At 34.1% G+C, this 72,089-nt stretch overlaps 3 protein-coding genes across 3 annotated transcripts; all 3 read left to right on the top strand.

Annotated features, from left to right (window-relative positions):
- The first annotated feature begins 2,931 nt into the window (after positions 1-2,931).
- Positions 2,932-12,968, top strand: LOC128167015 (cyclin-dependent kinase 1-like). Its single transcript, XM_052832504.1, has 8 exons — positions 2,932-3,004; positions 8,106-8,176; positions 9,036-9,192; positions 9,677-9,800; positions 10,542-10,712; positions 11,187-11,350; positions 11,591-11,732; positions 11,865-12,968. The coding sequence occupies exons 2-8, from the start codon at positions 8,140-8,142 to the stop codon at positions 11,976-11,978; spliced, it is 909 nt and encodes a 302-aa protein (XP_052688464.1). The 5' UTR covers positions 2,932-3,004; positions 8,106-8,139; the 3' UTR covers positions 11,979-12,968.
- A 1,794-nt stretch (positions 12,969-14,762) lies between these two features.
- On the top strand, positions 14,763-47,949 carry LOC128167014 (xylosyltransferase oxt-like). Its single transcript, XM_052832503.1, has 12 exons — positions 14,763-14,936; positions 25,126-25,459; positions 26,180-26,308; positions 39,311-39,475; positions 40,795-40,964; positions 41,204-41,403; positions 41,565-41,645; positions 42,000-42,216; positions 42,768-42,944; positions 45,258-45,363; positions 45,586-45,923; positions 46,662-47,949. The coding sequence occupies exons 1-12, from the start codon at positions 14,790-14,792 to the stop codon at positions 47,322-47,324; spliced, it is 2,727 nt and encodes a 908-aa protein (XP_052688463.1). The 5' UTR covers positions 14,763-14,789; the 3' UTR covers positions 47,325-47,949.
- Positions 47,950-50,430: 2,481 nt separating this feature from the next.
- LOC128167013 (UPF0489 protein C5orf22 homolog) lies at positions 50,431-55,571 on the top strand. Its single transcript, XM_052832502.1, has 4 exons — positions 50,431-50,846; positions 53,226-53,287; positions 53,586-53,711; positions 53,919-55,571. Exons 1-4 carry the CDS (start codon positions 50,570-50,572, stop codon positions 55,050-55,052), a joined length of 1,599 nt encoding a protein of 532 aa, XP_052688462.1. The 5' UTR covers positions 50,431-50,569; the 3' UTR covers positions 55,053-55,571.
- Positions 55,572-72,089: the final 16,518 nt, after the last annotated feature.

The raw sequence follows: 72,089 nt of genomic DNA, 5'->3' as shown, positions 1-72,089 counted from the left end.
TTCATTACTATATCTTTATTTAATAGGATGAACCGGGGCTTAAATTTTTGATAAACATGATAAAAAATCATGTTTTAAACAACACTTTTTTATGAAATATGAAGGATAAAAGTAACAAATCTCGGAGTTTTGTCCATTTTTGACTAATGAAATATATCTAGAATGCCTACAGTCTCTCCAAAAACGGAATTAAACAAGCTCTTGACCTCCTCTTTAAAATGATGTCAAATTGAATATAGGTACCGGGACTACTTTTCCCGTGATTGAATATAGAACGTCAAAATATTATTTAATTTTCCTCATTATTCCTTTAAAGCCGTAAAATACGGGAAAAAGATTCATCAAATCAACTATGACGTCATAATGGTTCTAGCACCAAAAAGACACTCTGGAATCATTTACTAGATCTTGACCTTAACGACGGGCGGATTGATACGTTTTTGACGTTAGTCTTACTATGACGTAGGAAACTTTCTTTATACGATATAAAATGATTTTTTAGCCAATCAGAAAGCACGTTACAACCAAAATTAAATTGTACATGTATAAGTAATAAGGAATCATTGTGGATGAAAATAAATATCGTTTTTCTATTAACCCCTTCACGGTAACTGCGGTAGTGCTCTTTTGCAGGGCAAAATGACGTGTTTGGTGAAATATGACGTAACGTCAATTGTTTCATGTATGTCATTTAATTATGGGCGCCTGTAAAGTGCGAAACGAAACCAATCGAAACGAAACGAAACGAAACCAAACCAAAAATCGAAACGAAACGAAACGGAATTTAATCAAAACTAATATCAATTTTGACTACATAAAAGAGAAATAAATCCATTGAAATAAATTTTTGAACCACAACATATAACTACATGTATGTTTCAGATTGCCGCTGTAAATTTTTGAGCTGATTATCCGAAATTTGCAGAAATTGTTTCATTAAATGATATTCAGACGTTGAGAGAGAGAGAGAGAGAGAGAGAGAGAGAGAGAGAGAGAGACAGACAGAGAGAGAGAGAGATGATCACATAGCAAAGTATATACGCAAGTTTGGGAGAGAGAGAGAGAGAGAGAGAGAGAGAGAGAGAGAGAGAGAGAGAGAGAGAGAGAGATAAAAATAAAGAAAGAAAGAAAGAGAGAGATAGAGATATGATGATGATACTGAAGGGGACATTCTAACAACAACTTTCTTTCTATCGATTTGAATTATTGTAAAAATGAAACGATCGAATACAATGTGATTTAGAGCATACTGGTTGGTTACCAGTTTCTAACATATAATAAGAAGTGTTTTAATATGTATAGCATGGATTTTGGCGTCGTAGTTTGACAAAATTAACTTGCAATTATAAAGAGGTTTTTTACCTGTGTATTACATTAAATCAAACATTATCCCCTCTTTCTCTCCCTTTCACACGCACGCACATTTTATTTGATTCATTTTTACAATAGTTCGTATCAATATAAAAAAAATCGTATGGTTGGAATGTCTCCGTTAATACTGTAAACGTACTTTAAATTATTTAGGGTGTACGATATTTGGCGGAATATAATTTTTCAACAAGTTAGCATGGATTTGATTTAGCGCATTTCTGAATTTACCTTTTTATCTACTTATATATTTAACATTTGGCAATGTACTTGATTTTGCGGACGCCGTTTTCCGCCAAAAACGCAAAATAGAATACACAGCCTAAGGACTAAAGACAGTTTTTAATACCTTTACAGTATAATCATCTTTATATATTGCAAGTTAATTTTGTCAAATTACGACGTCCAAATTCATGCTATACATATTAAAACAATTCTTAGTATATATTAGAAACTGGTAACCAACCGATATGCTCTAAATCACGTTGTATTCAATCGTTTCATTTTTACAATATTTCAAATCGACAGAGAGAAAATTGTTGTTAGAATATCCCCTTCAGTATTATCATCATCATCATCATCATCATCATCATCATATCTCTATCTCTTTCTCTCTCTCTTTCTTTCTTTCTCTTTCTCCCAAACTTGCGTATATACTTTGCTATGTGATGTCGCTGATAAGTTTTAAGGCATCTATATTTCTCTCCATCTCGCTATCTAAACGTCTGAATATCATTTAATGAAACAAATTAGAAACATTATATGTAAAAGGTATAGGGATGTACATCAGTTTTTTACATAATTATATAATTTTTGCAAATTTCGGATAATCGGCTCAAAAATTTACAGCGGCAATCTGAAACATACATGTAGTTATATTTTATGGTTCAAAAATTTATTTCAATGAATTTATTTCACTTTTATGTAGTCAAAATTGATATTAGTTTTGATTAAATTCCGTTTCGTTTCGTTTCGATTTTTGGTTTGGTTTCGTTTCGATTCGTTTCGTTTCGATTCGTTTCGATTTTGTTTCGCACTTTACAGGCGCCCATAATTAAATGCACCAAACACGTCATTTTGCCCTGCAAAAGAGCAGTACCGCAGTTATCGTGAAGGGGTTTATTGTTCAAATTTATATTCAAGGTACTGGCACATTTGACTAAACACAAATCTGAATATTTATGTTGATATCATTTTGCTTATTTTTATTTATTTATCTCGTTCATCCTTGCATACATCTGTACATGTAATACTAATATTAGCAGTTTAGTTTATTCAATTTCTCAAGAATCACATAAAGCAGATATTTGAATTTTGAGATATTATTTGCCAAAGAGTCATGGTACAGAACATAGAAAGTTAGAAACCTATTGAAAATGCAGTGGACGGATGTTAAGTTATGTGTCTTTAAATAATGATTATCCACTGTACTCTAATAATAAATAGTTATTTTTGAAAGGGATATTTTATATTGTGAAAAGAAATATTTTTAACGTCGGGTGCCCCTGATTGTGGTTTATGTTCGGGTTCGGTGTTTTTACTGCAATCAACCGGAAATGAATATTTGAACCCCAAACCGAAACGCGTGTTGTTATTGGTTAATTCAAAAACAGCGGTATTTCTGAAGAAATTGATGGTATGTAATTAAAGCCGGAGTATTTTTAATCTTTAATCATTAAGGCATGTTATTGTGGTTTTAGGATACTTATAGTAATCGATTTTAGTCACCTTTTTAAATTGTCTATCTTCTTTAGAGTGAGATACAGAGATTATACTGCCCCTCTTTCTCGTTTGTGACTTAGTCTATTTGATTGTTGATTATAAAAAAGTGTAATTTTGAAGTTCTAAAGGTAAAAATTTGTTGTTCATTTCAGAAATACTTAAACATATTAGGAAATTAATTAAGCAGAATCATGAAATAACACAGGCCTTTGAATTGTTATCAATAAGCCGTTCAACCATGTATGGGAAGATAGAGATACCCTGTCTATATCACTATTCTCAAACATTAACGGCTTATTGATCAAAATTCAGAGGCCTGTGAAAATATTTAAGAAAAAGTCTCTCTAAAAATATATATTTTACAAAGGTAGGGTATATACATGTATCTCCCTCTTTCAATATAGGCCTATTTAAGGACTTAAATTATTGATGGAAATTCAGAGGCCTGTGAAACTAATATAACCCCAGTGTGCAGGTCCAGTACAGTCTCCAGATTTAGCTATATAGCTTGAAAAAGCTATATCGCTTTATAAAGCTATTTATATGCAGTTTTTGAAGAAAATATTAATTGTAAGAAATGGACGAAAAATCGCAATTAACTTGCTACTCATATTTGCGCCACTGACCATTATAAACTTGACCCAAATGTAAGATAGTTTTAACACTGCAGCTTTTAAACACTTTTAAGCAAAAAATTATACTTCCATTGTTTGGGTAACTGTTCGCCACTTTGTGTGCAATAAGTAATAAGGATAAGTATGATTTCTTCTCATTGTGATAAATTATTACCAATCAATTATCTTGTTTACCATAACTGACCTCCTTTATATTTCATTCAAGAAGTAACTGTGTGGTCATGAATCAGTTGCCCCAAAACTTTTAGTGCAAAGTCTCTTAAGGAGACGCAAACTTTTGAGTAATCTTTACATGCATTGTTTACAGAACAGTTCAAAGTTGAAAATTATCACTGCACTAAAGTGTGATTTTTATACATACTGAAAAAATTATACATTTAAGAAAAATGTATGACAAAATAGCTAAATGAAGCTATTCTGAATAGCTTAATAAAGCTATTTAGCTTATTTAAGCTATATAGCTAAATCTGGAGATTGAACTGGACCTGGTGTGTATATACAATAAAGCACATTGAAGTGATAACAGTTTTCGTTTGAATGGAATGTCCTAAACTTTGTATCGAACATCAATTGTTACATAAGACACGTCCATTTCTTCTATAATGAGGAAATAGTATTTGTAACCATGCTTTCGGAACCACTCATCTTCTAAACAAAACAAGCAGGGCTGCGGACCCTCGAAACATGGACACGAGCTGAATCCAGATATTTTCTCTGTATATGTTTTCCATGCCCCCCGCATATCCCAGTCCCCTCAACAAGCTGCGAACACAGCAACAAATGCAGAAGATCGAAGAAGACGAAGAACGTAGATTACCGCTTGCTCTAAAACGAAAAACTGAAACATGTGCATATATGTTTTAAAAAAAACTTTTCTTTAGGCCTAAAAAAAAAATAGGTTTGTTTCCGCTTTCAGGCTGAAAAAAAATAGGGTCGGTCGGTCGGCTTTTTTTTTTTTTTTAATCTTTTTTTTTCCCTCTCCATCTGTTCAATTGTGCATATTAAACCATTTATCTATTAAACTGGGTAAGATAAAAAAAAACCCAAGTATTTGTTGTCATTATTTAAATGATGTGATGAACTTTTTCCCCGGCTGGTGGGAACATTTCTCGAGCTCAACTGGCACGACATGTGCTGCCATTTGTAAATAACAAACATCTACACAACACTGTTGACATCTCAATAAGTTCTATAAGCGTTTTTACGACTTAAATTTGGAGGACACAATAAATTTTTAAATCGGATAAAAACGAAATTTTAACAAAAAACGGATAAAAACGTAAAAACGGAAATTTACGAAAAAACTCGAAAAAAAATTTTGGGTCGGCGGGTTTAAGTTAGGGTCGGTCGGGAAAGCGGAAACAAACCTATTTTTTTTTTAGGCCTTAGGCCTAACAAAAAAATATGCTTGTTTACGGTTACCTGACCGACCCTAAATTTAATCGCCGACCCTAATTGTTTTTTTCCATCGTTAGAAATCCGGAAGTTACACGTGGGTACGTTTAACTTTTATATTCATCTTAATCAGTCAAGCGTTTGAAATCGAAATCAAAAGTGAAAAAAAAAACATGGCGTCGATATCTACGTCCACATGTTCTCTACAGTTCGAAGAATACGCACACATAAAGCAAATGAAGTTGATATCGGCATTGCCGAATAACATGACATTCATGTAGATGTTCGATTGATGTCATGGGGGAAATGAAAAGGTTCCCGATTTTGAAGTACGAGGCAAACAACATGGAGTGGAGGTTAAGATAATTTTGACCACAGGAGTAGGCGATTTTATGAATTTCTTGCAAAACATGCAAAAAACATGTAAAATTCTATCGGTGAGCTTCGTGAACGTCGCGGGGGAATCAACAGGATGGCAACAAGTTTTCTAGATTTTCTTTATTTCCTTATCCAAAAGATATTGAACACCAGACATCAACCCTGGTGTGTAATCTTATCAATTCCCTGCATTTTTTTCCCTAAAATTATCCTTCAAAATCATTTTAAATCCATTTTTCCACATCTCGATCATGGCCATGTTTGATGCTTGTGGTGTGAAATATCATGTTTTTACAAAAATAATGGGTGTCTGTTTTGTATAAAAACTTAGCATATCGAGCCATTTTCAAGGAACATTCTGCATAAAATAGTATAGTCTGTTGCACTATTGATACTATTACTAAGTCAGGCGCGATCGAAAATTAATCTTCAGGGGGATCTCTACTAAGCATGTTACCGGTAATTATTGCAACAGCAGACAAGAACTATTTTTTTGTATTGTCACATTTATTTCTAGAACAAATTTTATCCACCAATTAATGAAGATAAAGTTTAAAATCAATAAACCCCTAGATTTTATATTTGATTACAAGTACCTAGATTCTATAAAATAGACTAATATGTTTTACGGTGCGACCGTTGGGGCGAGCGCAGCATGTGATCAAATAATGTATTATGATAAATCAATAAAATAAAAGTATCAACGTAACGTAAATGAATGCAAAATAAAATATAAACATGCTTATTTTTTCTAGTAAATTTTCTTTATTCATAATTTATAAGATTGTTTATTTATTTAAATAGAATTTATCTCAGATACAATGTTGTTGAATAATAAAGATTTTAACATAATGTTTATTGCAGTTTAGTTCCTCTTTTCTTGCAGCAGCTAGACATTTTTCTTAAACTTAAATATAAAAAATTGACTTATCATAGAGTCCCACCCCCCCCCCCCCCCACCGTTTAAAAAAAATATAATTTACATATAAAAAAAATTTGCTGATCATATAAGAAAAACAGTTTTGGACACCCCCCCCCCCCCCCCCCAGGAGGATGTAATAAATGTGAAAATAAAGATACCATTGAGCAGTTAAAGAGCTAAATGAATACTACGCACTCACCATTCCTCACCCGGATTAGAATTTCCCTGATTTTGAGAATTTCTCTTTCATTTTTTGTAAATATTTTTTGAATGATGCTGCCGTGTCCCCTTTTAAAAAACGTTCCTGGAAATTACTGTAAATATATAGTGAATAAAATAAATGTGAGCATTCATCCAAATGAGAGCAAGTTACAACTGTTTCCTATTTGAAAAAAAAAGATGTCCCCATTCGTTTGCTTTGCAAGATTTGGAGAAGATTTTGGTATTTATATTTCAGCAGATTTACAATAACTACTGAGATGAATTTCCCCTTATTGTGACGTCAAAGTTCACGTCGGTCAAGTGTCGTCTGTCTTTTTAAGAAAACCCTGAAAAAAAAGTGAAATATGCTGTTTTGTTTACTTAAAAAGCATGATATTCTTGAAATTACACAATTTATCTGTTTCTCAAAAGTTTTACTTTGATTCTCGCGAGAAGGAATCAAGTCTAGTGAGATCGTCCGACATTGATAAATTTCATTGTGGGTCGAAATTTACTGACGCCAAAAAATTCTGTGGGATCAATGTGCAAGAAATCCATTGTGACGTCACTCGAAGGAACGACAACTCTGTTAGTCTTATGTAATGGAATTATTTTATTTACAATGCATGATGTACATAGTCTTTTATCTTGTTCTCGTGAGAGTGTGATATGGGAAGCCATATTTACAGGGAATTACTGGGACGATTAAAACAAGGCATTACTGGTCCGATTTACTGACGCTAAAAAAATCCGTTGAATGAATGTGCAACTAGTCCGAATTTTCTATTCACACACCCCTTGCCGGTGGAGCTCGCTGCGCTCGCTATAATACGAGGAACGATATTTACTTTGAAACTGAAAGGGTCAAATAAAACCACGTGGTCTAAAATTTAAATGACAATATCATTCGCAGGGGTGCATATGGCAAACAAAAGTAAGCATGACACAATGGCAAAACAGTTTTGTATTATCAGTTTATGTGACGTTTGTGAAGTTGTGTTAAAATTAAAAAAAAATCCTACCTACCGACCCTATTTTTGCATGTAACAGTAAACAAACATAATTTTTTGTTTGGCCTTATTTACAATACAGTACATGTAACAGGAAGTTCAAAACACAAATTTGTTACTAAAAATATTCTTTTTTTGAACAATAACACTGTTTCTGAACATAGTTGGAAAGAAAGAAAGAAAGTATGTGTTTTTGTGTATATTGTGCATGTATGAAATTCATGCTTTTGTTGTTTAGAAGAGGGCGTTCAGAAAGCATTGTGACGAATACTGTTTTCCTCCTTTCAAAAGAAATGGGTGTGTCTTATGTAATAATTGACGTTTGATACAAAGTTTAGAACATTCCAATCAATCGAACATTTTTACCACTTCAATGCGCTTCATTGTACAATTTTGCTCAGTTTCTTATAAAATCTAAGTTAAAGTAATTGTATTTTTACTTTTTAATCACTGTTTGTCTGTCTTTCTTTTCAGAGAACTTTAGAATAATAATAAAAGTGAAAGAAACATGGAAGACTACATAAAGATTGAGAAAATTGGGGAGGGTTTGTATTCTCTTAATATTCAAACTCAGTTGTATACATTTATAAGCAATTGATTATGATGCTCATTATGGAAAACTGTTTTTGAAATTGGGAGAAATGATACATGTTTCAGGACTCTAAATTATTTATAACAGGGGTTGTTGTCTGTTGATCACTTAATTATTTCAGGGATTATCTCTTGGTGTATTTCTTTATAGCAATAAAACTTTATATGCATTCACCACATGCAATTTAGTTTTAGAGCTGTTTACAATTTACAAGAGCTTGGACATTCGATGGGATGTTACTTTTTAGTTTGCTCATCAAAACAAGCTGTCAAATATTGACCATCTATCTTCTAATTTGCTAAGAAAAGTTTCGTTTGGAATAGTGTCAAAATTTCAAAACAGAGCAGATCTTGGAGGAGGGGGGGTTCTGATTTTGTCAGTCTCTGAAATTAATGATATGACAAAATTGGAATTAGAACTGTCAATTTCACACAAAAGAGCAGATCTGTTGTGTGAAATTGACACTGTTCCAGCTGAAACATACAAATAGAACTTTTCTCAGCGAATTAGAAAATGTTCAGTATTTTTGCTAAGTGCTATCTTTGCTATGTAAAGCTAAATTAAGAATATACCCAACATGTTTTTTAAATAAATATTTCAATGTCAATACATAAAGGCCAACAATGTAATCTTGTTCAAAATTATGATGCAGGAGCAACACCCTGTATTTTGTACTTGGACAGGGCACTTCTTTGGCAACTTGGAATCCTTTTATCTCCCTGTACTACTTCCTGTAGGCATTTAAAGCACTGTGGTCAAGATGATTATTTTGTCTTTCTGTGTGCTGTAGTGGTTTTTGTTTTCATGCCCAGGAACATATGGTGTGGTTTACAAAGGAAGAAACAAGAAATCTGGTCGGTTGGTTGCCCTGAAAAAGATTCGTTTGGAGTCCGAAGAGGAAGGGGTTCCTTCCACTGCAATCAGAGAAATCTCTCTGTTAAAGGAGCTACAGCACCCAAATATTGTATGGTAAGTCAAAAAGATTTGAGTCAGATTGACACCTTATAAAATTTGAATCCAGGAATACCTTGACATCTAATTGAGCCTTACTAACAGGAGATACACGAATCTTAAGGAAATTGGCTGTTTAAGAATATCGAAACCACTCAACATAAAATGTGTGATTAATGTTAAAAAAAGATACGGTAATGCATTCAGATCTACAAAATGGGATTTTCAAGTTCATATTGTCATGATGCCTTGTGAATTAAATTCCTGTTCTTTTAAGTTCAGAAATTAACAGGATATAACATTGCATGGTAGTTCAAGGATGAACTGAAATCTTAAATTTGAAAAAAAGCAGAAGGAAAGCCAACTATTTAAATTTTGTTACCTACCTACAAAATTTATATGTGCTGAAGTGCTACATTGTGGTACCAAGTAATAATGATTGATAACAAAGCAAGAGTATTACAGGTTTTCTTTTGGACTAAAAACTGTTGTTTGTTTGCAGTCTGGAAGATGTGTTGATGCAGGAAAACAAGCTGTATCTGGTGTTTGAGTTTTTGTCCATGGATTTGAAGCGTTATATGGACACCATTCCTAATGGACAGTTTATGGACAAAATGCTTGTCAAGGTTTGTATTTCATCTTTATAATTTTAGAGTGCTTGGGTGTAACAGGTAACCAGGACCAGGTCTTAGGTAACAGATGAATGAAAACTTTCTCATCTTAAATTCAGAGAGTTTGAACTAGTCCTGATTCTTTTGAACTATTCAAAGAATGTTTTGTAACAGAAAGATATAGCATGTCTGTGATGTAATACAGAGTTATCTTAAGTAGATCATGCAACCTACTACACATGTTACTACTCCTCTATTGTATTATGGTGAATGAATGTTGGTTTTGAGCTACAGCCTACAAAGTTATCTTTCAGAGATAACGCTAGGGCATAATTACTACCAATATTTGCTTTGCTTTTCCAAGAGAAAATTTCACCTAAATATCCTATTTCCCCTTTTGATGAGATAAAAAATCCCAATACAATAATTAAAGAAAAGCTAAAATATTTTTTTTTCTTTTTATTGTGCTTTTAGCTATCCCAAATTGGGGTTAAATATGTAAAATGTGTGAGCATTTGAATTGAGAGGGCATTTTACGCACTCTAAATGGTCATAAAAATGCTGAAATTCTTTATTGGCTGAAGGGGATTCGCTTCACTGCCCCAACCCCTACCATATTTTCAGCAGACTCTATCCCCTGGCTAAATAACCAAATTTCTCCAGAAAGTGAAGTTTCCCCAAAAATGTAGATTAATCCCTTTCTTTTATTATACTAAGTTAAAATGTAAGTTGTATATGGCTGTTTTTGTGTTACAGAGCTACCTGTACCAGATCATGCAGTCCATCCTGTTCTGTCACCAGAGGAGGGTCCTCCATCGGGATCTAAAGCCACAGAATCTGTTGATCGACAACAAAGGAGTCATCAAACTGGCAGACTTTGGATTGGCCAGGGCTTTTGGAATTCCTGTCAGAGTCTATACTCATGAGGTAATACATTTTTTTTTCCATTGAAAGATGTAATGAAATATTATTTACATAGCTGCAGATCTGTAGGTTTACATGCCGTTGAGCTTCAGTGCATCACATACAGAACGTAGTAATTTACACACAAAAAAACTCTCCAGAGTAATGTTTATTATTTTGAGATATATGATAAAAATTTAAGATTTTACAGGTCATTGTAATACAGACAGATATCTATTTATATGAAACACTTTGGTGTCTTAAGTTCCTTAGATATGTGTTGTGTTGACTATCAGTTGTTGATACAATCACCTATACAATCCCCTATATGAGATTACATTCTCACAAATCAACAGTTTGCTGAATCAATAGTATAAAAAAGATTGTGAAATTACATTACTATAAGTCCTTGAAACTTGACAATTTATTAAAATTTGTTCCTGAGACTTCATGCCAATGCACAGTGAAAGAAAATGTCATTTTTTTTATTCCCTGTAGGTTGTGACGCTATGGTACAGAGCCCCTGAAATTCTGCTGGGGAGTCAGAGATACTCCACCCCAGTAGATATTTGGAGCGTGGGGTGTATATTTGCCGAAATGATGACAAAACGACCATTGTTTCATGGAGACTCAGAAATTGATCAGCTATTTAGAATATTCAGGTACGGTATAACAAACTGATTGAAATAATTTTGAGTGGCTGTTTTTCTTTGAAGATTCCATTGAGCAGATGCTGTTTCTTCAAGACAGTGTTGTAAACCTGATTGCACATGTGGCAATACAATGTGAATGAAAAGTATTGTAGAATAGTTATATTTAAGAAATAAACATGTGAACATGATAAAATAAGGTGTTTTTTTTTTATCTTCCTTCATTTCTGTATTTTTCTTTGGTTCCGTTAGGACATTGACAACGCCCACAGATGAAACCTGGCCAGGAGTGACCTCATTACCCGACTATAAACCCACCTTCCCCAACTGGAAAACAAACCAGCTTGCTAGTGCTGTCCAGAGGTTGGACAACACAGGGCTGGATCTCCTACAGGTAAGTCAAGGAATTGGTGTGTAATCCAATGAAATTGTTGCAAAGAAATTCAGGAACTTATAAAGTAATGAAATCTGCTGAATCCTGATTTGCCTTTGAAGTTTAAACTATTATATGCATATTATTTTGCAGCAAATGTTGATATATGATCCAGCAAACAGGATATCTGCCAAAAAGGCACTGAATCATATTTACTTTGCAAACCTCGACAAGTCAGCCCTACCGGCCTCCACCATCACGAGTTAGGAGTCCTTCCTACAATCTTCACAAACTAGGAGTCCTTCCTACAGCCTATCATCTCATCACTAGGACCAAACACACTGACTTGTCATCTTCACTGCTCACTTTTAGCTCCTGTATTTGTTACATGTATTGTGCATCCCACCCAAACATAAAATCTACTTAACTCTGTTGCTTGAAATAGGTATATATATGTACCACTACAAACTGCTGTAAGGGCAGTTATAGTCGGTCATTCTACTAGTGCTGTGAACATTTTATTTGTCTGAGTTTATTGTCATTAGTTAGGATTTTAAAATGGTATTTGAACAGTGAAGAAAGGACAATAGACATTATATGAACAATGTATAAATAATATGAGTGAAAACATAATGTTGCAGTGTTGGATTGCTCAGGTTTTTCTGCTCGTTCATTAGTTTTATTTTATATTTGTCTGACTGAATGAGCGTCAACCAAATCTATAATCATGCCGTGATTATGTTTTTGAATATTAATCACAATCATATGCTGTGCAAAATGTTTAAGTAGAAAGCCTTGAGTGTATAGACTTGTGTTAAATGTGAAATTGAATGAGAAATATGTTGTTTATTGTATAAGATACTGCACAGTCCACTACTCTATTTTTCTTTCTAGTCTTCTCTCTGTCTTCTAACTTATTGTAATAATTTAATGGGATATTGAAGTGCTGTCAAATGAAAAAAGAATAAGTTGAGGTCAAGGTGAGACCTGACTGAGTATTGATTCTGAATTAAATATAAAAATCATATATACCATAATTTTGATCAAGTCAATGGTTTATGTTGTGAGAAACTTCCTCCTTTAATAATCCATCCACCAATTGTGTTCATTTTAGATGTTGTTTTGGTACATTGTGTATTACATGTAGATAGCTTTCTCTTCATATACTGTGTTACATTTATAGTGAACAAACTTTTTAAAAATGCAAACACAACATTTCAATTAAGGCCATACAATAAAAAAAATAGTAAAAAGCTATATGATTTTGATTTTTTTACTCTTTGTTATAAAGGTGAATATACAGTAAATGATTATAGAGTTTAAGGTACCAAGTAGCATAGTTCATATGACATACACATATAATTTCCAGTATTTTATAGCTTTAAGGCGGCTCAGTACACCTTGAAATAGTTTCTCAAAAAAGAAGAAAATTACTTGATTATGATAGATAGCATGGTGCTCAAGAAGTATATACATGTAAATCTAAAAGGCAAAAAATATGCATTTGGATAGAAAATTGTGATTTTCAAAAGTTTTAATTCAGTAACTATGAACAAAAGCCCCTTGTAGATTCAAACTCATTATCTGCATTTCCCAAGCTCAATACTTTAACCAGTGAGTTGTGAGGATATTCAAACAAATTGATTGATGCAAACAATTTAAATTCTTCTCTGTGGCACTTTAGGCTGATGCTTATCCCCGATTTCCATGATGATAAGTGGATGAGAGTGATTGAATCCCCCTGGATGGGATTCCAGTCCGTCACAGCTTAACCATAACCACTGAGCTGCGTGCTCAACAAACAATTTAACAAAATAATTATATCTACATCTTGTGACGTAGCGTCTTAAAAATGATAGGTCTTGATGTAGTAAGGTATCTTAAAAGAGTTACGGTATATAAAAAATGAAACATTTAATCTAAATCGATCCAGATATTTGTTATACTGTATGTTCAATTAAGTAACATCTTAAAAAAAGAGGTCAAGAATGTGTTACGTATTGTCATACCTGTTTGGTCATTTGTCTGAATAGCAATAAATTATCTACTGGTACATTAGTATTATTTAAAAATATTTGTAGAACTTCCACATACTTGTAATTGAACATACAGTTAATTCTGGCTATTAATATACCTCGATATTCACAAAATTGGGGGGGGGGGGGATAATATTTCAATGTGAATAAGATTTTCCATGGGGTGGGGTAGGGTTCAGCCCCCTTTTTTTTTATCCACACTTGGGATTGCATTGTAAATACATACCTGGTACTGAACTTATATTGTTTACTGAAAATTGTTTATCTGCAGGGTACATGCAGAAGGGGGATAATTTAACTAGACAGCACATTGACCTATGTGTTCTCCACTTATTTTACAGGTATAAGCCTGAACAGATCAATGTCTGCTCTTCATCAATTTTCAATATCTTTAAAGCTATCCTGCATTTACCGATATTGCTTTATCAGGTTCTATTTATTAATTTAATTGGCTTTCATGTGTTTGGAATGTGTTAGAAAGAGTATTTAAAATTGTATTTTATTTATTCAACGATTTATATTATGGCAGCTATCAACATCCCCTGGGTCCAGAAGTTAAAGTTAATAATTTAGAATTTTCCAGGGGGCAGGATTACAATTTCAACCTGAGAAGGGTTATTTTCCATTTCAATGTTATGAATAATAAATGTAGCATATTGTACAGTGGGGGGTTCTAAAACTCTGATTGATTGTCATACACCCAACAATGGTATCGATATGAATGGTATCTATATGAGCATTGAACTATTATTGTACTCAGAAAAAGAAATGTTGAAAGACAAGATCTGGGTTCAATCATAAATACAAATTGTGTAATATTTTAAATATAAAATGAATATAAAAATATATTTATCATTTATTTCTATTCATCATGTTCAACAATGAGCACCATATCATATAATTAAATTTTTTTCTTGTATTTTGGTAACCATTGGATAACCAGGTATTTATAAACGAACATGTGTATATATTGAATGGTCTCTCTTGGTTGTTTCCTCATTTTAGACTCGCACTCTTCAGTTGGTGGAGGTAGAAAAGCTCGATGGCTGCATCACGTATTGCTTCTTCGAGAAGACTGTGTTGTAAATACAAATGTATCTTTTACGTGGCGTTTGTTATTTTGTGTGTTCAATTCTTTTTATACAACATAAACATCAAGGAAGCGGACAACCCATCAGACGACAGGGAGGTAAGTGGTTGAATTATTTTATCATATATTTACAGGTCCAGCACAATCTCTTGATTTAGCTATATAGCTTGAAAAAGCTATATAGCTTTATAAAGCTATTCAAAATAGCTTAATAAAGCTATTTATATGCAGTTTTTAAAGAAAATATTTATTGTAAGAAATGGACGAAAAATCGCAATCAACTTGCTACTCATATTTGTGCCATTGACCATTATAAACTTGACCCAAATTAAAGAAAGATTTAACTCTGCAGCTTTTAAACACTTTTAAGCAAAAACTATATTTCCATTGTTTGGGTAACTGTTCACCACTTTGTGTGCAATGAGGCGTGGATAAGTATGATTTCTTCTCATTGTGATAAATTATTACCAATCAATTATCTTGTTCACCATAACTGACCTCCTTTATATTTCATTCTAGAAGTAACTGTGTGGTCATGAATCAGTTGCCCCAAAACTTTTAGTGCAAAGTCTCTTAAGGAGACGCAAACTTATGAGTAATCTTTACATGCATTGTTTACAGAACAGTTCAAAGTTGAAAATTATCCTTGCACTAAAGTGCGATTTTTTATACATACTGAAAAAATTACACATTTAAGAAAAATATATGACAAAATAGCTAAATGAAGCTACTCTGAATAGCTTAATAAAGTTATTTAGCTTATTTAAGCTATATAGCTAAATCTGGAGATTGTACTGGACCTGTTAGTAATACTAAGTTTTTAAGTTTTAGAAAAAGAATCAGGATTAAGTTTATATGATTTTTCCCAACTGTCGACTCCATATAAATAAAACGACACTCCTTAACCTCTGCAATTGTGCTGTTGGGTTGTATTTGACAGTGCGCAAAGTGTTTGCAGTATTTAAAAATGCTCCCTGGCCTTGTATTCTCTTTTGAGAAGTGGACAGGCATAGCCTGCTATGCCTGTCCACTTCTCAAAAGAGAATACCTGGCCTTGTAGTAGCTGCAGAACTGTAGCTCTCTGGGAAAAAAAAATACATGTATTGACAGACCGGAGAGCTACAGGGCCACCCATTGAAAAAATTGTGTATTTATTGCGCAGAAAAACGTGTGCTAGTTTTCAACTGATTTACCTTATTTATACGCAAATTCTGTGAACTATTAGTACCATTAAATTCTTCATGCAATTTACTACTGATATCGTCTGTTCACTTGCCTCGGATAGTCTTTTAAACACTATCACGAGTCCTGTAAATTCATGTGGTGCACTTTGTTTACATGTAAAAATGGCAACTCTCGATCTCGATGTAAATTCAACATACTTGATTTTCCAAGGTCGGTAGCGTGTTTCGATGAAAGTCTGAGGCAAATAAAGAGGCGATATCAGTAGTAAATTGCATGAAGAATTTAATGGTACTAATTGTTTTCCCAGAATTTGCGTATAAATAAGGTAAATCAGTCCAAAACTAGCGCATGTTTTTCTGCACAATAGATATACAATTTTTTCAATGGGTGGCCCTGTAGCTCTCCGGTCTGTAAATATTTTTTTCCCTGGAGAGCTACAGTTCTGCAGCTAGCCTTGTAGCAGAGTGATTAAATCTTAGACTCATATGTTGAAGTACGTATGAACACCAGGCTTTAAAGGGACATTGCTCAAATGAGTCATAATTAAAAAAAAAAGTTTTATGAATGAAGAAACGAACTTTGGTGACCACTGTATTTACTTTTATACTCTGTCCCATGCCTTGATTCACATTTTGCTTAAAAAATTGATTGTAAAAATCCCCTATTAATAGGCTGGTAGCTTTATGCAAAGATCTGTACATATGAAATTTCAATGATTTTAAGAGCTGTGTGAAAAAAAATATCCATGAAAAATGTACTAATTCATTTGAAAAATTATACTGTGTGTGGTAAAAAAGGTGGATGAGGATGAAAAATATTGATTAGATATGCTCAAGTAAATTGTTAACAAATTTCATATTGTTTTATCAAACACACAAGAATGATTGATACAAATGAATTATCCAAGTGCTACTGCAGTGAAAACATTCTTCACTTTTAGTGTGTATGCATAATTCTGACCAGGATTACTTTAATAAATCTCCTGTCATGATTGTTGATTTTTTGACTTTATCAATTTAAATACATTATATCAACTTTTGAATACTTGGTTTTTAGTTGAAAGTGAATGAATTCATTGTTGTTGAAGCTAACAAAACGCAGGCGAATACAATGTCAGTATACATTCACACAACAAAGAAAAATGAACTATTCATGCTGCTACATGTGTATATATAACCTGTCATAAACAAAAACTTTTTTTTCAAGAGGGTTCATATCTAATTCCTTAATTAAATACATTCACAAGACAACTCCTTAATATATTAAGTTAAATAATTAGATTAACTTTAAGGAGAATAGGGTAACTTTAATATGAAATATTTCTCCTGCTTAATATTGCACCCCACACAACAAGTTGGGAGGGGTATAATGTTATTTTTGACCTGTCAGTCAGTCAGTCCAGTTTTATTGTTTAATTTATATTTAATGCGTACCCTGCAATTCATTATGTGTAGCATTGTCAAGTAATAGGGGAGCTTGGATTATGCGAGCTTGCTCAGTTTTTCTTCAATTTAATACAAAACATGAATGATAACATACATTTAACATGCTGTTCCCTTTTCAGACTGCAATTATATGTAGTAAGGCTTGATCTAGATGAGATAAATAGATCATGGAGTGTTTGAAATCTTTGTTTCATATCCCTTTTCAGTTTTGCACTGATATAAAACACTTGCTACCAAAGATGTAACAATTTTTTTTGTAACAATTAAACAATTACTAACAACTAAGACGTTGTTATATATGATCAACTGTATCAAATTTTCATTTTTAAAGCCCTGTTAACAGAGCAGTAGGAAGAATGTGTTGGTTGTTAGATGGAAACTGAATGGGGGTACCGTATATACTCGCTTATAAGTCGGTATTTTGGGAGTAGAAATTTGAATATGAAGTAGGGGTCCGACTTATAGGCATGACATACAATCAGATAATTTTTTCCACTGAGTAAAACTTCGTTTTTGGGTGCCATTTTGCTTCCAACTTTTGACTTGCGATCCCTATATTTCGGCACGTCTTTTAACCCCAAGGAACCCCAAGGAACCCCAAGGAAACCCCAAGGAACCCCAAGGAAACCCCAAGGAACCCCAAGGATACCCCAATAACAGAAATGAATAACTATTGATACCCAAGGGGGTCTCATTAGAGTGCAAGGGTCACCCCTTACCCTTGGTACCCCAATTATACCCCAAGGAACCCCAAAGATAACCTAATAATACAGATTTATAACTCCTGATACACCATAGGAATCCCAAGGAACCTCAAGGATACCCTAATGATACAAATTTTAAACTCGTGGTACCCCTGGGGACTCACTGGTATTCCAGACACACCTCTAAGAACCACAGGGAACCCCTGGGATATCCCAAGGAACTCCAAGAATACCCTAATAATACAGAATCATAACTCTTGATACTCCATAGAACCCCAAGGATACTCTAATAATACAAATTTAAAACTCTTATTAACCCTGAGGACTCATTGGTATTCCAGATACACCTCTAGGATTCCCAGGGAACCCCATGGATATCCCAAGGAACTACCCTAATAATACAGAATCATAACTCTTAATACTCCATAGAACCCCAAGGATACCCTAATACATTGTAATACAAATGTAAAACTTTTGATAACCCTGGGGACTCATTGGTATTCCAGATACACCTCTAGGAATCCCAGGGAACCCCAGGGATATCCCAAGGAACTCCAAGAATACCCTAATAATACAGAATCATAAATCTTGATACTCCATAGAACCCCAAGGATACCGTAATACGCTGCAATACAAATCTAAAACTCTGGATAACCCTGGGGACTCATTGGTATTCCAGATACACCTCTAAGAATCCCAGGGAACCCCAGGGATATCCCAAGGAACTCCAAGAATACCCTAAAAATACAGATTCATAACTCTTGATACACCACAGAACCCCAAGGATACCTCAAGGAACTTAAAGGATAACTTAATAATACAAATTTAAATTCTTGATACCCGTAGGGACTCATTGGTATCTCAGACAAAACCCACGGATACCCCAAGGAACTTTAGGGATATTCTTATACATGTATTGGTTATATAAATTTTATAACTCTTGATATCCTTTGGAACTCCAAGGATACACTATATCTCTTGATACTTTTTGGGTCTCTTTGATATCCTAGACAAATCACAAGGTATCCCAGGAAACCCCATGGGTACCCCAAGAAACCTAAAGGATACCCTAATAGTACTCTAATAGTAATAATACAGATACCCCATTGTTATCCCTGACACACCCTATGGATACCTCAAGGAACTCCAAGGATACCCAGTAATATAGCTTTTGATACCCAAATGAACCCCAAGGATACCCTAATAACACAATTTTATATATCTGGATACACCCTCGGGGCTTTTTGATATCCCAGACACCATTAGGTATCCCACGGAACCCCATGGATACCCCAAGGAACTTAAAGGATACCCTTATAATACAGATTCATAAAACTTGATACCCCATAGAACCCAATGGAACCCCAAGGATATAGCCTAATAATTCAAATTAAAAATTCTTGATACCACTTGGGACTCATTGGTATCCCAGACACGCCTCTAAAAACCTCTATAAACCCTAGGGAACCCCACAGAAATCCCAAGGAACTCCAAAAGATATCCTAATCATACAGATTTATAACTCTTGATACACCATACAACCCCAAGGATACCCTAATATGTAATACTTTAAAACACATTTGGTCTAGCCGAAAAATTTTTGTCTATAAATTTGTTTCGGACTTGTGATATTGCATCACATTCTAAAATATAATGAAATTCATCGGCTATACGTTTTTTGTAACAGAGAGGACAAAATCAGTCACCCATAAAAATTTCAGAATTATAGCAAAGTGGGAAGACACCCAAAATTCACAAGGGTTGTCTACCAATAAACAAGGAGATGTAGGTGTAGGTAAATATATTGCAACAGTGATGGTGAAGCCATTGTGTTTACATGTAAAGGGTTATGTTGGCCCTTTAATCCCTGTCCAAGAGCTACCACCAATATACAACGGGTGTCTACCTGCAATTAACAGGTATTTTGGTGCCTCTCAGGTGAACATTCTGCGCGCATAATGGGTCAATCCATTGTGTTGTACCCACGAAGGGGAGATAGCCCCACTCCACACTTCCATGATCACTTCTTGTCTTTTCTCAAAAGTACTCCAATAAGGGTAACACCCCCTATGTCAATAGTAAAACAAGTTTGGGTCTTTGTAACTGAACAATATCTTTCCCCACTTCATTTGAAAATTTCACCGAAGAAACATTGTCATATTAAGTGTTCATATGAATGGTTCACCGGAAGAATTGCAGACTTCCTTGTGGTGACATGAAATTTAGTGCCCTATTTTCATGAATTTGATATAATTTGTTACTGATTCAATATTGGCTGATCATCAGTTGGTAAGAGACAACAAATTCTGCCGATTAACGGTACTCGATTATGATTTTCAACCGATTTCACAACATTAATTGTTAAATTCATCCAAAGTGAACAGATATTTTAAGTCAGGAGAAACATTATTTTTATCATACCAGTATGTATTGGGGTATCACAAGTGTTCCTTGGGTTGCCCAGATGTTTTTATGATATTCCATTGAGTAATTGGGTATTAATTAGTAATATGTTTTACAGTACAACCATTGGGGTGGTTATTAAATTTTATCAATTGGGTACCTTGCAATTGGGGTTCCTACAGGTATCCTTGGGGTACCAATAGTTGACCTTTGGACTCCAATGAGTATCCTGGGGTATCAATAGTTATCAATTTTTATAATTGGGGTATCCTTGGGGTATCAGGAGTGACCCGTTGATTTTTAATGAGACCGGCCTTGGTCATCAAATTTACTTTCCAACATTGAGGTATCTATGGGGTTCTCAAGGGTATCCTTTGGGTTTTCATTGGTATACTGGGATTCATTTGGGTTCTTTGGGGTACTTATCACTTTAGATACATATGTATAACAGTAATATATTTACAAATTAATGTATCTGATGATATTTTTTTTTTATTTAATTGTTTTAATGAAAAACCAACAAAATGACAATAATCCCACCCTTTGCAGTAAATGGAAATACCGGTAGCCAAGCAATGCTCTTCTGTTGGTAAAACTTTGAATATCTTTCTAATAAGAGTCTTAACAGATGCAGTTAGTTGTTTCAAATTTTCCTCACTTTCTGCTATGGTTCAATGGAACTCCATATCAGAAAATTGATCCCATAGGACTTTATATATGATTTTCTTTGACAGGCTTGTTAAATTTAATAAACTCCCAAAACATTACCATAATTACCATACTATGTAAAAATATGTAAGAAAGAAAATTATTATTACAAACAATTTTAAAATTGCAGAAACACTACAATCATATCACGACAGTAATTTTAAATCTAATTTAAATTAAATTCCCTATAGGGTCACTTCATCAACTTGCATGACTAATAAATTTAAACAACTTCTAAAAATAGTTCACTTCTTTATTCTAATAATGATATTATTTATTTCCTTTTAAATTAGCCCCAAAGCCACTGCCCATTTTACAGATTATCAATTTTCCACACACACATGCTCCATCTAAACCATGGCTCAGATAATGGCCCCCTTAGGACAAATGAATTCAGCCAGCTCCTAAGAATTTTTCATTGACAAACAAAAAATCTGCATTGTCAGTTGATAGAATACTTATAAAAGATAAATTTAGTTAACGCATAAAGACAAAAAACCTCCATTTGAATGTATTTATATAAATATATTTTAGGGTGTTTTAATGCTATAAATTAATTAATAAAATCTGTAAGGATTACCTCCCTTACTTTTCAACATCAGTGAACAAAAAATAGAATGAGGAAAATGAAAACTGTCATAAAATCATTAAATCTTGTCTGATCCTAAAAAAAATTACAGGTGCACATCTTCAGATGGTGATCAACATATGTACAAATTTTCAGACTGTTCCATGCAGTAGTAAAAAATTCTATAGGGGGGACAAAGTTGCATCTACAGAGAGACGGATAGACGGACGGATAGGGTGAAACCAATATACCCCCCTAAACTTCATTTGTGGGGGTATAGGGGTATAATGAGACTCCTGGGGTATCACTAGTTATTGATTTCTATTATTGGGGTTACTTGGGGTTCTAACGAGTATACTTGGGGTTCCTTGGGGTATCCTTGGGGTACTACGAGGTGACCCTTGGATTCAAATGAGACCCCTTGGGTATAAATAGTTATTAATTTCTATCACTGGGGTACCTTGGGGTGAGCCTTTGATTTGAATGAGACCCCTGGGGTATCACTGGTTAATAACTTTATCATTTGGGTTCCATGGGGTTCTTACGGGTTTCCTTGGGGTTCCTTGGGGTACCCTTGGGGTACTAAGAGGTGACCCTTGAAGTCCAATAAGACCCCTTGGGTATTAAAATTTATTAATTTTTGTCATTGGGGTTCCTTGGGGTATCCTTGAGGTTCCTTGGGGTTCCTTGGGGTTTCCTTGGGGTTTCCTTGGGGTTCCTTGGGGTTCCTTGGGGTTAAAAGACGCACCCTGTCAAAAAATTTTAATTTTTTTATTTTACTAAAAAGATAAAACACTTAATAAATACATAGAAGTTTCAACTGTATTTCTTAAAATATGAACAAGGTTTATTTGATAGTATTTTATATTTAAACGGGCAATTATTTACGCCTGAGGGAATAATAGCTGTAGGTTTAACTGTACTTAAATCAGCACAAGCCAACATTGAGTTTAGGAGGCTAATTACCAACCCTAATCAGTCAGTAGGGGATAAATCACTGTCATTTTATTTTCAGTAGCATTTAAAATAGTTTTTGAGCTATAATCAAGTTGTAATGAGTGTTTAAAAAATGTAATGGCGTCCAAAATCGTAACTAAGTTACAAACTTTAAGAAAGATAACTCTGTTCACAGAAAACTATTAAAAAACATGGCGTCTAAAAGCGATCTAGTGGGATTACAGAACAGCGATTTCTGTTTAATACTTAAAAATTAAACACAAGAATAATTGCTGGTTTGTTTAAAAAAAATAAAGATCATTTTATAATTATTCATAATTAATTACACCTGAGGTGATAATAGCTATATTGGTGGCTGTAGGTGGCATGTCACCTAAAACAACACAAGCTAACACACCACTTTTAAAAGGGGCTATACCATCTTAAGGTGTGTTCCTGTTTTGCACACATTTGATAATTGGGTATTGAACAATAGGTGTGATTTGTGTTGTGATAGCAATTATAGTCTCCTCTCGGTCAAAGATTTTACCTGGATTTTTACCTGTGTTTTATCAACGCCTTAACGATAGAACAAGAAGAATAAAGATATTTTGTTCTGTTTTATAAATATTTTTTGTAGGCGTATGTATTCCTACGCCAGAGTTCAATATAGTCTCGTTCAACTCGACGCTCGGCTGTCTCCGTAAATCCTTGTCGGAGATTTACGGTGTCAGCCGTGCGTTTGGTTGAACGAGACTAGAGTTCAATATTGCTTGGATCCATACATTTTTCGAGAAATATTTCTATTACTGATACATAGTTTGATTTAATTAATTTTATCTTTAAATATTATTTAACATGATTCAAATGGGGGTTTCTCGACATTCTTGTCGAAAAAGTCCAAAAAATTCATATTATAAAAATGTGCGTAATTCAAATTAGAAACTACATGTACTTGTCAAGCAAAGTAACATATCATTGATTTTAAAATAAATAAACATCGACAAAATCAACTCCCGTCAGTTCTTCAGTACTTAGATTTAATATTGATGCGATATACCTCAATCTGAAAATGGTTGAAAATGCATGAATTAAGTCTTCATTTGATAGGTTTTGTGAAGTAATCTTAACAGTTTTTGAAGCATATAAAATTGCCGATTTATCATTATACAGTTTGTCTATTTCTTCGATTATTCAAGCCACAACATAAATGAAAAATATTTAGCAGCGTTCTCACTAGACGCATTTCCTCCATTTATGTCAGCAAAAGCAATAATTAAATATTAACCTATGATATTTTCTCTTAAAACTTTTAACATGTGCTTCCTATAGGCAGTAATTTAAGCAAAGGCGCTACATATTTGCAATATTCATGTTTTAAAAAATACATGATTGTAATAAAATTGTTCATGACCAAATTGATGTTTAAAATCAAATTCATTAATATGGATGTCAATCATTATGTAAATGTGATTTTATGCAAGTAATATTGTAACATAAAATAAATGTAAATATCAGTTGCGAGTATAGATATGTTTTATTTATTTTATTGTCAATTGCCCTCGCAGGAATTGTAATATAGGCTATAGCAATTAAGCAATTATCTCACCTGGTCAAATTCCCGTTTCGCACACATTTTTTCGATACCTTATTTACAAATGTGTGCAAAACGGGAACAAACCCATCTTAATCAGTCAACAGGGGATCAAAATCACTATCATTTTATTTTCAATAGTATTTTAAATATTTTTAAAGCTTACACCAAGTTTCATTAGTGTATCATTAAAAAAAAATGGCGTCCAAAATCGAAAGTTATTCATCCAGGATAGATGTCTTAACTGAACACAACACTTTTAAAATGCATTGCATCTAGAAATGATAACAGTGGGGTCAAACACCAATATTTTTTTATCTAGAATATAGTCATGCTTGATAAAATGTGCTTATTTGATTGACAATCTGTAGACTGATTATCCAGAAAAAATTACCCGACTTATAAGAGGGTCAATGGCAAAATCTTGTAAATAAACTTGAAAAATTGAAACCGACTTATAGGCGAACAATACTTATAGGCGAGTATATATGGTAAAGTAATTGATCAAAAAATACCGGTAATTGAAATATTTCCTCTATTAGACATCTTTGAATTAAAATATGTAAGTGAGACCTATTGTAACAAGAGATATGTTGTTGCTTTAACTAAGGTCCTCTCGCATACAAATCTGGCACTCAAACAATCTAACCCATAAGCTGAAGCAAGAGCTAGAAGGAAAGCTATATATCTTTACCATACTTACACTATTGTCACTAATGACAATTGTATGGAACTTGTTTAACAGTCACATAAGGAGGTGAGAGATACTAGAGTCCTGATTGAGGAGGACTCTGAGGAGAAGAAACAAGAAGATGAGGACGGTAATGCCAACGAAGGGGAGGACCTTTCTGAAGAGGTCCTGGCCAGTGAAGAAAAACTGTCCAATGAGGGCTTTGGAATCAAATCAGAGCTCCTTGCGGGTTATGCTCCTCCCTGTAAGATTGAGAGTGCTCAGGCAATGTCAGCCATTGAGAGAGCTACAACCAGGGAGTGTAAGCAGGAGATAGCAGACGTAGCCTGCGGGATTCAGGAGGGAGGGGTCTACCCAGGCTCCCTCCCCAACACTTGTCATCTCAAAGGTGAGTTACTTGTAGGTGGGTCCAGAGACATGTATGTACAAGGATAGTCTGCAATGAATTTTTGACTTCTTTAGTTAGACCACAATGTATTTGTAGCAAACAAAAGAAACGATCTTATGTTTTCTTGTTACACATGAAGAATTTTGCAAAATGTTTAATGATAATAAGTTCAATGAAAAAACAGAACAAACCTGTCCTGATCTAGATTAGCAACAGGAGTATTTTTTGCATCAGAAGTAATTGTGGCAACTGAATTTAGTAATTGTCGCAACTGGATTATTAATATTTGTTGCAAGAGAAGTTGCTTCGGTTATTTAAACTGATTCATATATGACTGGAATTGGAATATGTATTGAACTGAATAATGCTAAGAGGCATTGCATGATTATGGGGTATTGTTTCTCAGAAAATTTTTCAAATTAAATAGATTTGAACAGTACATGTACATGTATCTATGATTAATTTCATGTACATAGCATGTATCTTAAACATGTTTAACAGGAAATACAATTTTCAATTTTAAAAACATGGTCATCATATGAAAACTGAACTAATTTCTCCTAATGTTTTAAACTGTTGGTGGTGATTCTGTCAAAAAGTGACTCAACTTAAAATTTGGTTGGCAGCAAAACTTTAACATACAAGCATCATATTTCCTAGTTTGGTACAGATAGCAGTAAATTGAATTACTGTGGTTGATGTGACCTTTGTGTTTGACAGGAAACCACTCTAAAGGTCATTACTACGGCTGTTACCTTGACGATGCCGAGGACCGGGATATGACCCACCAGAAGACCCTCCCCACAGAAAACTGGTCCCAGACGTGTATCGACTACTGCTTACAGATAGGTGAGTGTACATTTAGTACACTGTACATGTACTATACCGATGAGTATAGACTACTGCTTACAGAAAGGCAAGTGTTCTATTAGTACACTGTACATGTACTACACAGCTGTGTATAGACTACTGCTTACAGATAGATGTTTACACTGTACATGTACTATACAGCTGTGTATTGACTACTGCTTACATAGGTGAGTGTACTTATTGTTCACTGTACATATACTATACAGCTGTGTATAGACTACTGCCTACAGACAGGTGAGTGTACTTTAAGTACACTGTACATGTACTATACAGCAGTGTACACTCTAAAAAAAGTATTACTATACATTTTTAAAATAAGAATTTGAATTAAGAAAAACTATAAACATTAAGTAATACAATTAGTCAGAATAGCAAGTAAAAGGCAATCTCGTTTAGTAATTGGAATCGGAATTAGTAAATACCACTAATACAATTACTTATGATTTATTTTACTCATCAGTTCTGCAATTACTTAAATGTATATACAGATTGGTTATTTATTTACTCAATTTAATACTTATTTTAAGTAATCAAAACCAGTTTGTTATAAGTAATTTAATTACTTGTAGTAGACTATTTACTTTTTTGCAATTACTAAAATGTATATAAATAAGTTTTTTATTTACTCAATATAATTCTCATTTCAAGTAATCAAATTCATTTATTTTCATTAGTTTATCTAATATGGTTTGTTATAGGTAATTTAATTACTTGTAGTAGACAAATTTATTACTCACTATTTCCTTTTTTAGCTCACCTGAGCTGAAAGCTCAAGTGAGCTATTCTGATCACATTTTGTCTGTCGTCCGTCTGTCCGTCTGTCCGTCCGTCTGTCCGTCTGTCCGTCTGTCCGTAAACTTTTCACATTTTCAACATCTTCTCAAGAACTACTTGGCCAATTTCAACCAAACTTGGCACAAATCATCCTTAGGCAAAGGGGATTCAAAGTTGTGAAAATTAAGGGCCACACCCGTTTTCAAGGGGAGATAATTAGAAATTAATGAAAAATTTTGAGAAATTTTCAAAAATCTTCTTCTCAAGAACCAGAAAGCCAGGAAAGCTGAAACTTGTGTGGAAGCATCCTCAGGTAGTGTAGATTCAAAGTTGTGAAATTCATGACCCCCGGGGGTAGGGTGGGGCCACAATGGGGGGTCGAAGTTTTACATAGGAATATATAGAGTAAATCTTTAAAAATCTTCTTCTCAGAAACTAAACAGCCAGGAAAGCTGAAACTTGTGTGGAAGCATCCTCAGGTAGTGTAGATTCAAAGTTGTGAAATTCATGACCCCCGGGGGTAGGGTGGGGCCACAAGGGGGGGTCGAAGTTTTACATAGGAATATATAGAGTAAATCTTTAAAAATCTTATTCTCAGAAACTAATCAGCCAGGAAAGCTGAAACTTGTGTGGAAGCATCCTCAGGTAGTGTAGATTCAAAGTTGTGAAAATCATAACCCCTGGGGTTAGGTTGGGGCCACAATGGGGGGTCGAAGTTTTACATAGGAATATATAGAGTAAATCTTTTAAAAATCTTCTTCTCAGAAACTAATCAGCCAGGAAAGCTGAAACTTGTGTGGAAGCATCCTCAGGTAGTGTAGATTCAAAGTTGTGAAATTCATGACCCCCGGGGGTAGGGTGGGGCCACAAGGGGGGGTCGAAGTTTTACATAGGAATATATAGAATAAATCTTTAAAAATCTTCTTCTCAGAAACTAATCAGCCAGGAAAGCTGAAACTTGTGTGGAAGCATCCTCAGGTAGTGTAGATTCAAAGTTGTGAAAATCATAACCCCTGGGGTTAGGTTGGGGCCACAATGGGGGATCGAAGTTTTACATAGGAATATATAGAGTAAATCTTTAAAAATCTTTTTCTCAGAAACTAAACAGCCAGGAAAGCTGAAACTTGTGTGGAAGCATCCTCAGGTAGTGTAGATTCAAAGTTGTGAAAATCATGACCCCCAGGGGTAGGGTGGGGCCACAATGGGGGGTCGAAGTTTTACATAGGAATATATAGAATAAATTTTTAAAAATCTTCTTCTCAGAAACTAATCAGCCAGGAAAGCTGAAACTTGTGTGGAAACATCTCAGGAAGTGTAGATTCAAAGTTGTGAAAATCATAACCCCTGGGGTTAGGTTGGGGCCACAATGGGGGGTCAAAGTTTTACATAGGAATATATAGAGTAAATCTTTAAAAATCTTCTTCTCAGAAACTAATCAGCCAGGAAAGCTGAAACTTGTGGGAAGTATCCTCAGGTAGTGTAGATTCAAAGTTGTGAAAATCATGACCCCTGGGGGTAGGGTGAGGCCACATGGGGGGGGGGGGTGTTAAAGTTTTACATAGGAATATATAGAGTAAATCTTTAAAAATCTTCTTCTCAGAAACTAATCAGCCAGGAAAGCTGAAACTTGTGGGAAGTATCCTCAGGTAGTGTAGATTCAAAGTTGTGAAAATCATGACCCCTGGGGGTAGGGTGAGGCCACATGGGGGGGGGGGGGGTGTTAAAGTTTTACATAGGAATAAAGAGTAAATCTTTAAAAATCTTCTTCTCAGAAACTAATCAGCAAGATGATTCTTTTTAATTGTTAAGACTTTGGCTCCAGGACAATTCTTCGGCCTCACAAGAAGGTTCAGAGTTTGATGTAGCTAAATATCCCATATATAAACAATTGTAAAGGATCTTTTTGAGAACTGCAATACTCAACATGTGATATGACTATATAATTGAAGCAGGCAGCTTTTTTTTCATTAGAATCTTTTTGTATTACTGTTTTGGGTTATTGCCCTTGATTTATTGATTCTTGATTATTTTAATTAATGCATCCACTGTTAACCAATTAATGTGATGATTATTTTTATACAATAATAAATATTCAATGTATATAAGTTGTTCTGCATAAGTAGTTTTGGGTTAGGCTGGATTAGTTTGTTTATTTTTGATTTCCAATTTTTAGATACTATGAATTATTTTAGGCTGGCACATATATAGGGACAGTGTCTATTGCATTGCAACGAGTGACTGTTTGGGGTTAAGCTTGAACAGGTACGGAGAGATTGAGGGTGTTGACATCCCTTCTCTTTCTAGTCTACGTGTTTTTCTAACCAACGATACTGAATGTGCGGTCATTTCTGCCCTGTATCGCATTGATACAAGTGTGCGGTCATACCTGCTTGTATTGGTGGTGGTTGCGGCGGAGCACTTGTGTATGGTCATCCCTGCTGGTGTTCTGGCCTTTCTAGTGCAAGTGTGCGGCACTCCCTGCGTTAGGTTGAGCTGTTGGCGCAAGTGTGAGGTCATCCCTGCTTGCGTTATCTCTGCTTGCATTAACGTTGGTACCTGTTGAGTTGCGTAGGTGTGCGGTCATCCCTGCCTGGATAACGTTGAGTCCCTATATATGTGCAGGAGCGGTGATTAAAGTCTGCTCTTGTAAATATTTTCAGCAATCAGGGCTATCCGAGTTCCAAGGGGGAAAAATGGATTTTATTTATACAGGATCTACATGTATTAATGTACATTGTCCAGATTGTATTATGACTCCATTAAGCTGACTTTATCATACCTATTGTTCCTCAGGTGAGCAATGTGGCCCATGGGCCTCTTGTTTGCAATTACTAAAATGTATATAAATACTTGTTATTTATTTACTCAATATAATTCTCATTTCAAGTAATCAAATTCATTTATTTTAAAATATTCTCTAATTAAGTAATAGCAATACTTATTTTATCTAAATAATTTACTTATTTCATACCAATATGGTTTACCCATTTGTTTTTTACTTGTTGTAGACATATTATTCTCCAATTATTATATCACATTGTTTTTAAAAATTGAACGTCTAAAATTCTGTTTCCTTGCACTCTCTGATAACTGTGAACAAAGAAAATTTTAGGGAAAAAAAACACCAGACAACTGTGTAAATCAATAAATCTGTAATACCATAACACATATATAAATAAATTGGCTAACAAAATGTTATGTGTACAAGGTTGCTAATTTGACTAGCTTGGATTTACAACAAATGTCCACTTGAGAGAAAACAGTAATTACTTCAAGAAATCATAAAAATTGCAATTAATTTTCCAGATAAGAAAGTTCTTTAAAAAAGCTACAGTATATAGAAATTATGTTGGTAATAATTGCAATTTAAAGCTTTACTGAAAAAAAAATAATGGATAGAAAAATCGTATTTCACATTTTTATATACACTTGAAAGGAAATTCTCTCGTTTCCTTCACAACAACCAAAATTTTAGTTGTAAAACATACCTCAACATTGCATTTTTAAACATTTTGCAGGATATGCATGGCAAAATACGCAATGACTCACAACTATATGTACATTGTAAACAATCAAACATGCACGGAAATATAAGTAACCATATAAAACAATAAAAATAAGGAAAAAATAGATATACCTAGGAAGAAATTAAATTGATTCCAGATAATTTTATATTTAACAACTTAAAGCAGAAAATAGGGCCCATTAATAAGAAAATGACGTTAATTTGTACAAAATTTTAATGCAAGGTCAAATTTGCAGAGAGTTTGCTGCAAATTTGCGACAAACAGTTACCGCAAGCTTACAGATAAACATAGCAACTTTAAGATATTACATATAATTATTTAATAATGAGTTACTCATACATGTACTATGCTTTTTAATCAATTTACAAATAACTTCTACTGGTGATTAACAAAGATGTTTAACTTAAACAGTTGCAGCAAAATTTGAGATAAAGGACACAAGTAAAAATTATTAACTTTGAATTTTGCACATTTTATAAATTTCAAAAATAAACACAAAATTGATGAACAAACCATAATGAAATTTGACTAATAGTACTCAACCAATCGGTGATGATTTGTTGCTGCAGATTGATAAACTTGAATGCAGTTTGATCACAACATGCATGCACAGATGGACTTGGACAAAAGTTCACAATGAGCGAAGTTCAAACCATATAGTTCTCAATTAAGCCTTGCAAGGTCACTGGTCATATTACAATTAATCACGGCAATCTTTAAGGCATTCTTGATGTCTTTTTTATGACAGTCTCCTGTATGTGCTCTCCGATTTAATTTCACACATAAACAATATCACACAAATAGCCGAATATCACAATAATATCCACAATGGAATGGTCAGACTTCAGCACTGTTCTTTATATGCTTTTCTACATAGTCTTACACAAATTCTGTTTTCACTCTTTTTTGTTTGCATCATTTGATCATAAAATCAGTTAGTTGTTCATGCAAGGTTTTCTTTAGGTCTGTGTAACCCGGTCACCAGGACAGACACCTATTGGGAAGATAAATGGATTTCATATAAGCACTTTTTTTTTTTAAATTTAAAGCAGTTTCTAAGAAAAACAAGTTAGCCTATCATATATCGTACTTACTCCATCTATTAATCTATATCAATATAGCTACAAATTTGCAATACTAACTCTGACTATGTGAGTAGAACATGAACTCTTTTATTTAAGTAATAAAAATGTAAGTCATATAAAATGTACTTACACACTATGTAATGATAATTATCTTAATTTGGCGTTGTTTAAATAAATTTTGAATTCAAATTATTTTTTCATGCATCACAACGATGTCAATAACGAGCTTTTTGCTTGATTCGACACCCGGCATAGTCCAATCCACACTTTGCAAAAGTTGTTCCCCTTTGCGGGGTCAACCCAAAGGTCAAAAGGAAAAAAACAACTTTTCCCTTCTTTATGCAACCACATATTTGGGCGTCCTGTGAAGAAATCTCTTAGGATTTAATTTATTCCTTTGATGTGTAGTTTGCCCCAACTTGGGGCAATCAAAATTCACAAAGGAAACCGATTTCTAATGTCAAATGACGAAGTTACAATCCTCTAAACTACAAAGGCTACTGTGAGAAATATATGGGTTTTTCCCCAAAGATGGCGGCCAAGGGAGATAACTTTTGTAAAGTGTGGATTGGTCTATTGTCATAGGGACGGCCTTAAACTGTTAAACTCATTATAAAAGATCACCGTCTTTCGTTTTATATTCCAAAAACTGTTCAAACTGCCATTCAACGAATATATTTTCATTACTTCACTTACTTTTTCAAAAACGTGCTCATGATCATGCATGAGATGATGCATGCAGTGGCCTTGGGTGTTGAGACTCGATTCATTCACTTATATTCGTCACCTGTTTAGCCGTGGATATTCCAGAAGTAAACACTCCATTGACAATCATTCTTTTACCTTGTGCACAGCCTTATTCCCTTATTTTCATTCATTTTACCATCTCGGTGATGGCAGACAACACGGCAGCATCGAATGTGAAAATTGGCGGCTAGCTATTGATCGACCAATCAGCGCGCGCGTAGCGTAACATTGAAACAAAAGTAAAAGTACAAACAATACTGAACAGCATACGAAAAATTCTTCAATCTTCATGATTCAACATCAAGCGGTTTAGACACTATTATACCTTTTTGAAAGCAAAGGAGATATATGCCATTTCTGAAAAGCTAGTCACTTTCAAATTTCCTATTGTATTGCCCAACCTGTCTGTGTGCAAACTAACTCTCTCTCTCTCTCTCTCTCTCTCTCTCTCTCTCAATATACTTATATAGGAAGTCTTTTTTTGCTTTAAGTATATGATAGTTCTTTATCATAACAAATATCAGTAAAGGAATAACTTAGTAAATCATGTTAAGTATATGATAGTTCCTTCTCATAACAAGTATCAGTAAAGGAATTACTTAGTAAATCATGTTTTGTTTTTAGTAAATGATTGTCCCTTTTTTCATAACAATAATCAGTAAAAAGGAATTACTTAGTAAAACATTTCTACACATTAAGTAAATGTAAGTAAAATATTTTTATTTAGTAATTGACATGAAGTTCAGTAATTGTTTTAAATTTGTAAGTAAATGTTAAGTAATTACCTATTACTTATTAATATGATTTTAAGTAAAAAATGATTACTTAGTAAAACTTTTTTTAGAGTGTATAGACTACTGCTTACAGACAGGTGAGTGTACTTTAAGTACACTGTACATGCACTATACAGCAGTGTATAGACTACTGCTTACAGACAGGTGAGTGTACTTCAAGTACACTGTACATGTACTATACAGCAGTGTATAGACTACTGCTTACAGACAGGTGAGTGTACTTCAAGTACACTGTACATGTACTATACAGCAGTGTATAGACTACTGCTTACAGACAGGTGAGTGTACATCCTTTAGGAATAAATGCTTTGATAGGTGATTCTATTAAAGTATTCAGAGATACAGGTGTTTGATTTGTGATTCTTGTACATGTTTTATACGTTAGACATTAGATGGGTCATTCTCAAAATATGCAGCCTTTTGTGTCAGTGTCAATTTAAAGGGGGAAAAATAATGTTCTGGGGAATATATACAGTACCATTGGATTTTAGAAACTTAAACCTATATTGATGAACAAATTAATGGACAATTTTACTGTTTAAAGTATAAAAAAAATATTATTTGTTATGAGATTTCAGTGAATTTATGTTGTCATTAAATTTTTCCAACGTCTTTACCCTACAATATCTTCAATAATATTGATGTTTTATTCCAAAAATCATCGTTAATTTTCAAAACAACATTCATATTTTAATTTCTGCTATGTTCCTTAACAAGTTCTCTTTTAAAAACAATGAATTTGATGAGATATATCCTTGTACAAAAAATTTTTGTCATTGGTGTTACAAGGCAAATTATATAAAAATATCTTAAAATACATCAAGTAAATAATATTGTACTACAGTTGGAATCCCCCACATCATAGTGACATCATTCCCTGCTACTAAAAAGATAAATGTATCAGTGATGACATCATTGTGATAGAAAATATGGCAGAAAATGTTAGTATACTCCGAAAAATACAATGTAAACTGTGTCAGTGGGATAACGTGCTATTTAAGGTTTTCTAATATGAAAGAACAAAAAAGTTTTTCACATAAATGATGAATGTTTATCACATTATAACATAGGCTATGTAGCTTTGTGTAGTATCTGTTCTCTTGGGTCATACTGCTACATTTACTATGGATACATCAGTGGTATAACGGTCAGTGGTGTAACCAAAAATTGTTGTTACACCACTGAAAAAACTGTTACACCACATGACATTATTTAATTATTTTACTTTTCCTTCCATTTCATTTATATTTTGAGCATTTTGAACAATTGTTATTTATCAATTTTACAAGTTAGACACTGTCACAATAAAGAAAGCTTGACTATTTAATTGCAATTGTGTTTTCTTAATCTGGAAAATGGGACCTGTTACACCATTGACATTATTTGAAACACCATTGACATTTTGTATGCTCTAATTATGTTTTACTCGTTTAAATACTTGATTAAAAGATAAAAGTAAAAACAAATTTATTCTAATAAAGAAATGAAATTATCCACATTTTATGTTTATTAAAAAATCAAACTTTTTAATGACTTATAGTGTATTATAAGATATGTTATCCCACTGACATTTCACATTCCCTATTATGTTATATTAAAATCTTTCAAATTCTTAAAGGTAACAAATGCTAGCTGAGCTTCAAGAAACATATATAAACAAAGAGGAAGTGAATACGAGTTGTATGCATAAATTTTGGAGAAAATTGGAGAAATTTCAATATTATTATCCAAAATGTATGATTGATATTAGCGGGTATAGTATTGACGATGTTGTTTGTGAGATTGATGAGCCAAAGAAAGTTCGAACTCGATACAAAGTAGATAAAAGTGTGTGGATGCCAATAGTATGAAATATAACATCAAAGAATGAGTGAATTCGTGTAAAAAAACATCTACATGCCGTTTTTGTGTCAGTGGTGTAACACTGATTATAAGTGGTGTAACAGTGTATCTCTCTTCAAATTATGAAAGAATGAGGTACGAAAACTTTTATTTAAGATCAAATTTATCATGTTTTAAATGCAATCAAAAATAGAGATTAGTTTATTTTACAAAATTTAATGCGCTTATCTCTTATTTATTATTGCTAGGTCATTGGTGTAACTTTAAGTCAGTGGTAAAACATAATAATCAGTGGTGTAACGTGTACATTTTTCTCCAAATAAATTTAACTGGCAATGATACATGTATATTTGAAAACACCAGTGCATTTATAGTAATGTCTTTTTTATGCTCCATTAAAAGAAAAATCCAGTTGTGTTCTTTTTAATGCTCAAATTAAAAATTTGTTGAGTAACATCAAGACTTTGTCTCAAATGTTATGTTGGTCACTATGTAAATGTGTCAAATATTTTCTGTTATCTAATTCTGATAACTTTAAATGAAGTTTGTTGATATAAACTTTATGTCCATCATTTTAAAAGAATTATTTTATTTTATTTAAGAATTTTTTCCTATACTATATGCCTGTTACACCACTGACCAAATGTTTACAGTTCATTACATTTTAGTCTAATTATCAGCTAAATGGTAGATTCCAATGTTTGCAAATTTTTAGATGTTATACTTCATTGTTTGTTAAATGTGTTTTTTGCAATTAAAGTAATTTTTTCAGCAATAATTTTCTCATGTTTTACATTTTTCAAAAGTCTGCATATTTTGATAATGACCCAGCTATATATACAAGATTTTATCACAAGTCTCTTGTACATTATTAGCTCACCTGAGCTGAAAGCTCAAGTGAGCTATTCTGATCACATTTTGTCCGTCGTCCGTCTGTCCGTCCGTCTGTCCGTCTGTCCGTCTGTAAACTTTTTACATTTTGAACTTCTTCTCTAAAACCGCTTATCCAATTTCAACCAAATTTGGCACAAATCATCCTTATGGGAGGGCGAATATAAATTGCAGAAATAAAAGTTTGATCTGTATTCAAAGCGGAGAAAACCTTGAAACTGTAGAAAAAGGGGGGTGCATTTTTAAAAATCTTCTTCTCAAGAACTACCGAGGCAAATTCAACATAGTTTAGCATAAATTATCCTTATCGGAAGGAAAATATAAATTGCAAAAATTAAGTGGAAATTTTGTTTCAAATCTGAGTTATTACGAAAATAATAATAAAGGAAATGCGTGTTTCAATCAGTTTAATAGCTTCGGGTTCGGCATCCGGTAAAATGATTCCATACTTCTAAAACGAGGTTCTTTGTTTAAAGCAGCCATGACATTATACGAAAAAGGGTCGATCTGACTATGATGAATTTGCTTGTTGTGCAACAGTTCGCGTATGAAGGGAAATTTTGAAACATACAAAATATATTGGTGCCGATTTTGTGAAGTAAATTGAGGCTAAATATTTCAATGCGTTGACAGTTTTCACACATGACGTTGGTGTTAGCTTGTTCTGATTTTCGTTTCGTTCTCATTATGCTTTGTAACCTGGAAACTATCGTCTGTATTTCGTGATTTTTACGTATCAAATCAAACAGAGACTTCGGTAAATCAAACAGTTAACTGTTTACCTGCGCAAATTAAGCAAAATCGGATGTAGGGGACGGGTACTGAAATACAATTCATTCTATCGGTAATTCGGCATTATCTTTTGCGTAATGGTACATGTAGATTAATGCAATAGGTTTTGTTGAGATGCTCGGCATTTTTTCGAGTTTATTCAGTTTAAATAGAGTTTGATATCGCTGACGGAAATATACATGTATATATATATGATTCATTTCGAAAAAATAAATTGTGTTCTTTATTTGTTATACATGTAGTGCATGTTTCTTGTGTTTAATTGTTTACAATTTCTATTTACTAACCATATTTGAGTGTTAAGCTTCGAATTATAAGCAAGATACAGCGATTTGCTCACAATTCTATGTTTGTACACAGATCTTAAAAACTAAAGCTTAAAAAAGTAAAATATTTGTCAATATTTATTAAGAAAATTTTCAAAGTCTGTTCTTCCAGAAACCAACTTTAACAACTTATTGTATTGTAAACTTAACCTTTTTAGCTCACCTGAGGGTGGGGCCACAATGGGGGGTCGAAGTTTAACAAATGAATATATAGAGTAAATCTTTAAAAATCTTCTCCTCAGAAACTAATCAGCCAGGAAAGCTGAAACTTGTGTGAAAGCACCATCAGGTAATGTAGATACAAATTTGTGAAAATCATGATCCCCGGAGGTAGGGTTGGGCCACAATGAAGGATCGAAGTTTTACATAGGAATATATAGAATAAATCTTTAAAAATCTTCTTCTCAGAAACTAATCGGCCAGGAAAGCTGACACTTGTGTGGAAGGATCCTCAGGTAGTGTAGATTCAAAGTTGTGAAAATCATGACCCCCGGGGTACGGTGGGGCCGCAATGGGGGATCGAAGTTTAACATAGGAATATATAGAGTAAATCTTTAAAAATCTTCTTCTCAGAAACTAATCAGCCAGGAAAGCTGAAACTTGTGTGAAAGCATCCTCAGGTAGTGTAGATTCATAGTTGTGAAAATCATGGCCCCCGGAGGTAGGGTGGGCCACAATGGGGGATCGAAGTTTAAAATAGGAATATATAGAGTAAATCTTTAAAAATCTTCTTCTTAGAAACTAATCAGCCAGGAAAGCTGACACTTTTGTGGATGCATCCTCAGGTAGTGTAGATTCATAGTTGTGAAAATCATGACCCCCGGGGGAAGGGTGGGGCCACAATGGGGGATCGAAGTTAAACATAGGAATATATAGAGTAAATCTTTAAAAATCTTCTTCTCAGAAACTAATCAGCCGGCAATGCTGAAACTTCTTTGGAAGCATCCTCAGGTAGTGTTGATTCAAAGTTGTGAAAATAATAACCCCTGGGGGTAGAATGGGGCCACAATGGGGGGTCGAAGTTTAACATATAATTAAATAGAGTAAATCTTTAAAAATCTTGTTCTCAGAAACTAATTAGCCAGGAAAGCTGAAACTTGTGTGGAAGCATCCTCAGGTAGTGTAGATTCAAATTTGTGAAAATCATAACCCTGGGGGTAGGTTTGGGCCACAATGGGAGGTCGATGTTTTAGATAGGAATAAACAGAGTAAATCTTTAAAAATCTTCTTCTCAGAAACTAATCAGCCAGGAAAGCTGAAACGTGTGTGAAAGCATCCTCAGGTAGTGTAGATTCATGGTTGTGAAAATCATGATCCCCAGGGGTAGGGTGGGGCCATAATGGGGGGGGGTCAAAATTTAACAAAGGAATATATAGGGTAAATCTTTAAAAATCTTCTCAGAAACTAATCAGCCAGATGTTTCTTTATAATTGTTAAGACTTTGGCCCCAGGACAATTCTTTGGCCTCCCGAGAAGGTTCATAGTTTGATGTACGTTTATATCTAATATATAAACTATTGTTAAGGATCATTTTGAGAACTGCAATACTCAACATATGATAAGACTATAAAATCATCTTGTTAGAAAAGGGACTAATGATTATAAACATAAGAATATCCAGGGGAAAATGGATTTTATTTATACAGGATCTACATGTATTATTGTACATTGTCCAGATAGTTTGTATTATGAATCCATTAAGCTGATTTTATCATACCTATTGTTCCTCAGGTGAGCGATGTGGCCCATGGGCCTCTTGTTATAATTAAGTGGTGTGTGGAAAGTTTGACATGTGATTTTTGTACATGTGTAAAGAATGTGGGTGGTATGATACCGTAGATTTCTAATTAAATGTGAGGAATTAATATCTGCATAAAATTGCGAAAAGCAACCCTTGCGGATTTTAAAATCTCACTTTTATTTTCTAAGAGTTGGGAACTATAAGACATTAGGATAAAAGTTCAGCATTCATTATTTTTAAAATTCTCGCAATTTGATACAAAACAGGGGGATCATTTAATAAGTACTTCAATGCCTAAATTAGGAAAACCACAGTAAGTGATTAAATAAAAGAAAAATTAAAATATGAAAAAAGTTCTGCATTTATGATTTTATATTCTTGCGATTTGATACAAAACAGTGGAAAAACAGAATTAGGTACTTGTGTAAAATAAGAAAAATACAGTTTGTGATTCATTAACAGGTTTTAGGTATGCCGGTCTTCAGTATGGGAGGGAGTGCTGGTGTGGGAACTCCTTTGGGAAGCATGGAACTACAGGAGCAGTGTGTAACCAGCGCTGTCCCGGAAATTCCAAGGAATCCTGCGGGGGATACCTCACTAATGATGTGTACAGCACAGGGATCCAAGGTAAATAATGGCCAAAGTTTTAGTGGTGTCAGCATTTTGGAATCTTTTTTTCCCTGAATTTAAAAAGTGATAAAAAATTGCAATAATTAACATTTATAAACATAAGTGGTGCTATTTTCCATCTTTTGTTTGCCATCAGAAATATTAAGCTTTGTTTTTATTAATATATGCTTTGAATTTGTAAAGTTAAAATATCTTTTTTGCTTTAAGAATGACTGTAAGATTTTCCATTTTAAAGTGATATTGACAAAGTCCTGTAAGATATCCAATGAATGAGATGTTTTTAGCTGACTTTTCAATATCATTTTGACACCACCTTATCTATAAAACTGAGATTTATGAAAGGTACATGTAGTTGGAAATAATTTGTACCACAGATTCAGTTACTGTAATTTACCATATAACATATATTATTGAAAGCAGGGAGCTGTGTGCTTTATCGTTGCTTTTTCTTTTAAAAACAAAATTGGCATTTTGGGAGGATAAACATCACTTGCATTCTGTTACAATTTTGATGGTATTCAAAATTGTATAGAAAATTAAGGAATTTATAAAAGTCTCCTTTGTTCAGAGATAGAAAAAAAAGTTTATAATGGTTAGGAGCCTTAACCTCATCTTAACAACATTAAAACTTAGTCCTGGTAATTCTTTCCCCAAAACTCTGTTTGTAGATAAATAAGTAGTTATAATCTGAGGGTAAAATCATTTATATGTTTATTTGGAAATAAGGTTAACAATTATATAGGAAGTGTATGTTGATGAAACATCATTAAAATCAATTACTTTTTGCATATTGAACAAATATTTCTTTACTCCCTCTGCACCAATATACGAAATTGAATTCAGTAGATGGCTGTAATGTGATTGCCTGGCAGCTGCTACATCAATATACATGATGAACTCTGACTACAGTTTGGTGTTGAATTATTAACTGAGTGCTCAGACTTGTTTATAAATTGATCATTTCCATGCAATTAAGTGAATTAACTAAGAGCTCAATATAGTATATAAATCAGTCTGTGTGATAAATGATAAATAAATGCTCAATATAAATCTATCCTCACTCTGCAAAAATTGGATTGAGTTGTTTCTCTTTGCAAAGAAAACCCCAGAAAACCTAATATTTTCCTTTGTTACAAGAACCTAAACTACATTTACAAAGGCTACTGTGAGAAATTTGTAACCACCACCCCCCCCCCCCCCCCCCCCCCCCCCCCCCCCCCCCTCCCCAAACCAAGATGGAGTCCGAGGGACATAACTTTTAAAGGTTAATTCAACTATTGCATTTAAATCAACCTTGCTATACATTCTACTTTCAGAGCGGTTCAGTAATGGCCCAGGAAATCTCCACTTTGAGGAGGAGGATGTACGACCAAAGGTCAGGGTCCTGTTTGTGTTGACCTTGAACGGCCGACAAGTCCGACAGGTGCGAAGATTGCTGAAGGCCATATACCACCGGGACCACTTCTACCTTCTACATGTTGATGCAGTAAGTCAATCTGTTGTTTGTTGTTTTTAGAAAACTTGCATTGCATTATTTATCATGTGTTAATAAAAGTATTCAATTAAGAAACACGGATCAAGGTATTTTTTCATGTTTTCAGTACAACCTTGCCAAAGACAAATTATTTTTTTTCTTTACAAAAATTTCTTTTGTTTTAACATCTTCAAAGTCACATAGTTGCGTCCTCTTATTAATGTCAAGTTGTTCAAACTTCTTTATCTTAGAGGCAGGAATATCTTTTTCGAGAGTTACTTCCCTTAGAGCAGTTGTTGTCCAATGTTCGTCTTGTGCGTAAGCGATTTGCCACGATATGGGGCGGAGCCAGTCTTTTGGATGCCCATCTGCACATCATTGAGGAGGCCCTGGAAATGGACTGGATGTGGGACTACTATGTTAATCTAAGTGAAAGTGACTATCCAATCAAGTAAGAAACACAGATACTATGGTAATCATAAAATACATGACAATGGCTTTTAATGTTCACTCGTTTTGTGATGTATTTTATGCATACAGTTTTTGTCAATTCATAATGTTAAAATATTTTGATCATTTAGGTAATGAAATCAACTTATTCATTTCTTACAGGAAACTAGATTCTTTGGTGTCCTACTTATCAAAATACAGAGGTCATATTTTCCTGAAATCTCACGGCAGAAACACCTCTCTGTAAGTTGGGGTTTATATTCAGATTTATTGCAGTGTGTAGTATGCTGAGAATGTAGTTAAGAGCTTCTAAGTATTAGTGTTAAGGGAATTCTTTTTTGGATAAAAAAATTAATACTCTATCATATATCAGTTGCTGGAGGTTTTATTTACTGACCAATGATATTGAAATTACAATCTCTTTAATCCACTTACTAAATATGTGTAACATAATATTCCTGATTGAATCTACCAGGTACAATAGAATAATGCTAGAGCAATATACTATTAAGGAAACCTTGAATCGTTTCCTCCAGGTTTGTTACTTCATATACAATGAGGATAAAGCCTCATACCTCATGTACATGTACTTTGTAGGTTTGTAAGAAAGCAAGGTCTGGACCAGACTTTCCTGCAGTGTGACAACCACCTGTGGCGGCTTGGAACTCGTACTCTGCCCTCAGGGATCCAGGTGGATGGGGGCAGTGACTGGGTGGGCCTCCCCCGACATTTCTGTCTTTATGTGGTCACCTCCAAGGATAAACTCCTGACCGGACTAAAGAAACTGTACAAATATACACTGTTACCAGTGGAGGTTATTCTTTATTAGTTTCGTAAATTTGTAGTTTTGAAATTAAACCCTTTTATACCATATCTTTTTAAAAGATTTATTGAACTTTTAATTCATTCATGTGGAGTGTCTGTTGTGCATTTTTCCTTGATTAATAAAAGTCCAAAATATCCCAAAGTACATGTATAATTTCTAACTGATTTGATGATTGAAATATGAAAAGATATTATTTTGTCAACAATAACTGATTATCTATGTTCCAGATGAAATACACTTTTGTTTTATTATAAAGTAATTCTGTAGATTCCTTATTTTTTTGCAAATTCTTAATTTCGCGATTCAATCGTTTTCCATCAATTTGCAAGGACATAATATCGTGAATACTAAATTTTTATCATAGTGTCATGTAGTTTACACATAGCCTAAAAATAAAAGTGAGATATAACAAAATTATTAGATGTGCTTCTCCAATTTTATGCAGAGTTTAATTAGGAATCTACAATATCATTATTCAGTATGGCAAATACTAGTAAATAAAAACATATTGATATATCAGTGATACTTTTTACTTTCAGTCTTTTTTCCACACCTTGCTCCACAACAGCCATTTCTGTGACAAGTGGATGGAGAACAATCTCCACGTCACGAACTGGAACAGGAAGCGTGGCTGTAAGTGTCAGCACAAGAACGTGGTGGACTGGTGCGGCTGTTCTCCCAACGACTTCCTGTCACAGGACCTGGACCGGATTCTGGTCAGTTAATCTATGTACCTGGTCAGTTACTCTATGTACCTGGTCAGTTAATCTATGTACCTGGTCAGTTACTCTATGTACCTGGTCAGTTACTCTATGTACCTGGTCAGTTAATCTATGTACCTGGTCAGTTAATCTATGTACCTGGTCAGTTAATCTATATACCTTGTCAGTTAATCCATATACCTTGTCAGTTAATCTTTGTACCTGGTCAGTTAATCTATATACCTTGTCAGTTAATATATATACCTTGTCAGTTAATCTATGTACCTGGTCAGTTAATCTATGTTCCCGGTCAGTTTATCTATGTACCTTGTCAGTTAATCTATATACCTGGTCAGTTAATCTATGTTCCTGGTCAGTTACTTTATGTACCTTCTCAGTTAACCTATGTACCTGGTCAGTTAATCTATGTTCCTGGTCAGTTAATCTATGTGTACCTGGTCAGTTTACCTATGTACTTGGTCAGTTAATCTATGTACCTGGTCAGTTAATCTATGTATCTGGTCAGTTAATATATATACCTTGTCAATTAATATATATACCTTGTCAGTTAATCTATGTTCCTGGTCAGTTAACCTATGTACCTTGTCAGTAAACTTCTGACCTGGTCAGTTAATCTATGTACCTGGTCAGTTAACCTATGTACCTGGTCAGTTAATATTTATACCTTGTCAGTTAATATATATACCTTGTCAGTTAATCTATGTTGTTGGTCAGTTAATCTATGTACCTTGTCAGTTAATCTATGTTCCTCGTCAGTTAATCTATGTACCTGGTCAGTTAACCTATTTACCTAGTCAGTTAATCTATGTGTACCTGGTCAGTTAATATATATACCTTGTCAGCTAATATATATACCTTGTCAGTTAATCTATGTACCTGGTCAGTTAATCTGTATACCCTGTCAGTTAATCTATGTACCTGGTCAGTTAATCTATATACCTTGTCAGTTAATCTATATACCTTGTCAGTTAATCTATATACCTTGTCAGTTAATCTATATACCTGGTCAGTTAATCTATGTTCCTGGTCAGTTACTCTATGTACCTTGTCAGTTAACCTATGTACCTTGTCAGTTAATCTATGTTCCTGGTCAGTTAATCTATGTGTACCTGGTCAGTTAATATATATACCTTGTCAATTAAGATATATACCTTGTCAGTTAATCTATGTTCCTTGTCAGTTAACCTATGTACCTTGTCAGTTCACTTATGTACCTGGTCAGTTAATCTATGTACCTGGTCAGTTAATCTATGTACCTGGTCAGTTAATATATATACTTTGTCAGTTAATATATATACCTTGTCAGTTAATCTATGTTCCTGGTCAGTTAATCTATGTACCTTGTCAGTTAATCTATGTTCCTCGTCAGTTAATCTATGTACCTGGTCAGATAACCTATTTACCTAGTCAGTAATCTATGTGTACCTGGTCAGTTAATATATATACCTTGTCACTTAATATATATACCTTGTCAGTTAATCTATGTACCTGGTCAGTTAATCTATATACCCTGTCAGTTATTCTATATACCTTGTCAGTTAATCTATATTCCTGGTCAGTTAATCTATGTACCTTGTCAGTTAATCTATGTTCCTGGTCAGTTAATCTATGTACCTGGTCAGTTAATCTATGTACCTTGTCAGTTAATTTATGTTCCTGGTCAGTTAATCTATGTACCTGGCCAGTTAATCTATGTACCTGGTCAGTTAACCTATGTACCTGGTCAGTTAATCTATGTACCTGGCCAGTTTATCTATATACCTGGCCAATGTACCTGGTCAGTCAATATATGTACCTGGTGCTTCTTTCCTCACAGTGCAGGTACTGATCTATGGGAACTTATTAAAAGTTCTTGGGAGTGTAATTTTTCTCATATTGAATTTGATATGTAAATTTTGGTGTGTAAATATGTGTTTGCACTGATTCTTTCCCCCCAGGACATGGCTAGTACTGAGGGTTTATTTGTAATACAGTGGGCTATATTTTAGTGAGTTCAATATTTTTAAAGGTTCATGGGTGTGTAATTTTCATGAACAAAGATTGTCGCATTTCATTCGAGGAAGTGAATTCATAGATAACTTATTAGGAATTTTAATTATTCCATACTGTTAAGCTCTTTTTACTTGGTTGTGGTTACATCCTCAAGTCAAATGATTTTTTTTTCTGACTTTCACATGTCACCAGCTGTCTGATTTTAACTTACCGGTATATTGATAATGATTTATGATATCATAATATAAAATCATATGTATATTAAGATAATACATGTATGGATAAAATATATGTGTGGATATATTTTTTTTCCAGTCATATGAAGTCAAGCCAATATTTTTTGGTAGAAAGTTTGAAGCAACAGTAAATCAGGACATCATCAATAGCATGGATGTGTACCTGTTTGGAAACGAGATGACAGGTAGGCAGAAAGATGAAGAATACTGATACATAATGATTTCTTTCTTTCAGTGTACATGAAATTGTTTTATTTCCTAATAGAGGGATACACAACATGAATCAATTTTTATATCTCTATACCATTCTACTTTTATAAGTGAAGTAAGGAATTCACCTGTGATATTTCTTAGTGTATTTAAGATTAAATTATTGGTAAGTTTAACACCTTTACACCTGTTTCCAGATGTGACGGCGTTGACCAGCTACTGGCAGAACGAGTACCACCACCTGGACCGCCACACCGGGGTGGACGACACCTTCCTCAGTTTTTACCTGTCTTTCATGCGTCTAACCACCACTCGCCTGGCGGCAGACACCACTGGGCAGTGTCAGGTGGTTCCAAACAAGGTGCTCCAGGTCCATTTGTTTCAGAGGGGGGACCGCAACCAGGGGCTGCTGGTGTTGTTTGAGACCACCAGTAAAGAAGGGACCAGATTAGTTTTGGAGAGCCATATGATGCTGAGACAGCATTATTCTGTGATAAATCCTACAGGGCCTGCTGGCAGGCTCATCAACCTGGAGGTAATTACAAAATATATTGTACATACATGTAGATCAGTAGATTAGTTGTCTTAGTTAAACACCTATCCATGTTCATGTGCAGTAGCAGTCAAATGAAGATTTACTTAATATAGTGGGTAACAACATTTTTTGGTTTAATTTCTGATCATGATATATAAATGCAATGATTTTAAAAAGGTTTTCAGTGAAAAATAATAAAACTGAGAAGGTTAATACAGTAAAGCTTGTTTAGTACAAACACGGATATAGCGAATTCTTGGATATAGCGAAGTTTAATTTAGTCCCTGGTAAAATTCGTAATTATCTAATCTTTGCAAAATTTTACGGTTATAATTTATGGTTATATATAATGAATTTGGATATAACAAATTTAGCGAACTGAGAGGTGAAAAATAACGAAATTTAACACTTTTATAACGAACTTCCTTACAAATTTAAAAGTTCGCAGTACCATTTAACATAATAGTTTGAATGAAATTATTTTCATATAAATTTTTTAATTCACAAGGTATCAAAGTAATGTATTGTTAGGTTAAACCTCAATTAACAAAAATTATAGTCTAGTGAAAGAAAACATGCATATAGTGAATTCACTTTAGTTATTATTACGAATTAGTTATACGGATATATCGAATTACGGATATAACAAAGTAAATCCATTGGTCCCTAGAATTTTACTGTATTTATATACAAATCTTGTACAATATACATACTATACAATTTGATAACATTTTCCAGGTTGGGAGTGACTTTGACTTGAAAGAAGCTATATTTCGAAATTATGGACAATTATTAGGTCCATACAGTGACCTGGTTTTGAGACATACGTGGGGACCAGGTACACCTTTGGTAGTCTCCATTGCCTGGATTGACCCAGCCAAGGTCATTGCTGCTTCTTATGATATCAACATCACAAGTGAGGGTCAAATAGGACCATTCAAACCCCAGCTGAAGCAGCCACTGAGACCAGGTGTGTGGGCTTGTGTACTTATGTACAGGTACGAGGTCATTGCACAGGTGAATTTCCTTGTGCTTCCTTTAGCTGTGTTCAGAGGAAATCCCTTAGATTCGCGGAAGGCAGGCCTTCATCATAATGGACCTATTGGGTATTATGCAAAACAAGATTTTTCAGAATTTGAGGAAGTTTTAAGAGTGACCAGTGTGAGAGAAGCACGTGCAGCAGCGGATGAGAATGGTCAGAAGCATGGGCGCACGCTGGAAGAGTGGACGGACAGTCTGTGTGCCGAGTTCTGGAGTGTCCAGGATATATGTAGAACAGGAGCTGTCAGCAGCAACTGCACCTCTGTCAAAAAGTGTGAGGAGTCACCATGGAGTTCACTGTCACCAGATCCAAAGTCAACCATCACAGCTGTTAACCCCATCACTGGCCTCATACGATAGTTACTGATATAGGTCCCAATATAAACTAATTCACTGGCCTTATACATGTACGATGGTTATTGATACAAATCCCAAGTGCTCCATTACAGCAATTAATCCATGACTTGCCTTTCACAATAGTTCCTATTTACTGGCCTCATACGATAGTTACCTTTACAGATTACCTTTACAGATTCCAAGTCCTCCATTTCAGCCATTCATATGCCTAAGATAGACAACAGTACAGATTATTAGTCAACTATTACGACAAATAATCCCATCCACCCTCATTTAATATCTCATGTCACTTACTAGTATTTGCAATCCAAAGACTGTGTTTTAGTTTAAAAGATATCATTTTGATCAATTTAACCCAAAAGTAGACCTCACATACTGATAATATTTTTTTTAAAAAGTGATAATTATTACGTTTATCTATAGATATTTAGTACAGTAACTAAGTACCCTGGGTATACAGAAAAATCCCATTACAACAATCAACCCCAATACAGGTTTTATGTACAATGCATGCACTGATTATTGATCTCATCTCATGATTACAGCTACATGTAGTAATAAAAATCCCAAATTTTGATAGCTACAGTTACGTGTATTACAGAGACGATTTCTACGGCTAACATGAAGCAATTACATGAAACCAGACCAAAGCTTTCTCATCAAGCTTCAATACATCAAAAAGAATCCATTCCTTTTTTGGGGGGGCCACATTCAAATTTATTAATATGTTATTCAAAACTGCATTTATGGTTGTTTTTCAGCAAACTTTTTTGTTATCAATTTTCTCACTAAATTGAATATGGTCAGTATTGTAATATCTACGTGTCTGTCTATTGTGTTTCCAGTATAAACGAGATGAATTCTTTGAATACACGCTGTAGAAATGTCCCATGCAGGGTTTGGTCTGCCTGTGATATTAACTTGTTCATGTACTTAATCCATTTTGAATATTGTTGTTTATTTTTCCATTTAAAATGGGCGTTTCTTGTATTTAATGACCAGGTGATACCTTTGTATTATTGTACACAAAACAACGTGTTTATTAATCACTGCCGGGTAGCTTTTTATACACGGTTTACATTGATACACTCAATCTGTATTTATCTATTTCCATGTAGTCTTAACACAATTCAAATGAAAATATGTATACATGTACATGTACTTAGAACAAAAGAAAAGAATTATGATGTTAATTTTTTAATATTTTATCATCTGTTTTGTGTGGTAAAATGAATGCTTATTTACAAGCAAGTGATATACGGTACCTGTACCTGTATTTGTTCACAATGGTGCTACTAAGTCCTGTGTTTTGTTTTGAGATGTTATTTGTGCCTTTGAACAGGTACATGTATTTGATATTTTTACAGATTGGTATACATCCTGAATGTGGTTTAATGTTTATTGATAAATGTTAATCAAAAAACTTCATTTATTTAAATACCCATGTACATACATAAATCCATTTGAACATTTTGAGTAAATACCTGCAGTTGTATGCTGGTTAACATGTAAAGGGATCAATTTTGTGTTTTTAGATGCAGTATGTGATGATAGGAGGACTTTGTTTTGTGCCTTTTTGATATTTCTCTTCTGACATATTTTTTAAAAGTCTTTCATTATTAATTCACTTGGAAATGGCTTTAATTAAGAGTTCTCTATATGTTCAACATTTAAAATAAAATGTGACAAGATCAGTTTCTTAAACAGCGTAAAGAATTGTTGTTGGTTAAAGTTTCTTTAAATAGGAAAATGGTGCCTGCTTGCTTTTATCTCAGATATCCAGGTAGCAACCTCACTTTTGATTTTTTTTTTTTTCAATAGGACATGCCTAGAATTGGTTATTTACGTGGCAGTAATGTAATGAACAATATATTTATAATTTAGAATCTCTATCTGTTTACCATGTCTAATTGAGTTGTAAGTTATATCTAGTGCTTCCTATGAAATTGTGACATTTGAAATGAATTTTGCCATGCATTATTTTTTACCAGTAATTGCATTGATTTCACTTATAAAGATTTCACATCATAAAAGTTATGTTACCAATTGTACTATTAAATAAATTGAATGTAAAGATTATAAAGTTTTTTTTATTAATAGTTCACCTGAGCTGAAAGCTCAATTGAGTTTTTCTGATCACGTTATGTCTGTCCTCTGTCTGTCTGTCTGTCTGTCTGTAAACTTCTCACATTTTCAACATTTTCTCCAGTACCACTTTACCAATTTCAACCAAACTTGACACAAAGCACACTTACACAAAGGAGATTCAAAGTTGTGAAAATTAAGGACCACATCCAGTTGTGAAAATTATGACCCCTGGGGGTAGAGTGTAGCCACAATCAATAGGGGTGTCAAATTTTTACATAGGAATATATTGAGTAAATATTTAAGAACCCTCCTCTCAGAAACTAATTTGACAGAAAAACTGAAACCTACTAGGAAGCATCCTCAGCTAATGTAGATTCATAGTTATATGAAAATCATGACTTCAGGGGTAGGGTGGGGACACAAGAGGGTGTCAAGTTTGTTCAAATCATTATTCCCAGGGATAGGGCGGGCTGCAATGGGGAATTTTTACATACGAATATTTAGAAAAAATATTTGAAAATCTGATTGGTCAGAACAGCTGAAACTTGTGTGGAAGCATAATCCTCAGGTAGGGACTGGATAGATTCAAGTTTGTTCAAATCATGGTCCCAGGGGGTAGGATTGGGTCACAACGGTAGGTGGGGGGGGGGGGATTTTTAAAAACCATTATTCTAAAATAGCTGTAACATAAGTGAAATCAAGCTTAATTAGGCAGTTAAGATTCTTTATTAAATTCAAAATCTTGAGGAGTAGGGTGAGTCTGCATTGGGAATCCAATTTTAGACCCTGTAAGCGATGTGGCCCGTGGGCCTCTTGTTGACCATTTAGGTTATTAATTTTGGTTCACAACCCTTATGAAAAAATTACATGTCTTCTTAAGAATAATAATTGCATGCAATGCTTAAAAGTCATGTATAGCATGTAAAACAACTTTATGGTATATTTTATTTGGTGTGTGGACAAATTCTGTCGAATAAAAATAGTACGACCTATCTTGTTCACTTTAGCTTACGAACGACAACTCTTGAAGACATCTGTCACTTTGGAATTTAGTGTTGGCTGGGGGAAAAAAGTTTATAAAAAAAATGGACATCACGTAGGGCATCTGTTAGCTGTATCAAAAATCTAGTTTCTGTCATGATCTGCATAACGTCGATTCCATGGTAAGAAACTGTTGCCGCTCAATTAGATCCAAAATGCGTGTGACATGGAGGCGCAATGTTGCAGGAAATCTGATTGCCTTGGCAGTGGTGACAGCATTTGTTGTGACATATGTTAAACTTCTGCAATACAACAAAGCCAGTTCCACCACATTCAACCTCGTCGCCAACCGACATCGCCGGCCTCGGGGGTTACACGCCAGCCATACGGTGCACAGGGGGTCAAAAAACGCGACCTCCATGTTGGCCGTCCATGTCGTGGAAGAACATCACCAGGGTAAATGTTACACATCACAATTAACCGTTTAATGCCAGTATGTGATTTACTGGTCAACTTACTAAATAATTATAATAGCATGTGTTTAACATATGTGTGTGTGTGTGTGTTATTGAAATAAAATTCGGTTTAACACTGTTTAATGCAATATAAACAATTATATAACATTTTGAAGAAGGTTTTTCGTTATGTCACAAATTAGATAATTTTATTACTATGCCCTAAAAATTGCTGAATAACACCGGAAATAGTTATATTGCACTCCCTATAAAAAGTTATGTTTCACAGGAAATGGTTATAATGCCTTCCTGAAACTGTTATATCATCCTGCGTGCAATCATTCTGCATATTAATTACGTCAGGTTCGAAATTTAGCTAAGCAACCGTAAACAGTTCCTCAAAAATAAAAATGTCATGACAGTGTCTCCTATTCAGAGAAACTAACTTTAATTGTTTAATTTGAATAGTTATGTTCTGTTTGAAAGCATTGATCGACATTTTACAAGAAAATTGATTTGTAAGATATGAAGATGCATTAATAATTAAAAATACACATGCTAATGAGGTAAATATATTCTTTAACAGATTTTTATTTTAAAAAATGTTATATAACATATATTACATGTCTTCTCGGGCGACAATACCACAATATTTGTTCCTCGGTGACAGGAAAGCCCTGGGGTGTTATGTCTCCCGATGCCGAACATAACACTCCAGGGCTTATCTGTCACCTCGGGCAAATATTGTGGTATATATGTCGCCCTCGAAGCCATGTAATATATGTATAATATACATACAGGGAAATATTTCAATATTTGGGCGAATTTAGTTGTACAAGGATTGAAGATATAAAACTGGGTGTAAAAATTTTGGACGAAAATAACCTGTATAAGAATTGTTTCTTCCCATGAAAACCCATGACGAAGCCAAATTGTCCTTGAGGCAATACTTTTGGCAGAATGTCAAACTCTAGGTATCTTTATAGATGTCACCTTTTAAAGGTGGAATAACACATCATCACAAAATGGCTGACCACTGATCGAAACAAAATTTCGTTTTATTAAAAGGATTTTATGGACTGAAACATGAAACGTACTCCATAGCTGAGTGGATAAAGTGTCAGACTTGTGATCTATACATCCCCGAGTTCGAATCCCGCAGGGGCTTTTGTTGTTACTTACTGGCATAATTATTTTAGATATTCATTTTTTATCCCCAAACTGCAAATTTTTTCGCTTATTTGACATTTGTTCAGTTTATTTATCATTACATCTTTCAAGATAAAAAAAATTCCAATTGATTTGAGTGACTTTTTCCAGGTGTGTTATTCCTTCTTAATAGTTTAATATTCATATTAGATATATGTTAATGTGCCTAAACTCTACTGGCGTGCAACCAGTTCTTGCTGAGTACCATTTCTCGCCAGTACATTGTGACGTCATTTTTGGTATATAATTTTATGTGTTGATAAAATGATGTAACAATATACTGGCGAGAAATGGTACTCGGCGAGAACTGGTCGCACGCTAGTATTGATTAGGCAGAATATAAATAAGCATTGTTTATATTTTTCCGTATGAGCCTTGCTGCACAGCTGTTTGACAAGTGTTGATAGAGCCGTGTCTGCTTGCTAACACCAGATTACTCAAAAAACTGAGATTTTGGTTGTTCAAAATATGAAATCAAATTTGTTTTTTTGCATTTTTAAGAACAATAAAAGTGAATGCTCCATTGTATAATTCAAAATTATTTCCTATAGTTGTATGTGATAGAGCACCAATCTACACAAGCCAAGGGTTAATTTAAGAGCCACTCTGCTCCTTTACAACCTTGGCTAGGAATTGTAAACTCTTGGCTTGCGAAGATGACGATAAAGGAGAAATGTCTAGACTACCTTTGATTTGAACTTATTTTCTTTTATTGTGGGTAAAATAAAATAAAGTTTTAAAATATATCGGTAGTATACTGGTACCTACTGGTAAACACTAAAACATATTACTGTGGTTTCATTAATATTCAAGGGTATCAATTTTCGTTGATAAAGTAAAAATCACAGTTTCAAGGATATGTAAATTCGTGGCCAATGACCCTACGCAACAAAATGTTAATAGAAATTGCATTTCAATGAACATTTAATTTCATGGGTTATATTAACAACGAAATCCACGAAAATTGGTATTCAACGAATATTGATGAAACCACAGTATCTCAGTACGTGATATGTATACTGATACATGTATATGGATTTTATACAGAATTAATTACTCTCATTAAAACTGTAAATTTCTTAAATCATTTATGGGATCATGCTCTTTTTATGTAGAGGAACACAACTTGTACATGCATGTATTTTAAGACATGATTTATTTGTAATTTTAGTGATTCCTATTTGGATGAATGCAGTAAAAGCAGGAACTCTGAAGTCTCATGGAAATATTTTGGTATGTGTGTTTTTGAATTGCAATACTTTAGATAGCATGTTTTCCTTTCATCAAAGTGAATTCATGAATTTGGTTTAACCACTTGTCTGTTGGAAGAAAGTGATTTGGTGAAAATGCATGATAAATAGTCCTTAGACTCCTATTTTTACAACTGAAATTATAGTTACATTTGATATGAATTACATGTTCATTACATTCATTTTTAAACATGCAAAAATCAACCAATCTATTTTATTGTTTTTGATTAATCATACTGACTGCTTTATTCTAGTTGTGAGTGTATTTTTCTTTGTTACAGTTCCATATTGATGGCCACTCTGATTTGGCCCCACCCTTCTATTTCCCTGGGTACCCCTCATTTAGAATGCCAAGAGACAGCAGAGAAATCAACATGATGATCCAGAGAAATGACGTCTTTATTGTGGTAAGTAATAAGCCCACGATGAATTTCGAAAGGTTTGTTAATCAGTTGCATAATCTTAGTAAAAATGACAAATATAACACCAATATAAGAGAGAGATGCATGTAGGTTTATACACAAAGCCTATATATGCTCAATTCAAATTATCATCAGATATTTTAAGGTACTTGTACTACCGTAATATTCCCACACTTTTATATTGTTTTTAAGCAATCTATCATGGCGGGTATTATGAAGAGGATTATCTGGGTGTGGCCAAAGTGGGACCAAGAGAACCATGAAAGTGTTTACGAAAAAACCTGGGGAGGAATAGGCACAGCGATGGTCACAACCGGAGAGACCCTCAAGGAGAAAGTTATCTGTACTTGCACCAAGAACGAGAGCAATGTCAAGGAGTGTAGTTACATCCCCTTCCCATATGAGGGGTTAACCAACGTAGGTACAGAACAAATGTTAAAACCATCGTCATGCAACATCAAAAGAGAGTTTTACTTGGAATCTGTAAGAGAGGATGAAGCAATCAAGAGGCTCTCCAAGGGGGGCTGGGTTACAAAGCAGGACAGCCTCATGTTGGACATAGATCTGGATTTCTTTGGAACCACCCATGTTTCCCAGCCCCTTCTGGATGTAGGGATGCCCATCGCTTCCTTGAACATGATGAATGGTGTGCTTTGGAAGTTGTTCTGTCCAAAAACTGTAAAAGAAGAACAAGAGACGGACAGAGTCCTAGTTAAAGCCTTACGTTTGTTTCAGAATGCATTGGACTGTAAAACAAAACCACAAACTAAACAGTATTCATACAAGAAGTGCAAAGACAAAGCACGGAAGGAGTCAGCGGACATGTTAAAGCAGTTCCTCTGGCAGCAGGGTAACAGAGTGTCGTGTGAGAAGAGGAGCAAGGAGTCGGAGAACCTGCTGAACCAGCTGATTGACCTGTTTTTTGGACACCTAAGTGCCAAGCAGATCGCCACACTGAAGAAGATAGGCTTCTGTCTGACCACCACCATAAACTCCTACCTACCTCTCACTAACCCCGGCTTTCAGATCTGCATGGGCTCCAATACTCCAGTAGATTCCATGGTTCTTGCTCACAGGCCGACGAAAAACGAGACGATTCTCAGAACCTCCACCCTGCTCAAGATACTGAACTCTCTCCACCGCCCCCGCCTAGTGACTGTGTGTCGGTCCGTCCGCGACGGCTACACGCCCCGCTTCCAGTATTATCTCATTGAACACAGTGTGATGAAGGCTATTAGTAGTGTGTTTAGCAATGTGAAGGTGCACTATGACCCGTGGTTACTGGGGGGTAAACATGGATGGCCCCACAGACACAAATCATCGTGAGGCAGGGTGTTTGTGATGTATGTGCTTTGTCGATGTGTTCTCACGGCTTTGGTGATTGGTAAAACATATCTTTATATAATACATTGTAGTATATCTATGGAACCGTCTATTCTATATATATGTACATCGAAAGTGCTCAATTTTATTTTGTTTTACTGCAATCTTTACAATGGTTAGAAATTGATAGCTGAGATTAACTGATCTATCTTTTACAAAACCATTAAAGTATGTTAACAAGGCAGGTACAGTTGTTAACAAGACTGTCAAAACAAACTGTACCAGACTTATTTAGTTTATCATTTGTTATTGTATGGAAATGTAATCAACACATTAGATATTTACATCTATATGAACACTTATTGTTGTCAGAAATATTAATACATGTATGTGAAATATAAATGTCCACATGTAACCTGAGATGATTTATTTATAAGAAGTGCCATTTATATTGATGTATTTAAGTCATGTAATGCATAATAATCAGATTTAAGGGACATAACCAAGGGCATCATATGGATCATTTTTAGCTCACCTGAGCTGAAAGCTCAAGTGAGCTTTTCTGATCACATTTTGTCTGTCGTCCGTCTGTCCGTCTGTCCGTCCGTCTGTCTGTCTGTCCGTCTGTCCGTCTGTCCGTAAACTTTTCACATTTTCAACATCTTCTCGAGAACTACTGGGCCAATTTCAACCAAACTTGGCACAAATCATCTTTAGGCAAAGATGATTCAAAGTTGTGAAAATTAAGGGGCACACCCTTTTTCAAGGGGAGATAATTAGAAATTAATGAAAAAATTTGAGAAATTTTCAAAAATCTTCTTCTCAAGAACCATTAAGCCAGGAAAGCTGAAACTTGTGTGGTAGCATCCTCAGGTAGTGTAGATTCAAAGTTGTGAAAATCATGACCCCTGGGGGTAGGGTGAGGCCACCATGGGGGGTCGAAGTTTTACATAGGAATATATAGAGTAAATATTTAAAAATCTTCTTATCAGAAACTAATCAGCAAGGAAAGCTGAAACTTGTGTGGAAGCATCCTCAGGTAGTGTAGATTCAAAGTTGTGAAAATCATGACCCCTGGGGGTAGGGTGGGTCCACAATGGGGGGTCAAAATTTTACATAGGAATATATAGAGTAAATCTTTAGAAATCTTCTTTTCAAAAACTAATCAGCCAGGAAAGCTGAAACTTGTGTGGAAGCATCTTCAGGGAGTGTAGATTCAAAGTTGTGAAAATCATGACAGCCAGGGGTAGGGTGAGGCCACAATGGGGGGGGGGGGTCGAAGTTTTACATATAGGAATATATAGAGTAAATCTTTAGAAATATTCTTCTCAAGAACCATTAAGCCAGGAAGCTTAATACTTGTGTGGTAGCATCCTCAGGTAGTGTAGATTCAAAGTTGTGAAAATCATGACAGCCGGGGGTAGGGTGAGGCCACCATGGGGGGTCAAAGTTTTACATAGGAATATATAGAGTAAATCTTTAGAAATATTCTTTTCAGAAACTAATCAACCAGGAAAGCTGAAACTTGTGTGGAAGTATCCTCAGGTAGTGTAGATTCAAAGATGTGAAAATCATGATTCCTGTGGCTAGGGTGGGGCCACATTGGGGGGGGGGGGTGTTAAAGTTTTACATATTTTTTAGTAAATTTTTTAAAATCTTCTCAGTAACTAATTAGCCAGGAAAGCTGAAACTTGTGTGGTAGCATCCTCAGGTAGTGTAGATTCAAAGTTTGACAGCCGGGGGTAGGGTGAGGCCACCATGGGGGGGGGGGGGGGGGGGTCGAAGTTTTACATAGGAATATATAGAGTAAATCTTTAGAAATATTCTTGTCAGAAACTAATCAACCAGGAAAGCTGAAACTTGTGTGGAAGTATCACCAGGTAGTGTAGATTCAAAGATGTGAAAATCATGATCCCTGGGGTTAGAGTGGGGCCACGATTGAGGGTCAAATTTTACATTTTAACATATAGAGGAAATCTTCAAAAATCTTCTTCTCAAGAACCATTTGGTCAGGGAAGTTTAAACTAATGTGAAAGCATCTTTATTTAGTGTAGATACAAGTCTGTGAAAATCACTATTGCCGGGGATATAGATGAGCCATTATTTGTTAAGACGCGTTTATTTGCACTTTAAGAAATCGGGCTCGGTATTCCGGAAACCAACTCAATTCTTTGTTTGCATCCGGCAGCCATATTGCCAAGTTGAAAGTGTGTGCTTGTCTCCTAGTTTGACGATTACATTTGATTTAGCTTTATAAATTTTCAGGTTCTGCTCAGGTAAAGTGATCGAATGACATCAAAGTGACCGACTTATGCATTTAGTTATCATATATATTTTATCGATAGACGATGAGTAATTTATTTGTTGCATTGTGTATGCGTATGTTTTAAATCTGACATGTGCCATGGGTTTGCATAATCATGAGTTTGAAACTGCTTTATTCTACGATGTTTGTTTTTATGTTTTCTGATATCGATACTTAAATTTATGTTTTTTTATTCTGCCATTGAACAAGAGTTGCAGTCTTGCAGAGACATAATGCTACATGTACTATTGGGAAAAAACTTCGGAAGTTTAGCGATACAAAATTTTACAAAACGTTTGGTGACTTTTTGTTGTATTTTTCAATATTAAAAAAGGGGGGCCTTTTAGCTGAAGGCAGTGCATTTGCTATTTTAAAAACTGAATACCTGATTACCGAACTTGTTTGGGCAGCATTAATAACTTATTCATTTGATGTACTCTAATCCACATTTTTCATTATAGACAGTAGATAGGTCAGTCTAGACGGACTCCCAAAACGGAGTCAACGGAAGTGAATTTCTGCAAGTATTTTGGACTCCGTTTTGGGAGTCTACGCATGCGCACTTATACAAAAAATGGCGATTTTTCGATGAAAACATGGGGTCCACGAAAAATCATCTTGCAAAGTGCTGCATGTGTTGGCAGACTTCTAACATGTTTTAAAAGACCCAGGATATAATTTACTATCGATCGTATTTGCACGAAATAGGTGTTTATTTGCACTTAAGAAAGTTATTTATCTCCGAAGTTGGATGTTTGGATGATACTTAAAAAGTGACATTTTTGTGTTTTTCATGGAATTTTATCGTTACTAAAAGGTAAATTGCATTAAATTGTACTTTCTTCGTATTGTGTTACAATTTAAAGTCACCAAACACACAAATTGATAAGTGCATAAACGAATAGGGCCCCGACTACTACCAAAAACTAGCTGCTCTAGCGATGATTAAAAACGTCTTATTTGTTTTGAAAAAATAGTATTGGTAGTTTTAAAACCCAGAAAATTAAACAAATTGTCACTCTAGATACAATAACTCTTTAAATTAAACAGATAATTATCATCAAAACAATTATAATCGCTCGCGGCGTTTCCGATGTTAGTTAACCAAATTAAATGCATAATTATTCAAGATAATTAAGTAATTAAGTCTGAAAATGATGTAAATGAGACTATATTTCAACAAACAATGATAAATAATCATATCCAAGCATTTAATTTATTTCTAAAAAGTTATAGTTATGCGCGATCGAAGATATGGGTGAATTTTTCATTTTAAAAATTAATCTTACGTAATACAAGTAAACAGTTATGAACATTTGACATAAATATGACAAATAAACGTTCAGAAATGTTTTTGATAGTTTAAAATTCATTTTTGTCATGTTTTTGGCCAATTTTAGAGTTTTATTTAGAACTAAGGGGCATAACTCATACGTTGTTTACATTAGAAACGCCATTTTACCGCAATGCATGATGGAGCCAAAGACTCCGTTTTGGGAGTTAACTCCGTTTTGGGAGTCCCGTCTAGACTGTAGGTAGATGCATGTTTGTCTTCTTTAATTTTCTCTCTTGCAAATGATGTCATGCTAAAGTTACAGACTATTGTTTTCTTGTTTATCATACCGTGAAATTAAGCTAAACAAAATCCATGTTTACAGATGTTTAAAAAAAAATTAATCTAAATATAGATTGAATATAGACAATCTCTTTAAAAAAGCAAAATATTTAGTAGGGGTTATTTTAATAGGTTTGTAAAAGTACATAAAAGGAATCAATTTTTAATTTGTCCTCACAATATGTATAGCGTGTATACAGACAAGTATTGTCAATATAGTCTGTCTCAAGATATTTATGCCACATATTTCCTTAAATTATTCGATATTTATAAATACCTCTTGGTTCAGACAATGTTCATTCAAAAGTATGAAAGAATCCCAAGATTTCCTCTTTGAAATGCCCCCTTCTAGCTTGTCGGGTATCAGTACACAGCTAAAAATAAAAAATTTTTTCCATTGCCAAGGAGATGAAGACGCCAAGATGATAATGTTGAAAAATTGCGCGAGGTGTCCGGGGTACTTCCGAATGGAGAAAAGATGTCAACATTCCCCATTATAAATCTCTGTAGGAAATCTGTTTTTGTTCCTGTGAATTAAATGATAATGTGTGAATGAAGTTATCTTGGGAATTTCATCAATTTTAATTGCACTTCTGTCACAGGTACATGTATGTGTATTTTTATTAAAAATCGTTTAAATATGCAGCATAAATATCTTGGAACAGACTTTATAATCAATTTGTAATTTATGATCAGTAGAAAAGGTCACTGAATGATATATGACAATCGATTTGAGATTTTTTTTGGTACATGTATTAAATTAAATATCGTCAACATTTTGGGTTTTAGAATTTTAATTTGGATATGGATAATGCTAGAATTTTCAACAAAATAGAAATTGATTTGATATTCAGATATGTCATCATAATGAATTGTTGATTTAATAAAAAGAAATTAATTGACAATCATTATTTTAATGAAAATAAACATTTAGTGGTATATTTTAAAGAATTTCTACAAATTATTACATGTACTGATTTGATTTTAGGCCAGTCACTAGTTGGTTAGAGTTGACTAATTCTACAGAATAATAGTGATGGCCTGGTTATCATAGACAAAAATTGGTCACTAAATGTCTCCCGATGTCCATCGGTTAAGATTTTCCTAATCGATTATTTAGAGAAAAACGAAAAAAATTCATACAACTTGTTAGTAGGAGGTGAAATGGCGGCGTCATGTACAACGGATGATGAAGATCCAAATAATAAAAACGTGACTCAGGAAATCTTTTCTTTTATACAAATCAGGTCCAGTACATTAGGTTGTACGTGTATATATTATTTTTGAATAAATGTTTTAAAACAACACAAAATTTTGTTAAGAAATTTTTTTTTTATTCAGTTAAGAAAATTTAAATGTTTTGATTATTTAATAAATTAATCACTTTTAATTGTATTTGATAATCAATTGTGAAAATTTATTGATTTCCCTATGTAGTTAATGATTTTAAACTGAATTTACACCACTTGCATACAGACATTATGTAGATATATTGATGCAATTTGTCACAGGGGCCAAGCCCGTTTTAACATTTATTTCATTTCATTTCAAACGGGCTTGGCCCCTGTGCAATTTGTCTTAATATTAAATGTAGATGTGTTTGGAATCTGTGAGATTTTCATAATTGATTATCGGTTTCCTTCAACTAATCATAAAATATAATGGTTGCTTCATAGTTTACTGCTGAATATGTGTAAATAAACATGATTCAATCAACTGAATTGCAATGTTACTTAAGCTTTTGTATCTTTATTTACTTATTGTTTGTTGCCACAATATGATTTATTCAAGAATAAAAAGCTCCAAATTAATTATCTAGAATCATATTTGAGTACTAGTCCATGCAGCACTGCAGACAAGACATTTAGGCCAAATTAAAAAAAATTGTGTTTCCGGTAACATGCCAAAAATATTTAGGGTAGGGATTTTTATATATATAAATATAATTTTACCTTTTATTTTAAAATCATTACTTAATAATTTAATAAGCTGGGTTTTTTTTTGCCAATATACATGCACATGTGAATAAGTATGTGCTACAAAGTATGTTTATTCTTTAAATGGGCATGGTCACAATTTGGTCAAAAATTATTTTTTCAATTTTAATGTTTACAATGCTCTAGTAAGACATTTTTAATTAGCAACCAAAATTTGAGTGTCATTTGTTGAGTTTGAGGCGAGTTCAGTGCTTACTATTCCTGCTGTTTAAACAAAGCTTTTGATTACATTTTGAAAGTTGAAGTGAAAATTCCAGTTTTATACCTAAATTGAATGTGTTAAACGAAAGGAACTGATTATATATGCCTATGGTGAATTAGAAGATAGGTAAATCAGCATGAAGAAGATTTTTACTGGTACATTGAATCTATAAAAACCAAAACAGGGCACAAGCTTGTTTACATGACAAAGAGTTGCAAGCCACCTATCTTGCTTATAACTCTACGACTGACTCTCAAATTTCACATGACAATTAGAAATACATTCCTAAAGCTATAGGATATGATAGGCCTGCATATCTAGTTGCACCCTGGTTTTGATTTTTTTCATTTGGGGTTGGCCAACCACTTTTTAAGGGGTCAAAAGGGTGGGGGGTCTAATATTGAACCCTATGGGAAAAATTTAGACTATTGTACATGATAATAACTTGAGAATGGACAGAGACAATAACGTTGGGTTTTCAGAATCATATATTGACTGTTACAGGCAATGTGTACTGTTTATTAGATCTGATCCCTAGGGACATCGCCATCCTCAGGAATTGGAAATGACCATATATCTCAAAAACTGTTAGAATCATGACCTGTAAACCATATATATTCTTGTTCATTTTGTTAAGGGGCATCAAATAGTATGTAGGTCATGGGGCCCTGGGGGATGGTCCTGACCCCCCTCGAACAGGATGACCCCCTTCACCCCCCTCAAACAGGAAGTCCCGTCCCCTGAACAAGGAGTGCCCAAACATCTTGAAAACTGATACGATTGCCATCCCTAAGCCATATATTTTCTTGTTCATTGTGTTCAGAGGCATCAGATGGAATATAGGTCATGGGCACTGGGGGGTGGTTCTGAGTCCTGACCCCCCTCAAACAGGAAGTGCCCAAATATCTTGAAAACAGTTGAGATCCCCACCCATAAATCATAGATATTCTTGTTCATTAGGTCATGTTGATTCACCAGTTATACAGTGAATGACACATGGGGAACATGATGAAATTTTAGAAATAGAATTAAGTATTAAATCGCTTTGTTTGTAAAGTTTGACCCATGTGGGTCATCCCTACCCCAAATGATGGTCTCGTTCGTTTCGGAGACTTTATTATTGCCTGATTTTAATTACATCTTGTTTAATTAATAGAATAGACCACAGCATTTGATTAGGTTGACTTTTAAGTCCATTAAACAAACAAATTATCTCTAGAAAGGTTACTCACATTAAATTTTTTTTACACCATTGCACTGTTTTAGTTACTGTGGAATCATTTAATTTCGTGGGGGCCAATTTCCGTGCATTGTGGGTTTTTTGCTTATTCATTGGAATGTAATTTCTTGGATGTGTCAGTTTTCAGTTTCAGTAGGTAAACTAAATCTTTTATAATTAGTTTTCGTTAAGGATGTAAATTCTTGGGCGACGGCTACCCACAAATACCACAAAATTGAGCCACCACGAATTCTAATGATTCCACAGTAAACACTAAAGTCATATTTAGAGAATGCATTGGGTGAAATTGTTTATATTCTAGACACAATGCCTCGGAAGAAGAGTTGGCGGCGGTCGTTGGTAAAGGCGGGAAACCAGAGTCGTGCCAGCAGTAATGACCATAGACTCGTGGAACTTGGCCACGTAAAAAACAGGAGCCAGTTAGACCCAACAAATGACGTTACATTTGACGAACCTGTAAGACTCGTGGAACCTGGCCACGTAAAAAACAGGAGCCAGTTTGACCTGGGGGATACTGCCTCATTAAAAAGAGTACATAGTTTGCCTTCGGGCACCAGTAACATTGCAGATTTGCCTTTGGGCGCCAGTAACATTGCAGATTTGCCTTCGGGCGCCAGTAACATTGCAGATTTGCCTTCGGGCACCAGTAACATTGCAGATTTGCCTTTGGGTTCTAAGAAATGTGCTAGTCTGAAAATTTCACGTAGTTACATAAATGAAGAGAAGCAAGTTTGTGCTACGAAAATGATATTTGGTTCATTTCATCAAGGAGATGATAGATTTTCTTTATTTTCAAGAGGAAGTCAGTGCACCTGCAATGCTCTTACAATGCTAGTGAAAGGTTATGAAGGATTTTCATTTACATCTGAATTTATAGATAAGACATTAATATCAGGAGACCAGCTTTATGTTAAAGTTGTGAAAAGTTTGCAAGGAAAAGGAAAATTTTTGAACAAGTTTCTCTCTTTTGATGAACTACCTCTTAACATAACATTAGGAGAAAATCATCATGTTATTCAGAAATTTAATAGCATTTGGGGATTAGTAGTCTCTGAAGAGCAAAACAGCCAAGTAAAAAGTTTGCATCAAGCTTTGGAAGAATCATTCCAAATTTCAAGGTACCTAATGATAATGATTGGGTCTATTTGTTCTGCGATATATAAAGTGTCCAACAATGAGTACTACTTCTTTGACTCGCATTGTCATGACAGTGATGGTATGTCATCCTTTGAAGGTAAATCTTTACTAGTGTTCAACAGGAATATTGATGATTTGGTCTCTTATTTGTACAATATGTATAGTAGTATGCATATTGATTTTGCAATGCAATTTGAAATTTTACCCATCTCAATTGCAACATTGTGCCATAGCTTCCCAGAAAAAGATCCTTTTCAGAAAAGGTTTTATAGAATGGATGAAAAGCAACCAGTGACAAATTTAGTAGACAAGGAACAAGACAGAAAAAGCTATATGAGGGATTACATGAAGAAAAAGAGACAAAATGAACAATTCAAACAACTAGAAAGAAACAAGGAAATGTTGTCAAGAAAATTGAAAAGGCAAAATGTTAAAGTAAGAGAGAAAGAAAAAGAATGTGATAGAGATGCTAGAAAATTAAAACGACAAAGTGTTAAAGAGAAAGAAAATGAAAGGGAAACAATTGCAAGAAAATTGAAAAGGCAAAATGTTGAAGTTAGAGAGAAAGAAAAAGAATGTGATAGAGATGCTAGAAAATTAAAACGACAAAGTGTTAAGGTGAAAGAGAAAGAAAATGAAAGGGAAACAATTGCAAGAAAATTGAAAAGGCAAAATGTTAAAGTAAGAGAGAAAGAAAAGGAATGTGATAGAGATGCTAGAAAATTAAAACGACATAGTGTTAAGGTGAAAGAGAAAGAAAAAGAATGTGATAGAGATGCTAGAAAATTGAAAAGGCAACATGTTAAAGTTAGAGAAAAAGAAAAAGAATGTGATAGAGATGCTAGAAAATTAAAACGACAAAGTGTTAAAGTGAAAGAGAAAGAAAATGAAAGGGAAACAATTGCAAGAAAATTGAAAAGGAAACATTTTAAAGTTAAAGAAAAAGAAAATGAAAGGGAAACAACTGCAAGAAAATTGAAAAGGCAACATGTTGAAGTTAGAGAGAAAGAAAAAGAATGTGATAGAGATGCTAGAAAATTAAAACGACAAAGTGTTAAAGTGAAAGAGAAAGAAAATGAAAGGGAAACAATTGCAAGAAAATTGAAAAGGAAACATGATGAAGTAAGAAAGAAAGAAAGAGAAAAAGATAAGTCTGCAAAGAAGCTTAGAAGACAAAGTTATGAAATAAATCAGAAGGAACGTGAAAAAAATAGAATTTCAAAAAGAAGATACAGAGAAAGACCACTAGCTCTTGAAAAAGAAAGGTTAAAAAAGCAAACACAAAGAAGTGACAATGTCTTTAGACAAAATGAAAGGCTATGTGATAGAGAAAAAAGACAAGAAAAAAGGTTGAATAAAGAGTACTGTAACAAAGAAAGTGAACAAAATAAACAAAGAATGTTTGGAATGCATCTCCATAACTGCATTCAGAATTTTCATAAACAGATTAAACATGGTCCCATTTTCGTTTGTTCATGCTGTCATCAAACTTGGTTCAGAGAAAGTGTTTTAAATGTAGGTAACACAAAACTGGATAGCGCAAGTAAAAATAAATTTCTTACAAACACAATATCTGCTGAAAGTACAGAATGGATTTGCAATACCTGCTATTCATCAATACGAGAAAATAAGATTCCAAAGCTATCTGTTCTAAATGGCATGGGTTGGCCATCTAAGCCAAAGGAATTAAATTTGTTTCCATTGGAAGAAAGACTTGTGTCACTAAGAATTCCTTTCATGCAAATAAGAGAATTGCCAAGAGGTGGACAGTATTCGGTGAAAGGAAATATTGTGAATGTTCCAGTTGATGTTCAACCAACTGTGAATAGTCTTCCTAGAAAAATGGACGAACATATCACAGTTCCTGTCAAGCTAAAGAAAAGGCTGTGTTATCAAAAATGTGATTATCAGGAAAATGTAAGACCCACAAAAGTACTCATGGCATTACACTGGTTAATGAACAACAGTGACTTCTACAGGAATGCAAATATTAATGTTGATGAAAGTTGGTTTCAAGAAATCACATCTTCAGCAAATGAAATTGTTCAAGAATTTGTACAAACACAAGGTAGGAAAAATCAGAATACTGATGACGATTCTGAGAAAGATACTGAGTATGATGATTTTTGTGAAGTAGATGGAGTTGGTAGAGATGGCAACTGTGATACTTTATTAGAAGATGCCTCGAGAGATATGAATCAGATATATACATTTGCACCAGGAGAAGGACAGCGTCCTCTTAGTTTATATCAAGATCAAAATGCAGAATACTTATCATTTCCAACAATATTTTGTGGAAAAGGAAGACTTACTGACGACGAAAGAGCAGTTCATGTCTCATATGCAGATATAGCTAAGTGGGAATTGAGAAGTATAGATAGGCGTGCTGCCCAGTCAGTTCCAAACTTGTTCTTCAAGCTCAAAAAAATTCAAATGAAACAGATTACTGATAAATGTAACTTGGCTCTTAGAAAATGCAAAACCAAAGGAAAACTTATTACTGCAAATGAGATAAAAAACCTTGAACATGTGAATAGCATAGTAAGACATGATGAAGGTTTCTTTGTGTTTAGACAGTTGAGAAATTCACCTGCATACCTTGAAACTAGAAAAAAGGATGTATTTGCTATGATCAGACAGCTAGGCTTACCAACATGGTTCATGTCCTTTTCTGCTGCAGATACAAAATGGAATGATCTCATTAGAGCACTTGGCATCTTAAATGATGGAAAAGAATATACAGATGAGGATATTAATGATACTACATGGAATGAAAAATCAAAATTGGTACAAAAGGACCCTATCACCTGCACAAGATACTTTGATCATAGGTTTCGAGTATTCTTGAATTCTGTTTTGAGGAGTGACCATCATCCAATAGGCATTGTGAAAGACTTTTTTTATAGAATTGAATTTCAACAGAGAGGGTCTCCTCATGTTCATATGATTGTTTGGATTGAAGATGCACCAAAATACCAAGAAAATAGTGAAAAAGAGATAGTGCATTTTGTTGATCATTACTTGAAATGTGAAAAGAATGAAGATGATGACTTAACAGGATTACAAGTGCATAAACATTCACAGACATGCAAAAAAGGAGGTAAATCTGTTTGCAGATTTGGATTTCCTTTACCACCGCTTGAGGAAACTATGATTCTGGAGCCTTTAGAGTCAGATGTTGACAAGTATAAAAAAATGTATGATGAAGTTCAGAAAAAATTAAATGATTTGAAAAATGACTGTGATTTATCATACAAGGAACTCCTAGACATAGTGTTGAAAATATCCAAGGAAGATTACATCAAATGCATTAGAAGTTCTCTAAGAGGTCCAAAGGTTTTTTTAAAAAGAAAACCAAGTGATATGAGAGTCAACTCCTACAACAGTGTTGTTCTAAATGCTTGGAAAGCTAACATTGACATGCAATTCATATTGGACCCATATGCCTGTGCAATGTATATTGTCTCATACATAAGTAAATCTCAAAGAGGAATGAGTGATTTACTAAACAGAGCTGCAAAAGAAGCCAGAGAAGGAAATCTTGACATAAAACGACAAGTGCGTCATATTGGAAACCATTTTCTCAACAGCGTGGAAGTTGGAGCACAAGAAGCTGCATACTTAGTGTTGCAAATGCCTCTGACAAAAGCATCAAGAGATGTTGTATTTATCAACACAAGTCCTTCTGATGATAGAGTAATTCTCATCAAAACAGATTCTGAATTGGAAAAGTTGACACCAAACTCTACGGATGTCGAATGCAGTAATGCCATTAAAAGGTATGCAAAACGACCCAGACAACTAGAAAACTGGTGCTTAGCTGATTATGTATCACAGCTTGATGTAGTTTTCCCAAAAGAAAGGGGAAATGCTTTCAATGAAACGGAGATAAATGATGATGAAAATGAGTGTGATGAGAATGATGAATCGGATGTTGACTTTAGTGAAAGTGATACACTTGTTACTCTGAAAAATGGCATTGCCATCAGGCGTCGCAAGGTACCTAGAGTGATTAGATATGTTCGGTTTAGTCTTAAAACAGATGCCGAAAATTACTTCAGGGAAAAGTTAATGTTGTTTTTGCCGTGGAGAAATGAATCAATTGATCTGCTATGTGGAAATGACACTTTTGAGGAGTCTTTTAATCGTAAAAAGTATTTTCTGACACACAAAATCAAGGAATATGAATTCAATGCTGAACAGCTTGATGCAGCTTTGCAGATGGCAAATGAGGAATTTGAAAATGCTTTTGATGAATTGGCACCTAATGCCCAGCAGACAGAGGCAGAAGATGAAATTGAGGGATCTTTGGAATCTGAACACTTTGTGCAGTTTAATCCTGAAAGACCTGTTGAACAAAGAATATATGATATTGGAGCAGATGTTGGCATTTCGTCAAGACAAATTACAGAGGAAAGTTCTGTGAGATTGCCTGATGATGAATATTTGAAACTTTTAGAAAGCCTGAATGTGAAGCAAAGGGAATTTTTTAACCATGTGTTGCTATGGGTCAAAACTAAAAAAGAGCCTATGTATTCTTTCTTATCTGGAGGTGCAGGTGTTGGCAAATCTGTGTTGATAAGAGCACTTTATCAAGCTTTGCACCGATATCTATGTTCCACTGAAGGTGAAAATCCAGAAGATGTGAGAATACTTCTATGTGCCTACACCGGAAAAGCAGCATATAATATTGGAGGATCAACCATAGCATCTGCTTTTCATCAAAAAATTAATCAAAGCCAACAAAGCTTGCATTGTGATGAATTGAACACTTTTCGTACAAAATACAGAAATCTGAAATTGATAATTATTGATGAAATATCAATGGTAGGCAATAGATCTTTAGCTCTTATTGACAGTCGTCTACAACTTCTTACAGGCATCAAAAAACCTTTTGGGGGTGTAGGTATAATAACTGTTGGTGATTTTTTTCAACTCAAACCAGTGATGGACAGTTGGATCTTTCAGGATTTAAAGCATGCTGCCCAAGCTCTTGCGAACAATCTTTGGAAGGAACACTTTTGTGTGTTTGAATTGGATGAAATAATGCGCCAGAAAGATGATCTTGAGTTTGCCCAACTGCTAAATCGCCTTCGTTACAATGAACTAACATCAGAAGACAAACATGTAATAGAAAGATGCATGATAACAGAAACAAGTGACAATTATCCCCACCATGCTCCCCATCTCTTTACTCAGAACTCTAAAGTAGATGCATACAACAATCAGTTGATTCAAACACTTGAAGGAGAAAAGGTCACAGTAAAATCAGTAGATATTGTCATCAAAGACTACTCAAAGGAAGTAAAACAAAAGCTTCTTAGATCTTTATTGAAAGAAGATGATGTTAGCAAAACTGCCAATTTAATGCAAATTTTGATTCTTGCTGTTGGAATGATATACGATATCACAGTCAATGTAGATGTCTCGGATGGGTTAACAAATGGGTCATCATGCAAGGTTCAGTTGATTGAAAGCAGAATGGAAGGCATATCAAGACCAAGCATAGTTTGGGTAAAAATTTTTGATTCAGCTGTTGGAAAGTCAACTCGCAAAAAATACAAACATTTGTTTCATGATGGAATAAATAATGAATGGACACCTATTTTTGAAGTTCAGCGGTCTTTTGTATTGAATCATAATACTTTCCAAAGAATTCAATTTCCATTGAGACCTGCTGCTGGAAAGACAGTCCATAAAGCCCAAGGTTGTACTGTTGATGAAATTGTAATTGACTTGTCTCAAACTAAAGTAAGGAAAATTCCACACATTCATTATGTGGCTTTAAGTCGTGTACGGTCAGTAAATCATCTACATATCCTAAACTTCAACAAGCAGGCATTAGCTATGGATGAAAAAGTGCTTGAGGAAATGGAAAGACTGAAAAAAGAGGCACCATTGCAACTTTGTTACATCCCATTATACCAGGTCAATTCTAATTGTTTTAAAGTTGCTTTCAACAATAGTAGATCACTTCATAAACACTTTCCACAAGTAAAAAGTGAGCCAAATATTCTTGCATCAGATGTGGTTGGTTTTTCAGAGACAAGACTATGTGATGTGGATGAATTACACAATTTTCAACTACAGGGCTACACAGCAATATTTAACAATGAAGTTACAAGTCATTTTAATAGACGCCCACATCATGGAACAGCACTGTACGTGAAAAATGACTACACGGTAACATGTATCTCAAAGTTTAACAATGGCTCAGTGGAATTTATCAGTGCAAATGTGCATTTAAGTCAAAGTAGAGATGTAAAGGTCATCGTAATTTATAAATACCCATCTTGTTCTTTGGGAAATTTTAAGCAATATGTAGACATGCATCTAAAGCCTTTAATTGACAACCAGAAGGACTTTCTGCTTTTAGGAGATTTCAATTCTGACTTGTTTGCTGGGCATTTTGACTTTTTAACGTTTTTAGAGAAATGTTTTCAATGTAAACAAATTGTTACAAAGGCTACACATGATACTGGTTCTCAGCTTGACTTGATTTTTACAAACATATCACCATGTGTAACAGACGTAATTGAAGCATACTGGTCTGATCATAAAATGATTTACTGTGCTTTTGAATGATTAAATAATTTTCTAAAAGAAAGGGGCACGAAAGTATAAATTTGTCGGAGGGAGCTGCGAAAATAATGCCCCCTCCCTCATCATATTTGTCACCTTAAAAAGGTGACAAATGGACTATTCATTTAAGTATTTTAAGACACCAACCATTTGCTTGCAATGTGTCAAAATCATGTATTGAATGGTCGAGGGGAAAGGGGTTATATATATTATACAACTTTTCCTCAATATGGAGGAATATTTAGTACATTGTTTCTGAAGATTGAGGAGTATTCTGAGCCCCCTCCCTATATGAAAAACATGACAAGTTAGTTGAATTCCTATGCTATATAAATATATTAAGTAATTATTCACATTGGTAATCTGTATTGATTATTTTATTTACTTCATTATCTTAATTCAATTGGCATGTTCTTGTGTATTATTTGGTCATCTAATTCTATGTCTCTTCATTATATGCTTATTATTTTAAGTCTTATTAATTAATCAACAAGAATAAAAAAAATTGACAATGGCTGAATCACAGGCGAGTGAACCGTGAATATGACAGTCATGAATTTACATTTTCTAAACTGTGTACGGTATAATATATGATGCCAAAAAATCAAAGCTTTCCTTCTTAAAGCCAGCATGTGCAGCTTGACAAACTATTGCAGGAAAGAAAGGCATAGTAATTCAAAAGAATCATCTGTACTTAATTGTTGTATAAAGAATTGTATACTGATGTTTTATTCTAATATATTCTTTCTGTCATTTTTCCATTTTTGCAAAAGCTTTGATAAACTTTGTACTTATAATATAGATGTCACAGCAATAATGTTTGCATCTAAAGTGAATAATTATACCATATTTTTTAACTTGATGATATTTTATTATTAGTCCAGTTTTTACAGAAAAAACAATTATTTTCTGCTATATCAAACAATGGTTGGTGTCTTACAATACAGTAGATGTATTCACGAATATGTTTTCAATTGTTATTTTTCAAAATTATTTTATATTCATTTATATTGACTGTATATTGTATACCGGTACATGCAATCCTTTCATCATGTAGGTGCATAGCAGATGTACTCGTGTAAATTTATACTGATATTAGAAAAGAAATATTGGAGCAAAAAAAAAATGGTGACCTCTCTAGTAGTATTTCTTTTCTTTTTCTTTGGGATATTTTTCTGTTGCCAGATTTTTATATTATATGTACTTAAGACCAATTCATTTCTCTGTAAATAATAAAAAGTAATCCTGGTAATGTTCATAAGGAAAATTATATTTTGCTAAATGATTTTAATTAATGTAAATGCATGTATTTATTTTAAACATACTAAATGCACTAGTATTTTTGTACATGATTTATAACCTCCATTTATAATAAAGACACAGGTAAGTATAAAGAAAGGAGGTCACTGGCCAGCCCGTAGACGGTGCGGTAAACCTGCCTTTTCTATTATATATGTCTATGGAGAGAGAATTCATGTTTTAAATTAAATATGATGTATCATAAAAGAAAAAGCAATATGTTTTACAATCATACACATTGCTTGCTTATTTGACAAAGTGTACTCTTAGTTTACACTTTATAGAAAATTATATGTCATTAAATGAATTTGAGAAAAATGAAATTGAGAAATGATAAATACATGCATTGCTAACAATGATTTTTTTTCTCTTAAACAAATTAATACTAGTAGCTTTTCCCATGGCAACTCTTAACATGTTTTCGTATCAATTTAGCACTCTTGATGATTGTTACATTTATATGTATAAAGTGCATTATTTCCTGCAATTGTTTCAAATGTTAATATATTAAATGTACATGGATCCAAATCTGTTTAAAAATATTTTTGATCATTTTCTGATGATAAACCATTTACTGTTTTTGTAACAGCCAAGAAATGACACATATTGATTTTACTTTTTTAAAAACATATATTTACAATTATCTCTACATAATTTTGACTT

The sequence above is a fragment of the Crassostrea angulata genome, chromosome 10 (assembly GCF_025612915.1).
Source record: "Crassostrea angulata isolate pt1a10 chromosome 10, ASM2561291v2, whole genome shotgun sequence".
NCBI lineage: Eukaryota > Metazoa > Mollusca > Bivalvia > Ostreida > Ostreidae > Magallana > Magallana angulata.
This window is presented reverse-complemented; position numbering and strand designations above follow the sequence as displayed.

Coding starts and splice junctions, on each gene's coding strand:
- LOC128167015 (XM_052832504.1), top strand. CDS start 8,140: ATGGAAGACTACATAAAGATTGAGAAAATTGGGGAGG. Junction 10,713..11,186: donor TCAGAGTCTATACTCATGAG/GTAATACATTTT, acceptor TATTCCCTGTAG/GTTGTGACGCTATGGTACAG. Junction 11,351..11,590: donor CAGCTATTTAGAATATTCAG/GTACGGTATAAC, acceptor TGGTTCCGTTAG/GACATTGACAACGCCCACAG.
- LOC128167014 (XM_052832503.1), top strand. CDS start 14,790: ATGGCTGCATCACGTATTGCTTCTTCGAGAAGACTGTGTTGTAAATAC. Junction 25,460..26,179: donor CAACACTTGTCATCTCAAAG/GTGAGTTACTTG, acceptor TGTGTTTGACAG/GAAACCACTCTAAAGGTCAT. Junction 42,217..42,767: donor ATACACTGTTACCAGTGGAG/GTTATTCTTTAT, acceptor TTTTACTTTCAG/TCTTTTTTCCACACCTTGCT.
- LOC128167013 (XM_052832502.1), top strand. CDS start 50,570: ATGGTAAGAAACTGTTGCCGCTCAATTAGATCCAAAATGCGTGTGACA. Junction 50,847..53,225: donor CGTGGAAGAACATCACCAGG/GTAAATGTTACA, acceptor TTGTAATTTTAG/TGATTCCTATTTGGATGAAT. Junction 53,288..53,585: donor AGTCTCATGGAAATATTTTG/GTATGTGTGTTT, acceptor TCTTTGTTACAG/TTCCATATTGATGGCCACTC.